The sequence below is a fragment of the Bubalus bubalis genome, chromosome 4, assembly GCF_019923935.1.
Source record: "Bubalus bubalis isolate 160015118507 breed Murrah chromosome 4, NDDB_SH_1, whole genome shotgun sequence".
Lineage (NCBI taxonomy): Eukaryota > Metazoa > Chordata > Mammalia > Artiodactyla > Bovidae > Bubalus > Bubalus bubalis.
In genome coordinates, this window is record NC_059160.1 from 1210323 (window position 1) to 1281334 (window position 71012).

At 53.6% G+C, this 71012-nt stretch overlaps 3 long non-coding RNA genes across 6 annotated transcripts; 2 read left to right on the top strand and 1 right to left on the bottom strand.

The window, feature by feature from the left end:
* Window positions 1–21000: 21000 nt before the first annotated feature.
* On the bottom strand, window positions 21001–27523 carry LOC123333140. 4 transcript variants are annotated; one of them, XR_006550288.2, is made up of 4 exons: window positions 24182–24316; window positions 23495–23624; window positions 22053–22137; window positions 21001–21800 (listed from the first exon to the last, which is right to left on the bottom strand). It is a non-coding gene; the product is annotated as an uncharacterized LOC123333140 (long non-coding RNA). The 4 variants fall into 4 exon arrangements; XR_006550286.2 differs by having other exon boundaries at window positions 21897–22137; XR_006550287.2 differs by having other exon boundaries at window positions 21001–21317; window positions 21701–22137.
* LOC123333141 lies at window positions 25666–29787 on the top strand. The gene is made up of 3 exons (XR_006550290.2): window positions 25666–25787; window positions 28467–28560; window positions 29221–29787. It is a non-coding gene; the product is annotated as an uncharacterized LOC123333141 (long non-coding RNA).
* A 6102-nt stretch (window positions 29788–35889) lies between these two features.
* Window positions 35890–37464, top strand: LOC123465643. Its single transcript, XR_006640899.1, has 2 exons — window positions 35890–36078; window positions 37207–37464. It is a non-coding gene; the product is annotated as an uncharacterized LOC123465643 (long non-coding RNA).
* The last annotated feature ends 33548 nt before the right edge of the window (window positions 37465–71012 follow it).

Sequence of the window (71012 nt, forward strand, 5' to 3'; positions counted from 1 at the left end):
TGGGAAGTTAATTATATCATCTGAGTTGTGTCGTCGGCAGAGACTGAGAAGGTAAAGTCTGTTTTTCCTTCCAGAGCGAATCTCAGGCAGCCAACTCAGCCGGGACTACTGGTACAGGATAATAGTTCTTTTTTTAATTGACAAAATTGTGCAAATTAAACAAAAAAATGTATTGAATCACATGACTCCTTGCAGACACTGCTTGCTGCCAAGATGAGTCTGATCATGGCCCCCACCCTCAGGGATCACGCGTCCCTGAGATTGAGACATGAGGTCAAGGCCGTCCACTGTCGGGGGCTCTGAGACTTGGTGGCCCAGAATCAGAGACACCAAAGGGCAGGGGAGTCCGGGGGGCTTCCTGAAGGAGGTGTCCCCAGAGTCAGCATGGGGACAGAGGACTCAGGAGGGCCCAGAGGGAGGTAAGGCCGAGTGGAGACCACACAACACGATGAAGTGGCCCCTTGTCTGGTCCCTGCAGGGTATCACAGAGACAGGGGAAGCTGTTCTGGGTCCACGATGGGGAACTGGGTCAGCATCCAGGCATGTGCATCCAGGTTCTGGAAGCTGCGCTGTGGCCCCAGGCCTGAGTGGTGCCAGTGGTCCACTGGTCAAGCCCCTGACTGCCCTTCCCCAGGGGCAGTCCACTCGTCCACTGAGAGGCTGCAGGAGACCCTCATCAGCCCTGAGGCTGGTCACTGCCTCCGGACCTGCGTCCTGGGGGCTGGACTAGACAGCGCCTCGGGGGATGGGGTGAGAGGCGGGGTCTGGGCCGAGGGCTCTGCAGGCCTCCCTGAAGCCCAGCCTGGGGTGCGCCCCCCGCCACGGGGAGTTCTGGGGGCCAGGTGCTGCCCGGGGCCTCAGCCAGCAAGGGTTTGTCAGCCATCTGCCTCCTGCTCATTTATACCTGTGTGCTCACGTGTGAACGCACATGTCTACACACACACACCTAACACACACACATGTATACACACACCCAATACACACATGTACACACATGTACACACAACACACATATACACGTACATAAATACACACATATACATAACACACATATACACATGTAACACATACACATATAACACGTACAGATAAACACAGATACACATAGATACACACACAACACACATATAAACACAAACACACATGAACACACACACAAACAACACACACATAAACACACACAGTACACGTACATATACACACATGTAGATACATAGATTAACATAAATACACACAGCACATATATAAACACATACAAATGCATAAACACACATACGCACAAATATACACGGACATAACACACTACATACACACACGTATATAGATACACATGTACACACGTAAACACAGATACATAAGATACACACATATATACACACACACACAACACACACATAATACACACATAATACACACATAAGCACACGCACACGCACATAACACACATAAATGCTACACAAACGGCACGCACACACTAAACACACATGTACACACACACACACACACACTCACACACACACACCTACACACACACACACACACTCACTGAGCTTCCAGGTTGCACGCAGACTGTCAGCGTGAACGCTCCTATGCGCGTCTCTCTCCTCGACGCGCTCACGCTATCCACCCTCCGTTCTTCTTGCCTCCCATCCACCCTCTGTCCTCGCGCTCGCCCGCCGTCCGCGCCTCTGTCTGCGTAGCTGTGGTCCTGCTGCAGCTGGGAAAGACAGCGGGAGACGCGCGGGACCTGGGGTCTCCCCCGAGCCCCCCAGGCCTCGGGCCCTCGGTGCACGTCTCACCCGCTGGCTCTTCTCTCTCTCTCGCTCTCTCTGCCCTGTGGTCACAGGTCGCACCCGCCGACTGGTCCACAGCTGACCCGGGAGGGCCTGGCCCCTGCGCTGATGCAGCGCCGGCCACAAGGGCTGCGGGCGGGGGGCGGGCGCTTGGACAGGCCCGCCGGGTGCATGGACGGAGGGCACACGGCGCGGGACACGCGGCCGCGGAGGCCCCTCCTGCCTCCTCCTTCCTCCGCCCTCCGCCCGCCGCGGCTCAGCATCCCAGCGGTGCCAGAGCTCTGGGCCAGCGCGCCCAGGCACGACCCCCAGCCCCTCGTCCTGGGGAGCCCGAGGAGCAGAGGCTGAGGACGGGTTTCTGTGTGTCCACTGGAGCCGTCTGGACAGGAGGGAGGAGTTTATAAGAAACAATGGGGCTGAAGGGCCCCCACTGTGAACAGACTTGTCGTCATGGGTAAAACTTAGATTCGAAGGTGCTCAGAGCTTTAAGTGGCTTTGGACTTAATCGCCACACGGGCTCACTGTGCCCACGAAAGGCAGCGGTCCCTGGATCGGAGGGGAGAGCGGGGCCCGTGAGGCGCTCCCGACACTGATGCTTTGGCCCACGCGCCCCATGCTCCCTGCTGGCTCCTCGGCGACAGTGTGGACACGCGGCCCTGAGACACGGTCCTCAGTGCCCCGTGAGGCCCGCAGAGACAGGGACGGGCCCAGGGAGGCGTCGTCCTGCCCTGTGGTTGGGAAGGGGCACGTTCCACCTGCAATGTCCCTCCCGGGGGAGCCGCGGGGGCTCACTCTCGGCCCCAGGAAGCGGGGAGATGGGGGGTAACTGGGGTCCAGCCTGCCTTCCTCATCTCCCTCTGGACTCCAGCTCCTTCTGGGCTCACCCAGAACCTCCTCCAGGACGTGTCCCTCCACCATGAGGGGCTGCAGGGCAGGGTCGTGGGTCCCAGGTGAGCCCGCCTCGGGCTCAGGGTCTTCAGGTCGCTGGGAAGAGGACAGCCACAGGAGGGCTGGTGGTGGGGACACTGTGGAGACCAGATCACCTGTCCAGGTGGGCCTGAGCGCAGAGACATCACTCACCCGGGAGGCTGCCCACTCCCCGTGCCCCGGCCCCAGACTGGGACCCCACAGTAGGCAGAGCCCTAGAACCTTCTCTCCCTGGAAGGAGGGTGAGTCTGTGTCCGCCCCCCCCCCCCACCCCCGCCAGATCACCAACACCTGCCTCGGGAGAGCTTGGGGGAATGGCTTCCACGGGTCATCCCCTGTGCCAGACCCAGCGTCACCCCATGGCCAGCTCACGCACTCACTGATTCATTCATTCTGCTGAGTCTGCCTTCAGTCAATGCAGAAGGTATTGGTGGGGGTGGGGTGGGAGCAGAGTGTTAGGGTGAGAGCAAGGGTGGGCAGTCCTGGCAGGAAGGCAGTGAGGCGGGAGGGGCAACGGGACCGTTCGTGCAGGGTGGGCTCGGCCTGGGGGCTGCAGGCCGGGAAGATGCTGGAGACCAGGAGCAGGGTTCTGGGGCAGGGCACGCATGGCCGCCTGATGAGATGCTCGTGGCCCGCTCCTCGCCCCTGCCTCCTGCCCATCCGCTCGCCCCCTCGGCCAAGACGGCCCCTTCCGCTGCTCCAGGACGTCAGGGTGGAAGGCTTCCCAGGGCTGAGCACCCCCTCCCAGACAGCTTCTGCAGGTGGGTAGCCAGACCCTCCATCGGCTCTGAGGGGATGGGAGAGCTGGGAAGATGGATGGAACTGGAACAAAAAGACAGTGAGAGCACTCAGTGGTCAAGTGCGCTAGGAAAGCACCTTCCTAGAGACGCAGAGCGAGGTTTTCTCACTAACAGCCCCTCAGACAGGCAGCAGGGCACTGCGGAGCCTCGGGGGTTGTCCTAGGAGACACCATGAAGGAAACAGTGGAAAAGCTAGGAAGAAAGTCTCAGGTGAAAAATCTGACTCCGATTTAGGAGACCGAACAGTCAGATGGTAAGAGGTTCCAGGAGAGGAGCAGAGTCAGTAATTAAATAAGAGGCAATACCTCCGCCGGCAAGGACCCGGGCTGGCTGGCTCATTCTCACTGAGTCCCAGGTGAAACTCTGAAGAAAGGGTAAACACTTGTGAGTGTTCTGGAACAGTTCCTGGAATCCGAGGATAAATGGAGCATCTCGGAAGCTCAGAGAACTGGGGGTGGGTGGGGGTGGGGGGCTGCAGAGTCATAGCTGGGGGGAACAGCTGACTGGCAGGGAGTGATGCCTGCACCCAGAGCCCCAGGAACCCACGAGGGCTCCATGCAGAGGGGGTACGGAGGAGGGGAAATGAGAGAAAGGACTCTGGCCCGCAGTGCTGAGCTGGGATGAAGGCCCCCACGGAGATAATAATTACAAGTAAAGTAATTACAAGATAATAATTACAAGCTCAGTCATGTCCGACTCTTTACGACCCCATGGACTGCAGCACGCCAGGCCTCCCTGTCCATCACCAGCTCCCGCAGCTCGCTCAAACTCACGTCCATTGAGTCAGTGATGCCATCCAACCATCTCGTCCTCTGTCACCTCTTCTCCTCCTGCCTTCAATCTTTCCCAGCATCAGGGTCTTTTCCAAGTTGGCTCTTGGCATCAGGTGGGCAAAGTATTGGAGTTTCAGCTTCAGCATCAGTCCTTCTATTGAACATTCAGGACTCATTTCCTTTAGGATGGACTGGTTTGATATCCTTGCAGTCCAAGGGACTCTCAAGAGTCTGCTCCAAGACCACAGTTTGAAAGCATCAGTTACAAGCATAAAAATTATAATTTTCATTTTATTCAATTATTGTATTACTTACAAATATCATTATTTAATTACAACAATTAGGAAAAGCACAGAAGAAATCCGGATTGTCAATACAGATGAAGAAAGGTGGAAAATTAAGTCTGTCCTCTGTTTATGTTAAATGTTAGCAGACTGAACTCTCCTCTGAAACAAGTCAGGGGAGAACAGCAACTCAAACTGAAAACTAGTGACCTGCAGTTTGCATGAAACATATTCAAGAAAAATCAATGCTGAACAGAAAATCCTGGTAAATACAAATGTAAAAAAATAAAAAATCAGACATCCATGTTAATATCCATGTGCTGTGTGGAATTTTTAGAATTTGAGATAAAAAGTAGTAAATAGTCACAGACATATTATGTGATTTAATTATAAGAAGCCCAATTTCTGAATAAATTTTAAGTTTCAAACTTGTATGTATCAAAAACTCTGTAGCAGCATAATAAACAAATACAGCAGAAAATGGTTACAGATAAGAGATCTGAATAAAGGAGCCTGTGAGAAATTCCATCTTTCCAAAACTGAGCACATATCTTGGATGAAAACCAAAACAGACCAGAAATTGAATTACACCATAAATTAGCTGAATTCAGCAGATATATACTGAAGCTTTATTAATAGCCTGCTTTTTCATGTTTGGGGATTACCTGTAAAATCAATCATATATTTCACAACCGATGTCAGTAAGTGTACAAGTTGTGATATCACAGGCCTTTTGTCCAATCCTAAACCAAGTAAGACGGTAGCTGTTGAGGGCAGACACACTGAAACCGTACTCACAGATAACTAGTCAATCTAATCACACTAGGACCACACCTTGTCTAACTCAATGAAACTAAGCCATGCCTGTGGGCAACCTAAGATGAGTGGGTCATGGTGGAGAGATCTGACAGAATGTGGTCCACTGGAGAAGGGAATGGCAAACCACTTCAGTATTCTTGCCTTGAGAACCCCAGGAACAGTATGAAAAGGCAAAATGATAGGATACTGAAAGAGAAACTCCCTAGGTCAGTAGGTGCCCAATATGCTACTGGAGATCAGTGGAGAAATAACTCAAGAAAGAATGAAGGGATGGAGCCAAAGCAAAAACAATACCCATCTGTGGGTGTGACTGGTGATAGAAGCAAGGTCCGATGCTGTAAAGAGCAACATTGCATAGGAACCTGGAATGTCAGGTCCATGAATCAAGGCAAATTGGAAGTGGTCAAACAAGAGATGGCAAGAGTGAACGTCGACATTCTAGGAATCAGCGAACTGAAATGGACTGGAATGGGTGAATTTAACTCAGATGACCATTATATCTACTACTGTGGGCAGGAATCGCTCAGAAGAAATTGAGTAGCCATCATGTTCAACAAAAGAGTCCGAAATGCAATACTTGGATGCAATCTCAAAAACGGCAGAATGATCTCTGTTCGCTTCCAAGGCAAACCATTCAATATCACAGTAATCCAAGTCTATACCCCAACCAGTAATGCTGAAGAAGCTGAAGTTGAACGGTTCTATGAAGACCTACAAGACCTTTTAGAACTAACACCCAAAAAAGATGTCCTTTTCATTATAGGGGACTGGAATGCAAAAGTAGGAAGGCAAGAAACACCTGGGGTAACAGGCAAATTTGGCCTTGGAATACGGAATGAAGCAGGGCAAAGACTAATAGATTTCGCCAAGAAAAGGCACTGGTCATAACAAACACCCTTTTCCAACAACACAAGAGAAGACTCTATACATGGACATCACCAGATGGTCAACACCGAAATCAGATTGATTATATTCTTTGTAGCCAAAGACAGAGAAGCTCTATACAGTCAACAAAAACAAGACCAGGAGCTGACTGGCTCAGACCATGAACTCCTTATTGCCAAATTCAGACTGAAATTGAAGAAAGTAGGGAAAGCCGCTAGACCATTCAGGCATGACCTAAATCAAATCCCTTATGATTATACAGTGGAAGTGAGAAATAGATTTAAGGGCCTAGATCTGATAGATAGAGTGCCTGATGAACTATGGAATGAGGTTCCTGACATTGTATGTGAGACAAGGATCAAGACCATCCCCATGGAAAAGAAATGCAAAAAAAGCAAAATGGCTGTCTGGGGAGGCCTTACATTTAAATAGCTGTGAAAAGAAGAGAAGCGAAAAGCAAAGGAGAAAAGGAAAGATATAAACATCTGAAAGCAGAGTTCCAAAGAATAGCAAGAAGAGATAAGAAAGCTTTCTTCAGCGATCAATGCAAAGAAATAGAGGAAAACAACAGAATGGGAAACACTGGAGATCTCTTCAAGAAAATTAGAGATACCAAGGGAACATTTCATGCAAAGATGGGCTCGATGAAGGACAGAAATGGTATAACAGAAGCAGAAGATATTAAAAGAGATGGCAAGAATACACAGAAGAACTGTACAAAAAAGATCGTCATGACCCAGATAATCACGAGGGTGTGATCACTCATCTACAGCCAGACATCCTGGAATGTGAAGTCAAGTAGGCCTTAGAAAGCATCACTACGAACAAAGCTAGTGGAGGTGATGGAATTCCAGTTGAGCTATTTCAAATCCTGAAAGATGATGCTGTGAAAGTGCTGCACTCAATATGCCAGCAAATTTGGAAAACTCAGCAGTGGCCACAGGACTGGAAAAGGTCAGTTTTCATTCCAATCCCAAAGAAAGGCAATGCCAAAGAATGCTCAAACTACCACACAATTGCACTCATCTCATATGCTAGTAAAGTAATGCTCAAAATTCTCCAAGCCAGGCTTCAGCAATACGTGAACTGTGAACTTCCTGATGTTCAAGCTGATTTTAGAAAAGGCAGAGTAACCAGAGATCAAATTGCCAACATCCACTGGATCATGGAAAAAGCAAGAGAGTTCCAGAAAAACATCTATTTCTGCTTTATTGACTATGCCAAAGCCTTTGACTGTGTGGATCACAATAAACTGTGGAAAATTCTGAAAGAGATGGGAATACCAGACCGCCTGATCTGCCTCTTGAGAACTCTGTATGCAGGTCAGGAAGCAACAGTTAGAATTGTACATGGAACAACAGACTGGCTCCAAATAGGAAAAGGAATACGTCAAGGCTGTATATTGTCACCCTGTTTATTTAACTTATATGCAGAGTACATCATGAGAAAGGCTGGGCTGGAAGAAGCAAAATTGGAATCAAGATTGCTGGGAGAAATATCAATAACCTCAGATATGCAGATCAGATCAGATCAGATCAGTCGCTCAGTCATGTCCAACTCTTTGCGACCCCATGAATCGCAGCACGCCAGGCCTCCCTGTCCATCACCAACTCCCGGAGTTCACCCAGACTCACGTCATCGAGTCAGTGATGCCATCCAGCCATCTCATCCTCTGTCATCCCCTTCTCCTCCTGCCCCCAATCCCTCCCAGCATCAGAGTCTTCCAATGAGTCTACTCTTCCCATGAGGTGGCCAAAGTACTAGAGTTTCAGCTTTAGCATCATTCCTTCCAAAGAAATCCCAGGGCTGATCTCCTTCACAATGGACTGGTTGGATCTCCTTGCAATCCAAGGGACTCTCAAGAGTCTTCTCCAACACCTCAGTTCAAAAGCATCAATTCTTCGGCGCTCAGGTTTCTTCACAGTCCAACTCTCACATCCATACATGACCACTGGAAAAACCATAGCCTTGACTAGACGAACTTTTGTTGGCAAAGTAATGTCTCTGCTTTTGAATATGCTATCTAGGTTGGTCATAACTTTCCTTCCAAGGAATAAGAGTCTTTTAATCTCATGGCTGCAGTCACCATTTGCAGTGATTTTGGAGCCCAGAAAAATAAAGTCTGACACTGTTTCCACTGTTTCCCCATCTATTTCCCGTGAAGTGATGGGACTGGATGCCATGATCTTAGTTTTCTGAATGTTGAGCTTTAAGCCAACTTTTTCACTCTCCACTTTCACTTTCATCAAGAGGCTTTTTAGTTCCTCTTCGCTTTCTGCCATAAGGGTGGTGTCATCTGCATATCTGAGGTTATTGATGTTTCTCCCGGCAATCTTGATTCCAGCTTGTGTTTCTTCCAGTCCAGTGTTTCTCATGATGTACTCTGCATATAAGTTAAACAAGCAAGGTGACAATATACAGCCTTGACGTACTCCTTTTCCTATTTGGAACCAGTCTGTTGTTCCATGTCCAGTTCTAAATGTTGCTTCCTGACCTGCATACAAATTTCTCAAGAGACAGATCAGGTGGTCTGGTATTCCCATCTCTTTCAGAATTTTCCACAGTTTATTGTGATCCACACAGTCAAAGGCTTTGGCATAGTCAATAAAGCAGAAATAGATATGCAGATGACACCACCCTTATGGCAGAAAGCAAAGAGGAACTAAAAAGCCTCTTGATGAAAGTGAAAGAGGAGAGCGAAAAAGTTGGCTTAAAGCTCAATATTCAGAAAACTAAGATCATGGCATCCGGTCCCATCACTTCATGGGAAATAGATGGGGAAACAGTGTCAGACTTTATTTTTTGTGGCTCCAAAATCACTGCAGATGGTGACTGCAGCCATGAAATTAAAAGACAGTTACTCCTTGGAAGGAAAGTTATGACCAACCTAGATAATATATTGAAAAGCAGAGACATTACTTTGCCAACAAAGGTCTGTCTAGTCAAGGCTATGGTTTCTCCTGTGGTCATGTATGGATGTGAGAGTTGGACTGTGAAGAAAGCTGAGTGCCGAAGAATTGATGCTTTTGAACTGTGGTGTTGGAGAAGACTCTTGAGAGTCCCTTGGACTGCAAGGATCCAACCAGTCCATTGTGAAGGAGATCAGCCCTGGGATTTCTTTGGAAGGAATGATGCTAAAGCTGAAACTCCAGTACTTTGCCACCTCATGGGAAGAGTTGACTCATTGGAAAAGACTCTGATGCTGGGAGGGATTGGGGGCAGGAGGGGAAGGGGACGACAGAGGATGAGATGGCTGGATGACATCACCAACTCGATGGATGTGAGTCTGGGTGAACTCTAGGAGTTGGTGATGGACAGGGAGGCCTGTCGTGCTGCAGTTCATGGGGTCGCAAAGAGTCAGACACCACTGAGTGACTGAACTGAACTGAAATCAGTGGGATGAAAATTAGGTAATGAGGGGTTTCCCAGGTGGCGCTGGTGGTAAAGAACCCACCTGCCAATGCAGGAGACACATGAGATGTGGGTTTGATTCCTGGGTCAGGAAGATCCCCTGGAAGAGGGCATGGCAACCCACTCCAGTATTCTTGCCTGGGGAATCCCATGGATAGAGGAGCCTGGCGGGCCACAGTCCATGGGGTTGCAAAGAGTCAGGCACGACTGAGCGAGTAACACACACACACACACGCGTGTGCACACACACTATGTAGTTCAATATTCTGAGGGAATAAACCAAGTGAACAGACCACAGAACACAATCCTATCCCCCCTCAACAAGACCCCTTCCCACCAACTAGAACAGGCTCAGCTCAGGTGCCCGAGAGCCCCCAGTGCTTCCAATGCACGGCGGGGCAGCCAGTGGGCACTCTGCTTCCGTCCAGACACTCTGTCCTGCTCCAAGGGCTCTGCCAGATACTGCTGGAACTCCAGGGGTTGAGGCCCAGGTCTCTGCAGCCTGCAAGTGGCTGCCCTCTGACCATGCAATGGCTCGGGGTGGGGCGTCTGTGTATCTCAGCCCATCCTCTGGAGAAGTCCACCAAAGACCACCAAGACCCGGAAGTGGGACATTTGCTGGGGACCCTGGGGGCCTGGGCACCTGGAGAGGACCTCCCCACCTCCTCCATGCACACAAAGATTGAAGACAGGAGGAGGAGGGGAGGTGGGGGACGCCACAGTCCTGGATGGACAGGTGCTGTGACCTGGGGTCCCTGGGCATGGGAGGAGCCATAGTGGGCAGGAGTGGTGGGGGGGAGGAGGGTGCTGGGGTCAGGGCAGTGTGAGATAAAATGTGAGCCACCAAGGAAACACTTGCCTTTGAGAATCCTGAAATCCTAAAGTGGGTTTATTAACTCTGCCAGCAGTCTAATGAGCCCTGTGCAATACAGGAATGCAAACAGATGTGAACCATCAACCTCAGCCCACAAAGCAAGCAGAGACCCTGGAAACTTGCTCAAAAATACCACTTTCAGTAAGGCCCTGGGGTCAAATGGCTTTGCAGCTGAAATCTACTGAATCACTGGTTATGAATCACTGCCATGTCATGGAAAACAGTAAGAAATGCCAGATTACACATTTAGAAACCAGTGTAATGCCCACGCCTTAAAAAATAATACACTAATTGTGATATCGATGTCAAAGATTCTAAGCGATGGGTTAGCAAATAGAACATGGAACTGCATCGAAAGACTAGAACAGTGTAACAATGTAGGGTTTATTGTAGAAACTAAATATCATTTAATGTCAGGCTACTCGTCACATTCACCCATTCTATAGAGAAATTAGATGAAAAATAAAATTTTATCCAAAAGGCTTGTAAAGAATTTTAGTAGATCTGAAAGCATCCTTAATAATTGCTATATAATATACAAATTCAAAGAAAATTTTGAATGCAATTGAAAGTACTTACCAAAAGCAACAGCAAATATGATTTTAACAGAAAAAAACCTTAAAATCGCTTCAATAAATGCCAGGAACCAGTTATTAATCCTGGTAGTCACATTGAGTGAGCTTAGTATGAACACATTAAGAGAAGTACGTTTTGTGTGTATGCTCAGTTGCTAAGTCATGGTCTATTCTTTGCCACCCCGTGGACTATATCCCACGAGCTCCTCTGTCCGTGGGAGTCTCCAGGCGAGAATACTGGAGTTGGTGGCCATTCCCTTCTCCAGGGGATTTTCCCAACCCAGGGATCAAACCCACATCTCCTCTGTCTCCTGCTTTGGCAGGCAGATTCTTTACCACTGAGCCACCTGGGAAGCTCAGAAGTACATTTCAGGAGTACTTTAAAGAATAGGAAAGGAAAATTCTTAATAGCAACAACAAAAATGCTTGCTCATTTTACAACTGCCTACTTAGAAAACCAAGAAAATAGAAAAATATCTTCTAGAATTAAGGTAAGCTAATGAATTGATTCTACACGCAGGCCCCTACAAATGGATAATGTATCTAATTCAGAATTTGATAGAAAATAAAAACTCCTTGGGAATCTATTCAGAAACATTATCACGGGGCCAGCAGGAATGAAGTTTGAAATTTTGTGGAAAGACAGAGAAGATGTGGTGCTTCTGGTCCTGGGTCTGGGGGAGTGATCATCTACACCCCATCTATCCCTCTAAGCACTATTCTGAAACCCCAACCCAGTGCCTGGGGCACCACCTGAAGACTCTGAAAGTCTGTGTCTGCAGGCAGACTGGGGAGGAAAACCAGAACTCAGAGGGTGGCCAAGACACTGGTGAGTCCTCTCCCTGACTCTGCGTACCCTTCAGCGTCTCCAGGCCTGAACCCAGTGCAGGTGGGAACCCAGACAAGGGTCGGGTGCTGATGCAGGGCCCAGGAGAGCCTGTGATCCTTCTTCAAGGATAGATAAGATGGGGGCGAGGCTTCCTCCCACTTTGGTTCTGAAGGTGGTACAGCCGGGGGGCGTGTGCAGCCTCAGGCCTCAGGGCTGAGCACACAAGGGAGCCTCCGGGAACCAGAAAGGGCTGGAGACCCTGCAGAAAGAGATGGAATTGAAATGGTTCAAATAACTCCAAGCAAGGAGGAAAGGACAAACAGAGGAAAGAAAGATAGTTGGAACAAACAGAAAACCAATAATAAAACAGTAGCTATACATCTACAAACATACATACTGTTTTGAATGGCAAATTGTTTAAATAGCCTGACAGACGTTATTGAAATGGATGGGAAAGTTTGACCCAACCATACAGGATCCACAAGAAACTCCTTTCAAACAAATGCCACATTCAGTTCTGAAGCGAAAGGACAGAGAACGCATAACATGGAAACAAACCAAAAGAAAGCTGAACGGAGCGGCTCCATTAACGTCAAACAAGGTGAACCTCAAAGGAAGCAGAAACAAGACGGGAGTGAAGGGTGCCTGTCGTGAGGACAGAGGTCAACTCACCAAGAAATGCCAGCGGCACGAAACGTGTGTGCGCCGAAAACACGCTGCAAGATAAACAGAACCAAGAGGTAAGTGGACTCATTCACAGCTTTAACTGAAGGCTTCAGCATCCTCTTCTCGGGAGGGTGTTGACAGGCCTTGTACGCAGAGCTGCAGAGACTGAAGGAGACCTGAGTCACAGCACCAGCCAATTGGGCTCAGCTGACGGCTGGAGGACAGACCCCTTCCCCCAGCAGAACACACTCCTTCCCGTGTACACGGAACGTTCACCACGACAGACCACGTCCAGGCTTATGAAACAAGCCTTTAGTTCAGTTCAGTTCAGTCGCTCAGTCATGTCCGACTCTCTTCGACCCCATGAACTGCAGCACGCCAGGCCTCCCTGTCCATCACCAACTCCTGGAGTTCACTGAGACTCACGTCCATCAAGTCAGGGATGCCGTCCAGCCATCTCATCCTCTGTCGTCCCCTTCTCCTCCTGCCCCCAATCCCTCCCAGCATCAGAGTCTTTTCCAATGAGTCAACTCTTCGCATGAGGTGGCCAAAGTACTGGAGTTTCAGCTTTAGCTTAACGCCATGTAAATAGAGACAAACATACCAAGTATGCCCTCTGACCATAAAGGAATTAAATTTTCAGTAGCAGAAAAGTAATAGGAATGTGTCTAAATGTTTGGAAACTGAATAACCCACTTCTAAATAATCTGTAGGTCAGGAGACAGCCCCAGTGGGAGTTTGAAGATATTTGAACTAAACAAATGTGAAAATGTGCCATATCACAATTTGTAGAATACAGCAGAAGGAGCTCTTACGAGGAGATTTACAGAATTAATCACTTACACTGAGAAGCTAATGAGTCTAATGTTAATGTTTTTACTTTAAGAAATTAGAAAAAATGAGCAAGGGAATCAAAAGCAATAAAATGAAAAAAATAATAAGGATAAGTGATATTTCAGTATTCTGGCAATAAACAACCGATATCCAAAATTAATAAAACAATGCCATTTACAATAGCTTAAAAATGAGATACTTAGGGGAAAAGCTAACAAAACATGTATAGAATCTTTGTGCAGAAAATTGCAAAATGCTGATGATAGTAATCAAAGAAGATCTAGCAGAGAGACATATCATGTCAACAGAGTGAAAGTTTCAGAAAAGTGCCAGATTTCCCCGAATTTATTTACGAATTTAAATTAAGTTAAAACTCCAGCACAGTTGTTTTGTAGACATAGAGAAGCTGATTGTAAAATTTACTTAGAAAGACAAAGAAACTTGAACTAGCCCAAACAAAAAAAATAAACTTGGCATTAAACTAACATATTGTTAAGACCAGCTTCAAGCCACAGTAATCAGGACCTTATATTCATGAAGAGATAAATACACGGATCAATGGGCCACCTGGTATGAAGAGCCCACTCATTTGGAAAAAGACTCTCATGCAGGAAGTGATTGAGGGCGAAAGGAGGAGGGGGTGGCAGAGGATGAAACGTTAGCTGGCATCACCAACTTAGGGGACATGAATTTGAACAGACTCTGAGAGACAGTGATGGACAGGAAAGCCCGGCACACTGGAGACCATAGGGTCACAGAGAGCAGGACGCAGCTTAGCCACTGAACAACGAGACGGAGGCTCAGAACACAGAGCCTAGAAGGGCTTACAAGAGGGGGCCAGGTGATTTTTAATACGGTCACCAAGACAAGTCAGCGGAAGAGAATAGTCTTTCCAGAAAAGATGTTGGAAAATTGGATCTCCATTTACCAAAAAAGTCACCTTTGGCTTAAATCTCACTCTTATGCAAACGCTGACCCCAAATGAGCCTCAGTTCTAAATGTAATGTGTAAGCTACACACTTTTTGAAAGAAAGCATAGCAGAAAATCTTGTGACCTGGCTCCAAGAGCACAATACATAAATGGAAAAAAAAAAAACCCACTAAAAATTGGAAATGGTCAACTTAATATTTGTACTTACAGGAAGGAAAGTTATGACCAACCTAGAGAGCATATTGAAAAGCAGAGACATTACTTTGCCAACAAAGGTCCATCTAGTCAAGGCTATGTTTTTCCAGTGGTCATGTATGGATGTGAGAGTTCGACTATAAAGAAAGCTGAGTGGTGAAGAATTGATGCTTTTGAGTTGTGGTGCTGGAGAAGACTCTTGAGAGCCCCTTGGACTGCAAGGAGATCCAACCTGTGCATCCTAAGGGAAATCAGTCCTGGGTGTTCATTGGAAGGACTGATGTTGAAGCTGAAACTCCAATACTTTAGCCACCAGATGCAAAGAGCTGACTCATTTGGAAAGACCCAGATGCTGGGAAAGATTGAGGGTGGGAGGAGAAGGGAACAAAGGAGGATGAGATGGTTGGATGGCATCACCGAATCAATGGACATGGTTTGGGTGGACTCTGGGAGGTGGTGATGGACAGGGAGGCCTGGCGTGCTGTGATTCATGGGGTTGCAAATAGTCGGACACGACTGAGCGACTGAACTGAACTGAACAAGTATTCACCCCAGAGAGACGGAACTCACCGTCTGTGTAAAGAGTGTGCACCAATGTTAAGGGCGACCCTATTCATAGCCAAACACGGGAAAGAATGCAAACGTCTTTTGGCAGGAGCACCAGGATCCACACTGGATACAGCTGAGCGATAGGATAGCAGAGTGGAATACGACAGAATCCGGGCCATGGAATTGCCCTGTAGGAGAGGACTCGGTGTGAACGAACGGAACACAGACGCACACACCAGGAGGTGGGGTCTCCGAGGGACCGTGTGGGTGAAAGGAACTACCTCGACAGGCCCCCCATGCAGTGACTCTCTCTTCATGACATCCGGGTGGCAGACACATGGGGCTGCAGGAGAGAGCAGGGCTGCCTCTTCAGGAGCCAGACGGGGTGTGACTGACCAGGGAATCCCGGGAGGGACACGGTGGGACGGAATTCCCTCCCGGTAGATGATTGGATCCAGACACGTGCTGAAACTCGTGAGTGTCCACACGTGCCCTCTAAAGTCCATTGTACCATATGGGAACTTTAAAAAGAATAAAATAAAACAGAAGCACCAGCCCACAAACTGTTCTTAAAAAGTCTAAACGAATCGAAAGAGACAGCAAGCTCTCCATAGAATAGCTCAATATCATCTCATCATATAAATTAATAACTTAATTAAAATGTCAGTAAACCAAAACATGGGGCTTCCCAGGTAGCTCAGCAGTGAAGAACCTGCCTGAGATGTGGATTTAGGTTCAATTCCTGAGTTGGGACGATATCCTGGAGGAAGGCAGGGCAACCCACTCCAGTGTTCTTGCCTGGAGAATCCCATGGACAGAGGAGCCTGGCGGGCTGCAGTACATGGGGTCGCAAAGAGTCAGACAGGACTGAAGGGACTTAGCACACACTCAAGCCAAAAAGTCATGTCGAAACTGAGAAATTTAAAAATAGAATAATAACTGAAGGAGTTTGAAGGAAATAAGACACAGAAATTAATGAACTTGAAAATGAAAATTAACGGAATCAAATGGAAGTTCTTTGAGCAGCTCATCAGGACTGCACATTTCCTCAAGACGGATGAAGACGGAAGGGCTGAACCACAGTGTACATTTAGGAGGGAAAAGCGATCGTAACTTCAGGAAGCAGCCAGGATTAAAAAGATAACAGTATGGATAATTTAGCACCAATAAATTTTAAAAATTAGGTGAAATAGATAAATTACAAGAAAGACAACAGATCTAATTGAAGCAGAGGAAAGAAAAAAAACATTAATTCTCACATTGCCATTTAGGGACACAGATGAAAAATTCCTCCATCAAAGAAAGTACGACACCCAACTTTTTAAAAGGCAAATACTACCAAATTTTTGTGGAACAAAACACACGTTTTCCATCCCATACACAGTGAGCATTCACTAAATCATTTTAAGAGGCTTGTACGATCTTAATAGTAGATAAACTCTGATCTCAAACAAAAACATCATGAGAAAAGTATGAATGCGTCAAAATCACCCATAAATACAGACACAACGGTCTTAGTGAACAAGGAGAATGCAACAGCGCATGAAAGAGGAAATGTTACCTACTAAACTGGGCTTATCCAGGGGTGCGAGAGAATGTTAGCTGTAGAAATCAGCCTCTGTATCTCTTCACATGAATAAATTAAAGGAGCAAAATGATACCTTTTCTCAATTGATTCAGTTAAACTGTCTGATAAAGGTAAATGTTTAAATACCAAAAGCATCTAATAATATTAAAAATTAAAGTACCAGCAATAATCTAAGAATACACACATAAGATATTCTTGGAGAAAATTATAAAATCTCTGAAAAAATTAATGAGAGATAAAAATTGGGAAAGATAAACCATATACATAGACTGTGGGATATTATTATAAAAATATTGATTTCCCTGGAATTAAATTATAAAATAGATTCAGTTCCAGTGAAAATTCTGGCAAATTTTTCTATTCTTTCTTTTTCTTTTCTTTCTAAGGAGAAGAGTCCTGATCAATTGCTTTTAAATAGAACCAAATAGAGTCTAGAAACAGAACCTGTGTGCGTCTCTTAATAAAAGGGAGAAATAGAAATGTCAGATATTTCAACAAATAATCCTGGTTATTCTCATCCCCCAAAAAAGTGGAGTTTGATCCCAATTCATACCATGTACAAAAATGAATTCTGTTTGAATTAAAGACCAAAATATCAAAGATAAACTAGGGCATTTTAGAAGTCAATACAGAGGAATAATTTTATGGCCTTGGGGTAGGAAAGTATTTCTTAAAACAGAAAAAGCAACAATGAAGAAGCAAGAGACTTAAGATTTTAATGCTGATGAAACAAAGCAGCCTCCAGCAGCTGACACCACAAAGTCAGGGAGGGAACAAGCAGCAAGGTGGCAGAAATCATTGCGAAACGCGGGCCTGGTGGTGCATCGGGGAGCAGAACGTGAGACCCTCCGCACGTCAGGAAGCAGAGAAGAAAGTGGGCCAAACAGAGGGCAGGGAGAGCCTGGAAGATGCGTGCACGCCCGAGACAACGCTCAGCATTCTACGTAAGCGGGACAGTGCAGAGTGACGTGAGACCCAACACACACGTGCACGCACCCACCAGCGCGCACACGCGTGCACACAACAGCACGTGGCCACGCACACCAGGAGGGCACCTGTGCGTGGCGCTCCCTGAGGCTGTTGGGAAGAGGGAGGCGTCAGCTCCTCGAGCCGGCCTGGCTTCACCTTGCGCCGGGATCACACATCTCCTGCAGGCCGGCAGGTCCGCTTCTCAGACTGGAGCATCTAGACTGTGCAGTGTTCACACGTACAGCTAGAGACGCGTGTGAGAATGCACACAGCTGTGCTGTCCACGGCACCAAAGTCCGAGAGGATTTCACTGCTGCTGGCAGGAGGCGGATGTCTCGCATGGAGCACACCCATAAACGTAACATCACGTTGTGCTGAAAATGAGTGAATTTCAGCTGCACACATCGAACACGGATGGTTCTCAAAAGCAAGCTCTTGGAACAACAACAAAATAAGGCATAGAGTACATTCAGTATCGTTCCTTTTATAGAGAGTTCAAAACAAGGTAAAGCTAAATTATATGTTATTTACAGACGTGAGTCACGTGTGTCAAACACTCTTATCTCAAAAGTGGGATGATTAAGGCAACACAGGTTAGATTTTATTTTTGTAAAGAGGCAGCAGCAGCTACGACCACTGAGGGCTTCGGAAGCTGTAAAGTCCTGGGAATGGTCTCTTTTCTGGGCCCGGAGGTGGCTGCGGTGCAATCAGACATCATGATTGGTGCTTAGCTCAGAACGGCCCTGAGCAGAGGCGGAGTCTCAGAGCAGGGGCTGTTCTGAGTCCCAGGGCTGGAGGAGGAGCGGGAGGGTGGTGAGGCTGCAGGGAGGGCGTGGGGCCGTGGGAAGAGGAGGATCTAGGGCCTGGACCACCCCCTGCGTTAACTCCCCCACCGTGGTGGTCGTCCCAGCGCAAATGTAGCAAGACCCAGGTTTCCTGAGTTAAAACCGTGATGGTTTATTTAGAAACGCAAGGCGGGGTCAGATCAAGCCCCGTGGTCCGGCTGTCCTGGCGGGTGTGGAGCCTGGTCACTGCCTCGGCTGGACAGGCAGAGCCCCGGCCATCAGAGCTCCTGCGAGGGGCCCGGGGCAGGCGGGGTGCGGACGGCTGCAGGCCAGCGCCGAGTGCCGTGTCCGGAGCTTGGCAGGTACTTGTTGTCCTCACTGCCAGGGGAGAGGTGGGGGGCTGCTCCGGGTGGTGGGGGGTGGCCTCCCACACCCAGTCTCCCTCCACAGCCCCTCCTGGAATCGCGTCTTGATGAGCGCGTGACAGCAGAGCTGCGCTGAGGGAGCCGCCCCGTGGGTCTCGCCAGGGGTGTGGGCCATTCTCCCATTCCCCGAGGTCTCTGGAGGCGGCAGGGAGACGGTCAGGAGGGTCCCCGGGGTCGCCTGGCTGGACCTGGCCGCAGAGGCAGAGCAGCGGGAGCAGGCCGGTCTAAGGACGGCCCGCTGGCTGCGCCTCAAGACGGAGGGGCCCAGGAGGCCCAGGGTGGGGGCCACAGGCCACCTGGGGGACGAGGGCTGCAGGTCTCATCCACGTGCCTGCGTCCTGGTTACTGGGGACTCGCGGGAGGGGCCGCAGAGCAGGTGTGCGCAGTCAGGAAGCCCAGGCGTGTGCATGCACACCTGTGTGGGCCTGTGCCCTGCCTGGACCCCCGCCTGCAGACGTGGGCTGGAGAGGCAGATACACCCTAAAAGTAAGAGTTGCAGTGCCCACACCCCGAGTGCTCACAGCCCTGTGAGACTCTCACCTCCCACAGCTCAGGACCTGGCCCCTGGTTCCACGAAACGCAGCCTCCAGGGGCCAGGGCCCCACCCAGGTCCATGTGGGAAACCATTTTGGCAGATGTCTCACTCCAGTTCACCAAGTTATCTTGAAGCTGAGGAGCCCACCTCACCCTGATCACTCAGGACTGACTGGGACGAGGGGACAGAGACCCTGTCACTGGCCGCTGGCTGTTTTCTGAGACGTGGATGGAGTGAGCATCTCTGGGCGGCCGAGGCGGGTCTCCCTGCAACAGGTGGCCTGAGACGCCTGGCAATCCTGGTTTAGTGCTTATGCAAGGGCAAACCTGCTTCCTTTCTCTAGAACCGATTTGGAGAGGTTTTCTGGGTTGGGGGAAGATTCTGATTTTTTAAAAAATAATATTTCCCCAACAAGCTGAGTGCCTGTGTGTGTGCCCGTGTGTAAGAGAGCGTGCATGTGAGGGCAGGTTAGGGGCACAGCAGCCACGCTGGCCCCGCACACCCTCCCTGGCCTTGAGCTTTGGTCACAGGAGGAGGGCGGCAGTTAAAGACTCAGGGCCTACGTGGGGAGCAGGTTTGCAGGGGAGGCCCAGCATGCCCAGAAGCTCCCAGAAGGTGAGCCAGGGAGAGACTCCAGCACCCTGATGCCTGTGCCAACCCTGGGCCTGCCCTGGCGCTCTCAGCAGTGAGTATTATTTAATGAACTCTTGAGAGCGTGCCCTCAAACAGTGCGTTTTATTGTGAACATCTCAGTGTTTGCTTATATTCATTCAGCTTCGAGTATTCAGTGCTTCAAGAAAAGCAATTTCAAAATAGATTGGAAAAAAAAAAAAGATAGCCCTGATCCTGGGCCTGAGAGGATAAAAGGGAAGAAGGCCAAGGAAAGCAAGAATAAAGACCTCAGAAGCGGCTCTGAATTCACGGCTCTGTTTGTAGCAGCACTCAGGCTTTCGGGAGAAATTACCACCTATTTCAAGCACACAAGAAGGAATCAAGAAAAACGCAACAGGTACGTCGGTGCTCACTGCCACGGGACGCCTTTGGTCATATTTGCTTCTGGTTCTCAGGAAGAGAGCTGTTTTTAGAGGAAACAAACTCCTGTGAAGCTGACTCCTGTTCTTTTGCTCTGAGCTTTATACTCCACCCCGTCTCTACAACTTTTATTATCTTTTAATGCTTCACTTTTTAAAATGGCTTCTTTGGGACTTCCTCTTGCGTTAGACGCCGCATGTGAGATCGGTCGCTTTAACCCTGTGTGCTGCGTCTCGCTCATCATTAAGCAGTCCTTCGCTCACCCTTTCTTGCGTTGGTTCCCAGCTAATCTTGGTTGTCGTTGCTCAGTCGCTCAGTCGCGTCCGACTCTTTGCGACCCCAGGGACTGCAGCACGCCAGGCTCACTGTCCTTCATTATCTCCCAGAGTTTCTGCAGACTCATGATCGTTGAGCCGGTGATGCCATCCAACCATCTCATCCTCTGTCTCCCCTTCTCCTCCTGCCCTCAATCCCTCCCAGCATCAGGGTCTCTCCAATGAGTCAGCTCTTTGCATCAGGTGGCCAACGTACTGGGGCTTCAGCTTCAGCATCAGCCCTTCCAGTGAATATTCAGGGTTGATTTCCTTTAGGATGGACTGGTATTTTTGGCAGAAGCAATCCTGTTTGTGTGTCCGTGTGACTGTACTTTTAGATTAGTGGTCTTTAAATTTTTAGTTCTTCTTCCTCCGGAATGACTTCAAAAATCTATGAAATGTCTCCAAAGTTTTCAAGTCGAAATCCAGATTTGTTACTGTATGTCTAATGACGTAGAATGTAAACTATGATGCTGGATTTTGTTCACAGGCCACCTCAGAGACACTATGGTTTTGGTTCCAGACTGTTGCAATTAAGTGAATATTAAAATGAAGGGAGTCACATGAATTCTTTTGCTTCCCAGTGTATATAAAAGTTACATTTACACTATACTGTAGCCTATTAGGAATTTTGTAATAGCATTAAGGCTAAAAAAAACCTGTATATTCCTTAATTAAAAATACTTTGTTGCTGAAAAATTTAAGCGTCGTCTCACAGTGCAGGGTGGCCACAGGCCTTCAACTTATTAAAAAAGCAATATCTGTGAAGCACAAGAAAGCAAAGCCCAGTATAAAGAGGCGTGCCTGTGTGTACTCTGCGTGTGCTTTCTGAGAGCTGCGTCTGTCATTTGTGGGGTTTAAGGAAAACATCATAATTGGCGAGGGCAGTCATCATTCTCCAACTTACCTGGCAAATCAAACTAAGCTTATGTCAGAAGAATCTGACTTCAAGTCAGACTTTCAAGGCAAACTTTCTCTGTATGCATTCTGATTCTAAGATGGGTCGTCTGAAAGAGAGAAAGAAAGAGACGGAGACAGAACTTGGGGATGAAGATGGACACGGAGATGGAGGGGAGGAGACTGAAGTCTGCCATCTTTGTCACCTGGGGGACGTGGGTGAGTAAAGTGTTGGCCCTTGAAAGATTTCTTCCCACCACTCTCAGAGGAATCCACCACAGCGAGGCTGGATGGTGCTTCCGTTCTGCTTCGTGAGGAAGCAGCTGCGGCAGGAAAGGAGGAGAGGAGGAGGGCGTCCTCACCAGGTGGCAGCTCGGCATCAGCGGGGACGGCAGATGCACGCACGGACGGCCAGGACCCCACGGACAGTGTGCTGAGGATCTGAGGCTGGAAGATGCATACGAAGGAAAAGTAAATAAGAAATGCAGAGGCCGGGAGGGAAGGGAGACCACTGTTCACATGACTGACTATCTAACAACCTTTAACGCAAGTGTTATCAAAACCCCAGCAAGATTTTTAATAGATATAAAGAATGTTATTTCAAAATGGATAAGAAAAGCCAAGGGACAACTAAAATAGCTAAAAACACTTGAAAAAGAAGAGGGAAGTGGAAGGAATGAGGTGATCCAGCTTCAAGGCTGCACTCACAGTCATGAGACCGTGGTCCCCGCAGACAGACAGACGCGTAGTTAAGGGGACTGGACAGAAAACCTGGGAAGAGACCCATGAAGTGCACCCAGCTGATTCTTGACCAAGGCACAAAAGCAGTTCAAGAGGAAGGTTTATCTTTTAACAAGTGGTGCTGAAGCAGTGAATGACGGCTGCTGCTGCTAAGTCGCTTCCGTCGTGCCCAACTCTGTGTGACCCCATAGACGGCAGCCCACCAGGCTCCCCCGTCCCTGGGATTCTCCAGGCAAGAGCACTGGACTGGGTTGCCATTTCCTTCTCCAATGCATGAAAGTGAAAAATGAAAGTGAAGTCACTCAGTCGTGTCCGACTCATAGTGACCCCATGGACTGCAGCCTACCAGGCTCCTCCATCCATGGGATTTTCCAGTCAAGAGTACTGGAGTGGGGTGCCATTCCCTTCTCTAAGTGAATGACTGCATACCCAAAATGAACTTGACCCAAACCACACGTTTTGTACAAAATTAACCTCGAATGAATGGCAACCCATTCCAGTGTTCTTGCCTGGAGAATCTCCATGAACAGAGGAGCCCGGTGGGCTATGGTCCATGGGAGTCACAAAGAGTCAAACACAAGTGAGAGCCTAAGCACACAGCAACCCAAAACGCATCATGGATTTACCAGTAAAGTATAAAACCGCAAAACTTTTGGGAAAAAGAAGATAAAGTATCTGGAACCTAGGACTAGCTTCCCAGGCAAACAAATTCTTTGATTGACACCAAAAATACAATCTATTAAAAAAAAATGACAAATCGGATGTCTTCAAGATTTACAATTTCACAACTTGAAACACCCTGTTAAGAGGATGAAACCATTAGTTACAGACTGGGAGAAAACATTTGTAAATCACACGCCTAACGAAGTACAAGCATCTAGAATATAAACAAACTCTTAAAGCTCAACACTAAGACACAAACACACCAATCATGTTAGAACACTGGCAAAGACATGAAGAGCCCTTTCACCAGAAAGGACGTACAGATGCCGAGTAAGTGCACGAAAGGGTTTCAACATCATGAACCAGAAGGGAAATGCAAGTTAAAACCACAGTGAGATACCGGATCGGTCAGAATGGCCGAAGACTTGCAACGTGCTGTGTGGACGCCGAGAATCCCGGGCACGTGGCTGGTGTTAATTTAGGATGGTGCAGCCACTCTGGGAAGCAGCATGGCATTCTCTGTTTCTTTCCTATTGAGGTTCAGTTGGTTTACAATATATTAATTTCAGGTGTACAGCATCACGATTCAAATATTTTATTGCTTATACTCCAGCCCCAGTGTCCACGCAGTTGAAGGAGCTCCCAAGCAGGGCTCCCACCAGTCTCCATGTCCCCCGGGGGACCTGTCGCTGGCCCTGCCCCGGCCGCTCCGGGAGGCCCTGCAGGACCAGCAGGTGGGCCTGGGCCCCGGGTCTCGTCAAATTACTGCTTCTGCCCTGGGTCCTGGAATGTGTAAGATTTGTGTGCATCCTTCAAGCATGGGGTCTCTATTTCCTACAACCTCACGACTTTCTTGAAAGTAAACTCTGCTGGCTTCAGAGATAAACAGTCTGGAGGCTCAACTTCCCAGTGCGGGACCCCAGGGCCGAGGAGCCCAACGTGGATCTGAGACCCCTTGGTCAGAGGGGAGAACCTCTGTAATCGTGATTATTCTAGGGATTTGGGGTCGCTCACCCAGGGCTCTGGGATTTGACTCTACCCTGACTCCACCCCTCCTACCCGCCTTGGTGTGGTTCCTTCTTTATACCTTTAGTTATAGAAGATCAGTCCTGGTAGGTTCCAGTCTTTTTCATCAACAGTTGTTCTGTAAATAGTGTATTTGTGTGTGCCCATGAGAGGAGGTGAATTCAGCGTCTTTGTACTCCACCATCTTGGAAACTCAGCTTCATTAAAGAACTGAATGTACAATTATCCTAGGACCTCAAGATTGCATCCCTGGACATTTATCCCAGAGAAATAAAGACTTCACACCCAAACCTGTCACAGAAGCTCTATTTATATTTGCCAAAAGCTGAAGGCCACCCAAATGCCTCTCTATGCTTGTTGAGGTCACAAGCAAAGCTGAAGGTCTTTTGGGATCAAGCTGGAAGAGCAATCCAGACTTCCCTCACTCAGCCACTTCCCTGAACTCATCAAGATGGAAGTGAGAACACTTGGGTCCCATCTCACCTTGATAACACTGGCCACGAGCATTTGAGGGCGTCATAACCCCTCTGGGATCAGCTTCCTCGTCTGTAAAATGGTGTTGTGTGTGCGCTCAGCTGCTCAGGCACGTGTGACTCTGTGCGACCCACGGACTGTAGCCCACCAGGCTCCTCTGTCCATGGGATCTCCTGGGCAGGAATACTGGAGTGTGTTGTCATTTCCTCCTCCAGGGGATCTTCCCGACCCAGGGATCAAACCCACGTCTCATTCGCCTCCTGCTTTGGCAGTGAGCTTCTTTACTGCTGAGCCATCGGGAAGCCCCAGGTGGTGCTAATATGGCTTAAGTCTCAGAAGCGAAGATAACCGGTAAGCAAGGCTTTTGTGAACTTAGAAGGGCCCCGTGTCTGTAGCTTCCTTCCTCAGGGTGAGGACGATGCAATGGCTTGCAGGCCGGGTCACTGGACACGGCATGTGTCGCGTGAGGCTTCCTTGTCTCTTCTGAGCTTCTCTCCGCTCGTGCTCCTGACCCTCCGCTGGGCCGGAACTGTCACCATGTCAGACCTGCCAGCCCAGCTGCTGCTTGACCTTAGTTAAAAATCTTCAGAGCCTACCTTGACCTTCTCTCAGCTGTCGTCCGCCCATCTAATCTATCGGAAAATTCAGGTCAACTCTGCCTTCAACATACATCAAGGTCCGGGCTGTTTCTCACTCTTTCTGTCACTGCACGCCACCCGGAGCCCCGTCGTTCTTGTCTGGAGTGTCGTGGGCCTCCTGACTGCTGTCCACAGCCCCTCCCTTGAGACCGTGTGACCCTCAGCGTTTTGCTCCCTGTAACAGCAGAAACAGTCCCCCTTCCAGGTCCCAAAGCTCCCCACCTGCCCACAGGAGGTACCCTGGCTCTGTTGAGTGGAGCCCTGGGGGGTGTCAGCTGGCCTCTGTGAATAGAACATTCCGGGTGGACCAGCCTCTTTTCAGAACAAGCAACATCTGTGTTCCTTGAGGCCAGATTGATGGTCTAACTTCACCCCGCCTCATTCCCATGTCCGGGCTGTTAGTCTGGATTTACAGAGCGGTGAGGAGGTGTCCAGAGACGTTTGCAGGTGGCAGCCGGGAGGGTGGAGACGTCCCACCCCCATGTCTCACCCACAGCGTGGTGGGGCTGAGGGTGCCCTGGGGTGGACCAAGGATGGACCGGCGTGGACGCCCGGGTGAGCGCAGACCGGAGGGGTGGGGGGCTCAGTTAGCTCGTCTGCTCCATTGTGTCCAACTCTGCATCCCCAAACCTGAGGGGCAGGGGGGTGGACCGGGATAACGGCCGTCTTCCTGCAGCTGCCAGCCTGGGGCCTGCCTGGGTGGGGAGCAGCCGGACTCCAGCAGGAAGCAGGGGCCAGGAAGGGTCACCGGAGTGACTTCGTGATTCAGCCGGAGCCTCACCGCAGGCGCTCCAACCTGGCCTGAACTGACTCTTCAGGGGACTGAGCAGCAGGGCCCTCTAGACCCAGGTCAGGGGGCGGCTGCACCATCTCCTGGGGCGGTCCTCAGCCTGGCCCTGCCCAGCAGCTGCCCTGTGTCCCTCCATGGGCAGCTCTCTCTGCTGTCAGAGCCAGGCTTCCCACAGACGAGTCACAACATGACGGGTCATCCCCCTGAAGTCACACTGGGGCCAGGCCTCAGGGGTGCTGGCTGAGCTGCAGCTGGGCCCCCTGATCCCGTGTTCCTACAGCCAGAATGCATGGTCCCAGGGCACCTGCCGAGTCTTAGCAGGGCTTCCCCGCCAGCCGGGCTCGCTCTTCACAGGTGGCACGTCTGCCTGGAGCTCCCAGGGCCGAGAGGATGGGCAGGTGCCGCCCGCCACCTGCGTCTCACCTGAGATGCTGAGGCTCTAAAGCGCCCAGCTGATGACACCCCATTTCTGATGCTGATGACATGTCCTGCTGGGGTGCGGTGTGGAGGCAGGCAGGACAGACCCCCAAACTGCCCGAGGCAAATGGGGCTCAGCGTGTGGCAGGTTAGAGAAGCTTGGTCACCTGGATCCCAGCCTGTCCATGTGTGTGCGTGCACACACATGTCACACACACACATGTGAGCACTCCCAGACATTCACACTACAGGCACTCAGCCGTGTGCAGGCAGACTCACACTCACAGGGCACAAAGCTTGCATTCCGAAGAAGGCGGCGCCAGATGGAGGAGGGAGAGGAAAGGAGGTGGGTCCCCGAGAGGCCCCAGGACACCGGACACTAGAGGACAGAGGGACTGAAGTCAAGGAAACTACTTGGGCCCAGACTCACAGAAAACAGAGCGGTGAGGCAGATGCGTTCCTGCAGGGGCCGGAGCCCCAGGACATGGCGAGGAGGGGCCTAATCACTCCACGCAGGGAGCACCTCCTAATGGTCACTGTCCCAAGCGGCCGGTGTCCTGCCACTGGACTTGGGGGTGCCGGACATGGGGGGCCCTGGACTCAGGGAGAGTGCGAGCTGGATGCTGGGGGTGGGCTGCAGTCTCTGTGTTTGGTCCAGACGGCAGGTGCCGGGGGTTAAGGGGGCTGCAGCTCACATCGCCCACCAGCAGTCTTGCAGCAGGCCAGGGAGGAGGCGCGGCGCTCTGTCCCCGGTGATTGTCCTTGTCCTGCGCTCATGCAGTATGCATGCGGCTCGGGCCCGCCACTTAGCAGGCATTTGAGAAGCCGATTGAAAAATCCACTTGTGCGGCTTTTCTGTGAATCTTCATTTTCCCCTTTGCTCGTGGGGGCCCCTGGGGGCAGAGAGTCTGCATTGATTATGGGCGTCTGGGCTCGGGGGACGGTTTCAAGGTCAGGCGAGCCTGCCCACCGCCCATCTCCCCGGGATCGTCACGAGAGTCAATCTCCGGCCTCAGATCCCCACTTGGGAGCTCTCTCAAGCATGAACTATCAAATTATTGTCAATTCCGGCTGATTTTCTAACAGACGATGGGAAAAATTTGCCATCGACTTCATATGTGACTTTTACCCACTTTCTTATTTATTCAGAAATAACAGGGAAAGGTCACGAGCCTGGCACATGCAGTTAGCTCTTTGCTGTTTATTGAGTTTTTATGCTTCGTTTAAAACTGAATTACTGGGGCATCAAGTGAAAATGCATTTATGCCCTTCAGAAAACTCTGTACACAAAAATTAAATTGTATTCTGAGAAGCAGAGAGGGCTGTCTGGGAAGCTCAGAGCGGTAGATTAGGAGATCAGCGTCTGGGAGGGCACGTTCTAATTGTCCACCTGGTCACCGTGCCTTTGCACTCATCTCCTCCTCTTTACCCCCTTCCGGCGGCCTGTCCCCCAGGAGCCCCACTTAGAGGGGTTGCGAGGCTGGACACTAATTAAGGGTTAGGCGGGAAGGCCACAGCAGAGCCCCAGAGCAGTTCTCAGGTTCACTGGACGCTGGACTGTCAGCCCGGGCCCGCCCACGAGTCCCCTTCTGTGGGCTGACAAGTGGGTGTCTCTGGGAGCAGGCAGCCCAGAGGCGACCCTGGTGATGCCAGCTGAACCGGGAAACCTGGGGCGAAGACGGGCTCCCAGGGGAACCTGGCTCTGGGCAAGGGGTCAGCCAGGGCTGATCTGCAGGGAGGCCAAGGAAAGAGATTTCCCCCCAAGCTGGTGTTTGGGAGGAGAGATCAACTTCTGACAGCCTCTGAAAGTGAGAGAGGAGACAGTCCCTCCCACCGAGGGGGTCAGGGTGTAGACTGTGTGTGTGTCTCCGCCCCGCCCCGGCCCCCAGCCCCGGGCAGCCAGCTCCCTCTGGCCCTGATAGGGAGGGGCCAGCAGGAGCCCCGGGGTGTCCTGGCTGCCTCAGCCTGGCTGGAAGGATGCTGACTCAGGCTCGTCATCACATCGTCAACTCTGCTTCTGTTTCCAGAGCCCCGAATGCAGACACCCGAGCTCCTGGACACCAGAGCCCATCTCCAGAGTGGACGAGTCCCCTCTATGGGTGACTGGGCCCCACTGTCCTGGTGCGTGTTTGCAGCACCATCCCTGGTTCTTTGTGCGAAACGTTAAGAAATGTGAGGAAAGTTAACGCCCAAACAGGTCCACCCCATCTGCATGCCTCGTCCTCCTCGGTCAGCTAGAAGGGACCTCAAAGACACACCCGGCCAGACCGTGCGACTTTAGTTTTCCTTCCAGGAAAGCTTACTCTCTCCCAATAATAGGGTGCCTCTGAAGCTGAAGCACTTTTCCAGCCAGGGCGAGGCTATAGCTCCAAGGTTATAAGGGTGTTGCGCGTAAGGGCGGGAAGCGACCTGCTGCTAATGAACCGTCCTGGCTCTGAGACGCTGGCTCCCTCTCAGGCTTCAGTCCATGGAGCACGCTCTGTCCCTGGCTGGGGAATAACAGGTCCCAGTCTGGCCTTTCCAAGGAGCTGTCACTCGAGGTGGTTGGGCCATGTCTGCCCTGCGCTCATGCCCTGGAGCAGAGACTGGCTTGTGTGAGATGCTTGGTCCCCGGCTCCTCAGAGGCTGATGGGGTGACGAGTTATCCCCCTTCACTGCGGGCAGAATCCCATTTAATCCTGGGATGGTGATAGCTAACTAGACATTCAAGACAGCCAGCCCCCTTTCAGACAGGGAAGCAGTTATTCACACACATATAACTCTGGTTCATGCTGTGCACAGAGCAAGTTCAGCAGGAAAATGTAGGACAATTGTGGATGTTGCTGCTGGCGACGATGGGGACGAAGGTGATGTTGACGAGGAGGAGGAGGACTTCATTTCTGCCATCTTGGATTCCACTGGTGGGAAGATGAGTCCCTGAGTCCATCACTTCATGCCCATTCAGACATTATTAAAACTGGCTTTGCTTCTCTTGGGCTTCCCTGGTGGCTCAGCAGGTTAAGAATCCACCTGCAACGCGGGAGACCTGGGTTCTCTCCCTGGGTCGGGAAGATCCCCTGGAGAAGGGAACGGCTTCTCACTCCAGTATTCTGGCCTGGAGAATTCCATGGACTGTGTAGTCCATGGGGTCACAAAGAGTCAGACACGACTGAGCGGCTTCACTCGCTTCCCCTGAGAAAATTCAGATACACTAGGCTGTGGCCTTGACACTCATCTAGTTTGTTTAAATTGAAAAATGAGTCCATATCATCTGATGTCAAACCAGACAAAGATAGTACAAAAAATAAGAAAGAATACTAAAGACCAATGTGTCTCGTGAACTTGGGTGTAAGTCTCCCACAAACACCAGCAAATTGAATCCAGTGGTTTCTAAGGAGCATGATGCACTCTGACCAAGCAGGCTTTATTCCCGGGATGCAAGGCTGGTTCGATATTCAAAAATCAATCCGTGTAATCCCCACAAGGCAGACTGAAGAAGAAAAATCATAGGAGCACATCAATTGCTACATAATTGCATTTGACAAAATGTAACACCTGCTCAACTCATTCACCTTCTTCCTTTTCCTCCCCTTCCCCTCCCCCTTCTCCCCCACCCCTCCCCCTCTCCCCCACCCCCTACCCCGTCCTCTCCCCCACCCCTCCCCCTCTCCCCCGCCCCCTCGTCCCCCACCCCCCCAGCCTCTGGCACCCTGACACCATCCGCACCTCCTGGGAGCCACAGGCGCCCTCCCCACCCTCTCCAAGTTCCATGGGCTCTTCCCCTCTCCCGGTGGAGGCTGTAAACCTCCCCTCTGCTCAGTCTTCCTGGGGGACTTCCTGCCATCCTGTAGTCAGGATAGCTTTCATCAGACATTTTCTGTCTTTCCTCTAGAATCTTACGTCCTCGAGGGCAGAGTCTGGGGGGGTTTTTGCTATGCATTCCCAGTGCTAGGAAGGTGCTGCACAGAGTGAGTGCCTCCTGCATACTTGAGGTCCGCAGGGATGGTCGCTGGCTTGTTTCCTTGATTTAGTCCACCCCACACGCCCAAAGAGCTTTCTCTTCTCTCTAAAGGTGTCAGAGCTTCAAAGCAGAAACGCTCCACCCTGCCGAGACTGTTGCTAGTGTATCTTAAGAGCGTCCTCCCATCAGGGGACGGCTTCTCCTGGAGGAGCTGGGCGTTCACGCCCTTGCGCTGTGCTGTGGATTTTAATTATGCGGCTTTAATTCGTGTGTCAGGGAGGAGAGGATGGGAGGGACTGGCAGGCACCGTTCTTCCGTCCTTTCAAAGAGCAGGAAACCTCCTCGCAGCCGACACTGCTCAACAGGGGTGAAGCTGGCAGGCACAGACTTGAAGCGGGAGGGGCTGCGGCTCCAGCCTGTTGACCCCCTTTGGCTCCTTGTCAGGCAGACGTGGCTGGAGCAAGATCAGGGCAGCGGCGACAGGGGCCTGGCCACCGCTTCGGGGACGGGGGACAGGCTGTGGACCCTGGGTGTCAGCGGGCCCTGCAGGCGGGATGCAGGCTGGCGGCCCCTCTTTGAACCCGCCCTCAGCAGACAGATGCCGGGGTGGAGGCGCCCGCATACCCCACCCTCCACCTTCTTGCCCTTCGTAGCCTGCCCAGCACTGACCCTCCGCATGCACCCAGGGTCCTGTCACCTTGCCGGGGTCCTCCCTGCAGTCATCCTCCTCACACAGGCCCGGGGATCTGCCCCATGTGTGTGGGGTCTGGGACCCCACTTGGCAGGAATGGGGAGGAACAAAGTTGGGGGACTCCTGCCCGCAGAGGATGGAGAGAAGTGAGGAGGCCGCTCACCCCACCTTGTGTGAAGCGCAGGGGGACTTGTGAGCGGGTCTGAACTGGGCTCCCATCACAGACTGCGGTGGGCACGTGGTGGCCTCGATACCAGGCCCCCTTCCCACTGCCCACCAGCTCGTCTGTGAGAGACCTCGCTGGTCGGGCCTCACCTGTGTGACCTCCTCACCGTGGCAGGTTTGGGGACCAAGTTCTTGCTCTCTCTCTGGGTGTAGGTCAAGAACTGTTATGTTATCCCAGAGCTGCTGCCAGAGAAAAAGAACCACGTACAGTGTTTTATGAAACGACTGAGCTGCTGGATCAAACCGATCCTGAAGCTCTTCACTTGGAATGTTTTGCTCTTCTTGGATGACACCTTCCTGATTGTTTCATTGGGATTTCAGTAACTTGGAAAGTCAAGTGCCCTTCTCATTAACACCAGGTTCTGGCCAGGAACCCGTGTTCCCTCCATGGCTGCCGTGGCCTCATCCTGGGATTCTACCACGATTGAGGAGAAGACCAATCTTCTACCAAGATTGAGTGTGTGAATTTCTCAGTCAGGTCTCAGCTCGCTGCACTGGAACCGTGTTTATTGATTCAAGGGTCACTTTACTGCAGGGCTAGGCTTCTGAGACGTTTCTTGTATATCTTGGTTTGTTGTTATTGTTTTTATTGGGTGATTAGATTTTATTAGCACTGCCCAAAGGAAACTGCTCCTTTCTGTCTTGTGAAGTGAGTGTCTCGTGAACATGTCCAGAGGCCGGGCTCTGGACGGGCCTCTCTTCTCAAATACTCCCTTGTCCAGGGTCAACTTTGACCCCCAGCACATGCAGGGCAATCAAGCTGATGTTTTCACACATGTTTCAAGGGCTCCTGTTAAGGCAGGTTTTCTTCTTACATGTGTATTTTGCATTTGCTGTTTGGAGTCCGTTCTTTCCATCTCTGTGAGCAGCGCTGACCTTGAAGTCTGCCCCGGGCCCTCCTGTGACACAGTCTCGCCTTGGACATGGCTCTCTGTCTGGCGCCTGGCCTCCTGCCCCGTGTGCAGAGTGGGCAGAGGCGCCGTGGCCCCCAGGCCTCGAGGCCACCCCCATGTCCCCCATCCTGTCCCCCGCCTGCTCATCATCACATCACCGGCCAGGCTCCTGGGACACCATGGGTGGGAGGGAGCTGTCAGAGGTGGGCTTCGGCCTGGCTGGGGGACAGCGGCCACCGCCCTTCCTGTTTCAGCCCTGAGGCCTGGGCACTGCTCGCTGTGGGATGGGGCAGGTCCCAAGGGCCCCTGTAAATGAGGCCGTGGGGATGGCTGGGGAGGGTCCTTGGGGCAGAGAAGGCTCACGCCCGCCCTGGAGGGTAGCTTCCACAGCGGCACCCTTGAGGACACAGTCCTGGCGTTTTCTGAGCCTCCACTCTGTCCCCGCACGCCTCCCGGCTGAGGCCCTGCTGGACGGAGCTGGGCTCCAAGCGGGGAAGGGCCGACCATGTGATTGCATGTCCAAAGGCAACACAGGGTCTGGGGAGAAAAGTAAAGCAGGAGCAGAGGAGGGGCTCTCCGTGAAGGATGGCCAGTGCTGTTCTGATGAGATGACCGGAGAGGAGCTGGGCTGGGTGGGGAGATGCTGGGGGGTGAGGGAGAGCCAAGCCCAGGAGGACTTCACGTCGCTTGGAAGCCCTGGAGGAGCCGCGGGGGATGCAGGGCTCAGGGAGGTGGGGCTCAGGGGTAAGCGGGAGACAGAGGGGTCGGGGTCCTGGGGCTGGACTGGGGGCAGCGGCTGGACACGGGTCAGCACGTGGTAGGTAGAGCTGGGAGGAGCTGAGCTCCAGGGGGAGTGGGCATGGGGCAAGAAGAAAAAATGCTGAGTTTCACCTGGATGATAGTCTCAGGGGACAGAAGGCAGCAACGGGGGCCCTGGGGGCGGGACATGGGGACACAGGGGTGGGATGGGGGGACGGGACACAGGACGGAGGTCCCTTCAATGGCAGGAGAGACCCAGAGCCTGTACACCGGGAGCCCCACGGAGCTGCTGTGGGATGATGTTTCTCTTTGTGTTTTCTGAGGATGTACATGAGTCTACATGGTTAAGATATTTCAAACCTGTTAAACGCAAAATAATTAGAAGCAGAAAGAGCCTGTATAACCGTATTCTGAATTGAGGAAAGTAAGTCAGTGAAATACAGAAGCAAAGACAATTCTTCCAGGACATTTTTCTGTCTAATTCCTGCACCTGGGATTCTCAATGACCCAGTTTCTTGGAAAGAGGGATATGCGTGCATCTTAAACTTGCAGCCAGCCTGATGGAGCGTCCCCAGTGTCCCCAGGACTGGGGAGGTCTCTCTCCCACCCTGATTCTAGGAGAGGCCAGGTGAGAAAGAAGTTTGGGCCACTGTTTCCAGCTGGACCCACCTTGTTCTCTTCTGGGGAGGGTTGTGTCCTGGGGCCCGGGACTGCTCAGCTGCAGTCCAGGCCTTGGCGAGGTTGGGGGCCCGGGGCCACAGGCAGGAGGGCCAAGCAGACACAGCAGCTGCCCTGGGCGACGAGGAGGTCTGCGGCCCTGGAAGTTTTTGGGCCCAGCTGTGGGCCTGCCCGGGCTGGAGACTTTGTCAAGAGATGACTCAGCACCATTGCATGAAGACCCGGGAGGCCCAGCTGTGGCCGCCCCCGCCCTGCCGCCTCCTCCAGGGACCCCTCCTGGCCTCTCCGGATTCCTGCACCCACCAGGTGGGTCAGACCGAGCCCTCAGCCCGGTGTGGCTTTGTGGTCAGGGCCGGGCTAGTGGCCAGCGCTCTCCCACCTGCGCTCAACTCCAAGGGGCAGCAGGGAAGGGGCTGCAGTCCCCTGTTGCACCCTCCCGTCCACGGCCGGGGCCCCTCTGCTGTGCTCTGCCCTCGGCTGCCCGCACTGCCCTCGGGACAGCCAGCTCCCCTCAGGGAGAAGCACTCCTGAGCACATGTGTGTGTCTTCTCTGCACCTGCACCCATGGAGCCCCGAGGACTCCGTCCTTCCACACCTGTCCAGGGAGGCTGCCCCTCAGAGTCCTGGGTTGGGCAGGGGCTTGTCATCCTGACCCACCCGCCTCTTTCCACAGCTGTCCCCAACACACAGTGGCCAGAACGTGGTCACCTCCCTGGAATGGACCCCAGTTAGTCAGTCTTCACGCACATGAATTTCTAGAAGCTACTATTTCCCCACTTGCCAGAAATGAAACAACAAAAAGCAAACTAAATGGAAGCGATCACATGGGCTTCAGTCAGGCCATGTTTTCCAAGCCCGAAGCTCGGGGATGGTCCGGATGCTGGTCAGCGGCCGCTCAGGCGCCGGCTCCTCCCCCCAGGGCACGGGTTCCTCCCCTCGGGGCTCCAGCTTCTCCCCGTGGGGTGCGTCCTCGTCCATCTCACCTACAGGCCCTCCCCATCGGTGTCCTGGCCTTTCTCTGGGGGGACGGTGCCAAGACCACGGAGCCAGCTCCCGGATGGAAGGAGACAGACGTCCATCATGACTCAGGGTTGGGGCAGGGGGCTCGCAGTCCACCCGGCCTGCAGTGCCCACGTGTCCTCTGTACAAGGCTGCAAACTGGAGGTGCTGGCCTTGCAGGGTCCCCAGGCACCTCTGTACCTGGCCAGTTACAGACTTGGGCACAGTAGGGGCTGACTCCCGGACCCCCAAGCTATCTCCTCCAGGTGTGAGGGTGACTCCGGGACCCCCAAGGCCATGTCCTCCAGGTGGGGGTCCTGACTCCTGGACCCCACAGGCCATCTTCTTCAGGTGAGGGGGTGACTCCTGGACCCCCAGGTGGGGATCCTGACTCCTGGACCCCCAGGCCATCTCCTCTGGGTGGGGGGGCTGATTCCCTGGATCCCCCAGGCCATGTCCTCCAGGTGCAGGGAGGGGTGACTCCTGGACCCCCAGGCCGTCTCCTCCAGGTTGGGGGGAGCTGTAGATGCAGGCAGATCCCAGAGCTGCTCCCCTGAGTTCTGCTGCCCCTCTCGAGGGCGCTGGATGACCAGAGGCTGCGGCGAGGCTGAGGCCAGGCCAGGGGCAGGAGGGCCTCTGGGGCTGGACCCGGCACCTGCGGGCCTGGCCCTCTCCGTTCAGTAGTAGGATGCCCGGCCAGCCTCACAGACGCAGGCGGAGGCGGTGCCCCACGAGTCTGCTGTCAGCTCTGCTGTGTGAGTGTGAGTGCCCGAGAGAAGTGGCGGAAGAAAGCTCTCTGGGCCCCGGCCGTCAGCTTATCTGTCAGAGGCTCAGCCCCCGTGCCCGTGGTCCCTCGGCGTCTGCGGAACAAGGAGCAGAGCTGCCCGTGAGTCTGCCGGGGACGGGGCAGGGCTGTGTGTCCACGGAGTTCATTAGCACTGGGCCCTGTCTGCTCTGCCCAGCACGCCTCCTGCTCCACCAGGGTCGTGAGGGGCGGTCAGGGAGCAGAGATGATGACCACCTGGGCTCTCCGCCTCCCAGGCCTCTGCCAGCTGTCAGGCCATTAGCGAGACCTCCCTGGAGGTCAGGAGGCGGGGGCTCCGGGCAGGGCTGAGGGCCCCAGGGAGGGCGCAGTGTCTGCACAGAGGCCATGAGCAACCCTGCTGAGGCTCATCTCAGGACTGTGTGCGCAGAGCCCTGAGAGCCTGCGCATGGGCCGGACGTGGTGCAGCACCATTTAACAAGTGCTAATTAAGTGTCTCTCTGCAGACACCCAACTAATCACGGGGTTAAGAGGATGGGAAGATGCTGCCACCGTGAGCGACCACAATCTGTCATTGGCCGTCTGCCACCGTGTGTGAATGGTCATCTGGAAGAGCTGTCCAAACCGGGAGACCCTCATGGCGGTTCCTGGGGGAGGCAGCTGGGAAGGTTGGGGTGTCCTGTCTAAATTGGTGAGACCCCCCATAGTGGTTCCTGGGGGAGGCGGCTGGGGAGGGTTGGGGTATCCTGTCCAAACCAGGAGACCCCCACAGCGGTTCCTGGAGGAGGCAGCTGGGGAGGGTTGGGGTGTCCTGTCTAAACTGGAGAGACCCCCATGGCAGTTCCTGGGGGAGGCAGCTCGGAGCATTGGGGTGTCTGGTCTAAACTGGCGAGACCCCCATGGTGGTTCCTGGGGGAGGCAGCTGGGAGGGTTGGGGTATCCTGTCCAAACCAGGAGACCCCCACAGCGGTTCCTGGAGGAGGCAGCTGGGGAGGGTTGGGGTGTCCTGTCTAAACTGGAGAGACCCCCATGGCAGTTCCTGGGGGAGGCAGCTCGGAGCATTGGGGTGTCTGGTCTAAACTGGCGAGACCCCCATGGCGGTTCCTGGGGGAGGCAGCTGGGAGGGTTGGGGTGTCCTGTCTAAATTGGTGAGACCCCCCCATGGCGGTTCCTGGGGGAGGCGGCTGGGGAGGGTTGGGGTATCCTGTCCAAACCGGGAGACCCCCACAGTGGTTCCTGGAGGAGGCAGCTGGGGAGGGTTGGGGTGTCCTGTCTAAACTGGAGAGACCCCCATGGCAGTTCCTGGGGGAGGCAGCTCAGAGCATTGGGGTGTCCGGTCTAAACTGGCGAGACCCCCATGGCGGTTCCTGGGGAAGGTGGCTGGGAGGGTTGGGGTGTCCTGTCTAAATGGGAGAGACCCCCATGGCAGTTCCTGGGGGATGCGGCTGGGAGGGTTGGGTGTCCCTGTGTCTTTGCATGTGGGTGGCATGGCTCCTGTTTCTCCTGGTCAGGCCCCCTCGCCCTGGCCAGCTGCAGGGAGGGGTGCCTCTGGTGCACCTGAGCGTCCTGGTCCCCGTCGGTCGTGTTTGACCATCACCCGCCCCCACCCCTGCAGTCCATCCCAGGGAGCCTCCTGCAGACCCCTCCTGGGGGCTCAGCCTGTGGCCTGTGTGAAGATTAAATTCTGAAACAACGGGACACCACTCACGAGGGAGCACACGCAGGGCCCCCGAGAGGCTCGATATTATTTATGAAAGATTTTTCTCACTTTGTGTTCCCTAAATACTGTTTCCTAAGCAATCTGCTAATTTTTCACTAGGGTCTTACACGTTCCCTGCCTCTCGCCATATTGACTCATCAGATTTTTCAACTGAGTAACTGATGAATTAATAATTCCAAATAATGGATGGTGTTACAGAATGTTAATGCATCTCTGCGGGGTACATGAAAGCCAGTGCGTCGTCGGAGAAGAGGAGCGGCCTCCACGCTTATTAATTTAGCCATCTAAATGAGAGTCAGAATTTCAGCCTGAATAAATATCGGGAGTTTGTTTAGGTCCCAGAGGTCTTTCAAAAAGTCAGTTATTGAAAGGCTTGCTTGGAAAGCTTTTAACCTCTGCGTAATTACCATGGCGCTTGGCACCATTTGACTTCCATTAATACAGAATGGGGGCGATTCTCCTGCTGTCATTAGCCTAGGTTAAGTGAGTTTGTTTTTTATAATTGTGTCCTGGTGTGGTGCACGCAGATAAAGGCAGTGCCATGTCGGCCGGGAGCCCTCCTGCTACGGGCAGGCTTCCTCCAGGGCCTCGTCCTTCAGGGTCCCTGGCCATCACTCCACCGTCTTCTCAGTGAAAAGCAAAGTGTTGACACAGAGCTAAACAAACACCACCCCACCCCACCCCCACACACACAGGTGAATGTGGGGGCGTCTGAATGAAGTTGGTGAGTTGTATCAGTATTAACGCCCTGGATGTGATATGAGATTACAGTTTGGGGGAAATGGGTAAAGTTACATGGGATTTCCCCATGGCATTATTCCTTATAATTGTGTGCCTATTCACAATGATCTCAATAGAAAAATCTAATTACAAACGTTGGTTCCTACCACCCTCATTGGGATTCTGATGGACCCATTGCATTACAGACTTCCCTCGAAATCCTTCCAAAAGTAACTTTAATGGGCCCGTTGAAACACAAAGCATTTAAGAGACATAAGTAAAACAAACCAAAGCCTTGTGTTGGGGTGTTTGCTCTCTTATTTCCACTTGACTTTGTGTAAAATTAACCAAACAGAAGTCTGTTTTTGAGACATTCCAGATGTTGCTAGGAAATGACATTGAACTCTTGCCTCATATGCACAGTCTGTGTGCAAAGCCGTCCGTGACTTCCTACCCGAGCTCAGGTTGGCATTCAGAGTCAGATGCACGAGGGCAGGCCTTGGGAGACCACGTCTCTCAGCTGGAGTCAGATCCTGCCTGCTTTGTCAGTGAGATTCCCTGGAGTGTGGACATGCACACTCGTGGGATCTAAGTAGTGGCTACAGAGACCCTCATGGACCACGAAGCAGAAAATATTTACTATCTAGTCATTTGCAAAAACGGTTTGATGACCCTGCATTGGGCCACCTGCTCTCAGCAGCCCTCCCACAATGAGATTGCCCAGTTGGCCCACTGTTCTGGGCGGACGAGACTTTAGCCCTGGCAGTGCCCCAAGGAATGAGGGTGAGGGGCTGGGATCCCCTGCCCACAGGGAACTCACCATCTGCCGCCAGCACCACCTGGGCCGGGTGTGGAGCCCAGCTGGCCATCTCGGCCGTTGCGTCTCGCCCCCTCCCAGGAAGGCCCTCCCAGGCGGGGCCACTGCTCTTCCTTGGGAGACCTGGATCTGGGTCAGGGGCTCCGAGGGTGGGGGGTGGGGAGCAAGAAAGAAAGAAGAGGAAAGAGAGGGAAATAAAACAAATCAATACCCTTCCCTCCAAATGTGGTTTCACCCTAAATTTCCAAAATACATAAAGAAAAACTAATATTGAGAAAGAGTCAACAAAACAAATCCATCATCAACACATTAAAAGACTTCAGCTGCAAGTGGTTTTCAGAACCATCTGTCAAACATCTAAAATAGCTGTATTCAGGATGCTCAAAGAGGCTGGTGAAGGCAAAACTTTTATTTAAAAGGATGAAAACCAACAAGGTATCTTATGAAAAAGTTGCAATTGGAAATATTAGAAAAATTAGAAATTCAAAGTATTAGGAACGGGAGTCAGACGTTCCTAATACTGAATGAAGTATTAGGCAGAGTCAGTATTCAACCTCAGGAGTCAGACGGCAGAGGAGGGCGGGAGTCCCGCTTTGCTCTGACACGGCGTCTGCGCAGAATGGAGCCTGAAGGGTGAAGGAAAACAGAGTTAAGACTCACGAAGGGCAAGTTTGCAGAGCCCAGTGTTCTGATGAGACGTTCAGGAGAAGATGAAGGATAGCAATGGGGAAGCAGACTTTGCAGAGGGAATGGCTGAGCACTTCATGAAATTGAAGATGGGCGTGGCTCTTCAGATGGCGTGTTCCCCGAGTAAGCGTGAGGACAAATAAAGCAGGTGCCCGACCCCCGGGAAGGTGACTCTACAGAGCAGGAGGGAGGCGGACAACCTTAAACGCTGCTGGAGTGGAAAAGGCAGGTGCAGCCTGAGGGGACGGGAGGAGACTGATGGAGCCCCTTTCCACAAGTCACAGAAGACAGGCTGGGGGGCAACGTCTTCTAAGAGTTGGAGGAAGTAACCGTTGCCCTAAGATTTAGACCCACCCAGGTTGTAATTTTTATTTGAGGCAAAACTAGGTCAGTGCTGGTCCTTCAGGACTAAAGAATTTACTGCCTTATAGCTTTATTAAAAGAGCTATCAAAAGATGTTCTTTAAAAGAAACATCACAAAAGTGAATGCAGAAGGAACAGTGTAAATTTTTTTAAAAATCAAGGAAATATAAGGAATAGTGATCAGAAAATACAGAATAAACTCATCAGTATTCACCATGAATATAATCAAACTCTACTGTAAATAGACAGAAGTTACATGATTGAATGTCTTCAAAAGCTTATACAAAGCATGAGCAAAGCAAAACTGCAAACAGCTGAAAAACAAAGAGATTGAAAAAATGTGCCAGGTAAATATTAAAGTAGTAATATTAATATTAGACAAGCCCAAATTTAAGATATATACTAGAGTTAAGAAGGTACATTAGGTAATGAAAAAATGAAGTAAAACATAAGAAGATATAAGAATTGTAAACTCATGTTCACTTAATAAAAGCTTCAAAATATATACAAAACCTAAAAGAATTATAAGAAGAAACAGGTATACCCAGTAAGATAAAAGATGAGTGTAACACACATTAATTTTTTAGGATAAATAAAAATTAATTGTGCCTCTAAAGATTTACCTGACAAAATCAACACATTTGACAAAATATATACTTATCTATATCTATTTTGTGCATATATGTGTGTTTATATATAGGATTATGCCTGCAGAAATAAATAATACACACTGTGTATACACATGTATAATTAATGCATAAAATGTATATGAAACATATAAAATTAGCACTGTAATAAATATTAGTGAAGTCTGAATATTTTAATTGACAAAATTTTTCTCTGTTTACTATAAAGAAATAAAACTGAATTCTCAGTTCAGTTCAGTCCCTCAGTCGTGTCCGATTCTTTGCGACCCCATGAATTGCAGCACGCCAGGCCTCCCTGTCCATCCCCAACTCCCGGAGTTCACTCAGACTCACGTCCATCGAGTCAGTGATGCCATCCAGCCATCTCATCCTCTGTCGTCCCCTTCTCCTCCTGCCCCCAATCCCTCCCAGCATCAGGTTCTTGGATGAGTCAACTGTACACATGAGGTGGCCAAAGTACTGGAGTTTCAGCTTTAGCATCATTCCTTCCAAAGAACACCCAGGACTGATCTCCTTTAGGATGGACTGGTTGGATCTCCTCGCAGCAGGAAAGCATAATTTTTGAAACTTAAAAAGGTGCTCCTAAATGCTACAGATGTGATGGGAAGGCACCGCCACTGAGAGACCTGGTGTGATCACCACATCAACACATGTTCCAGCTGAACAAGGCCTCAGGGGGAGTCACGGTCTTACCCGGATTTATTAATGAAAACAAACAAATGTTCAACTCTAGGATAGAGTAAAATGAATATAAATCTAAAGGAAGTGAAAAGAAAGAATAAACACAAGAGAATGAATCAGTATAACACCTTATAAAGAAAAAAATCATGAGGTTCTACAAACGCATTTTTTTAATCCAAGAAAACAAACCTTCTTAATACAACTGATAAGAAGAAACACACTAATAAGAAAAAGTGAATATGACTTAAAAAAAAAACTAGAGATATTTGAAACTCAAAAAGAGTACTGCGATAGACTTTGCTAAGTCACTTCAGTCGTGTCTGACTCTGTGCGACCCCATAGACAGCAGCCCACCAGGCTCCCCCGTCCCTGGGATTCTCCAGGCAAGAACACTGGAGTGGGTTGCCATTTCCTTCTCCAAAGCACAAAAGTGAAAAGTGAAAGTGAAGTTGCTCAGTCGAGTCCGACTCTTAGCGACCCCATGGACTGCAGCCTTCCAGGCTCCTCCATCCATGGGATTTTCCAGGCAAGGGTGCTGGAGTGGGGTGCCATTGCCTTCTCCGGCGATAGACTTTAGGTTGTGAAATAAATATGTTTGTCTAAGAATCAGAAAGTAAACTAAGATCAGAACAGAAAAGTCATTAGCTTCTCAGTACACGCAGGTTAGAAGCGTGTGACAAAAGTCAACACTCACAAGTGGTAACGAAGCTGGGAACAATCAGGCACGTAAGACATCACACTTAAAGAAGGGGCTACAGAAGCGTCTCCATTTATGTGAAGAACAACATAAGGCTGCTCGCGATGAGTTCTTGAATTTCACGTGGCAGGGGAGGGCAGGGAGGTCCTGCTGCTGCTGCTGCTGCTAAGTCGCTTCAGTCGTGTCTGCTGTGCGACCCCATAGACGGCAGCCCACCAGGCTCTCCCATCCCTGGGATTCTCCAGGCAAGAACACTGGAGTGGGTCGCCATTTCCTTCTCCAATGCATGAAAGTGAAAACTGAAAGTGAAGTCACTCAGTCGTGTCTGACTCTTCGTGACCCCATGGACTGCAGCCCACCAGGCTCCTCCGTCCATGGGATTCTCCAGGCAGGAGTACTGGAGTGGGAGGCCATTGCATTCTCCGTGGGAGGTCCTAGCTGCAGTAATAAGACAAGAAACACTTTGACTTGAAAAGAAAGCTCTGAATCACCATGTTTGCAGGTAATGAACAATAGAAAATCAGAATCAATAGAGGACCCAGGCCCAGGAACAAACCTACCCCCAAAATGTGTGCAATTTCTATGGAAATAAAAGGAAAATTTATGACAGAAAAGAAGGTCTGAAAACATGGAGACAGAAGCCGTTGGCAGATTAGAAATCTCGATATTTCAAATCTGTAAAATCAAAACACAGTCCCCACAGTGTCTTTCCTGGACTTGAGGATCGTACTCTGAGGTCCCCATGATAAGAGTGAAAGGCAGGAGTGGACAGAGTCGTGCAGAAGGCGGGGCAGAGGGCTTCTGGACCAGCTGCGTCCAGGGCAGGGTGCAGGCCGCGGTCTGTCTGGGGGCTGAGGGAGGGGGCGCGGGCTGAGGCAGGCAGGGGCCCGGCCCGCGGGGTTTTCTTTCTTCCGAGAGAGGTGCCTGGAGCAAAAGTGGCAGAGCGTTCACGCGGATTAATCTCACTGTGAGTCAGGAATGTCCTCTCGATCTCTGCAACGTGTCCTTCTCTCAATGATACTTTCAGAGACAGACTCTGCTCACCCAGGGCTGTGGACTTCTGCGTCCTTACCTGTCAGCCTCCAGACTCTGGACGCCCCCAGCCTGTATCTGCCCCTCCCCACCCCACATGCTCTGGTCTGCTTCACCTCCTTCCCCCAGCCTTTCGGCTGTGGGAGCTGCCGTGCTTCCCCAGGGCCCCAGAGCGCGTGGGGCCATCCGCACGCCCTGGGCACGCAGCCCTCTGCTGTGCCTTAGAGGCACTGCACCCCCAGCCTCCCGGGGCAGCCTTGAATTCTTCTCCACGGCAGGGCTTTGCGGAGGAGGTCAGTTCAGGAGAAAACTGGTTGCCAGACAGCAAGCGGGCACATTGCTTCACTCACGGAGCAGTCAGCATGGAACACTTGCTGCCCCTGGTTGAAGGCTTCTAAAATCTCCATGGCGACATGAATGGTGCGGTGCTCCTTCCAGAAGCTCGCTGCCGCCGTCAGGAAGATGCTCTCCTTTAGCCTCCCCTGGAGTCTGCAGACAGGAGGGGGTTTTGCATGGTCACAGCACAGCACAAACAACATGGGCGACTTCTGAGACCCCGTGACCATTACTTAAGGTCCAGGGTCACATGGCGAGGACACCCAGCACCCCTCCAGACCCGAGTAAGCCAGGCTTTGGGGCCAGGTCCTGCCTCGTGAGTCACCTGGGCAGATGCCACCAAGAGTGGAGACAAGACGTCCCAGCTGGACCTCAGAACCCTGAGCAAGATGAACGTCACCCCCTGCCCAGGTGTTAAGAGGCAGAGCTTTATCTTAGCCGTACAGATTCAGCTCCTGCGTTTTGGAAAGTCCGCTCCTGCAGAGTACAGGTGCGACACCTGGAGGGGTTGGGGGTCACCCCCAGGTCAGAGGGGCCACACCTGAGAGACCGCCAGGGTGATAACAGCAGAAAGGGCCGAGGTGCTTGTCACTGGCGCCCCTCAGCCCCGGGAGGCTGTCGGTGAGGTCCATGGCCATCCTTCAGCACAGCCGGAGCAGCGGCTCACGGTGCCTGCGAGGGGGCGGGCTGCCCGTGGCGGGCAGGCTCAGAGGAGGTTAGTATCTCGTGGCTGACTCAGCGGGCATGCGGACCCTGCTCTGACGGAGCGCTCGGGTCTTCTTCACGTGCAAGGTGCCCCTTTCTGCTCCCCCGGGTGTGTCAGTAGGAACCCGAGCTTTGTCTAAACAACGCGGCCCCCGGACACCCCTTCATCCCCACGTCAGGGCTGTAGCCCTCGCCCCTCTCTTCCTATAAGGTGACCACATTTATATTTACAGCTTCTCCTTCTGAGCCAACTAATTAGTATACCAAGCCAGTCTCAGGAATAAAATCATCAGGAGAAGATTACATTTGGAAATTTCCCTGAAGACTTAGGGTTCCCTGACACGTGCGTCTGGCACCTCCCTGAGCTCTCCAGGGGCAGGAACTCTAACCCTGCGCTGGGAAAACCTACGCAAATTAGCCAAATAAAGCCCACGCCCGGAGCCGAATCCAAACTCCCAGCGAGAAGTGGACGGCCGTCCGAGTGGAGGTGGCGTTTGAGCCAGGGACTTGGAGCAGGTGAGGTGTCTGGCGATGCCTGACTTCTCGCCACGTGGCAGCCTTGTTGGGGGGCACTCTAGCCTCAAGTCCAGCTGATTTCGGGTGGAAACTGGCTGCTGTGATGTTGGCAGATGAGGCCGCCGAGCATCTCAGCCCCCCACCTTCATGGGGTGAGGACCCCTGTTCTGATCGTCTCCCTGAAACATGAGAGGGAGGGGGGCAGGGACTGGACCCCGGGGAGATGAGGTTGACAGCCGATTATCACACACACTCACAGCCTGCGAGGAGGACTCTGCCCACAGCACGGGGTCACTCAGAGCGGGACGAGGCGGGCTCACCGGATAATTCCAAGGCCAGATGGGGAGCGGGAGCCCTCTGCCCAGGGACAGCACCCCTGGGTCAGGGTGGCCTGGGTGGAGACCTGGTCCCAGGAGCAGAGAGGGGGGCCCTGCGGGTGCGTCGTCCTTTTTGCTGTGAAATCTCCTCACTCTCCGCTCTTCCTGTCCCTGGGAAGCGGGAGCAGGTTCTGGAACAGCCTTGTCTGAGGGCCTTTTGTGCTCGCAGGGGAATTCCCGCCCCTGGCCCCCCCCCCACCCCCGTCATGGGGACCACTGGGTGTGTGTGGGTCCGGGGATCCCCTCTGAGGTCTGCGGGTCTGTGCCCAGACAGGACCTAAGCAGAGGTGGGCCGCATCCCAGAAGGGGAGGGATGGGAGTATCTACCTGGGAATTCGCACAGAACCCCTGCCTGGCGCCTCTGTGCGGGGCCCTGGCAGAGTCTTCCTCTTATAAACGAAGCCAAGTTCCGCGGACACTTCCAGACAGGGCTGCGAGGGGGCAGGCTCTCTGCTGCTCCTGGCTGGGGATGCTGGTCCTGGGGGAGGGGGCGCGCCCAGCTTCAGTGACCACCCCGCCTCCCTTCCCTCTTGCTGTGGGCAGGCGGTCTGGTCAGCCCACGGTCTTGCCAACACCTGGAACTGTCCTTTTTTTAAAATTTTGCTGTTGAACTTGGTGCCAGACGGTCCTTCCCTGGGGTTTGATCTGCAAACCTCTGGGGTCGCATAGAGTCGGACATGACTGAAGCGACTTAGCAGCAGCAGCAACAGTGACTGAAGGTGTGAGCGTCTTTTCACAGGCTTACCGGCTGGTTGTGTATCTTCTTCTGACAAGTTCCTGTGCATTTTGGAACCTTTATATTTCATGGGATTAAAAGGCAGCTTTGTTCGTTTCCCGCGTCTGCCAAGCACAGCCCACAGGCCGGCAGCTTACAGAGCAGACCTTCCCAGACCTTCCCTCTGGAGGCTGGAAGCCCAGACCCAGGTGGGCAGGGTGGGCTCCTGCTGCAGGCGCAGCCGCTCCAGGCCGTCCGCACACCGGCCCCCTGTGTTCTGTGTCCCCACCTCCTCTTCTTAGGTCGGACCAGGCCCACCCGTGTGACCTCCCTTGACCACCGTCGCCTCTCCCCAGGCCCTCCCCACCCGGGTCACACTCAGACTCTGGCTACGAGGACTCAGCATGTGAATCTGGGGGCACAGTTCAGCCCACAAACAAGGGGACCCCAAGTCCCAGGCAGGGGAGTCCAGGGTCGCAGACAGTCTCAGGCGTGCTGGCTCTCCTGAAGCTCAGCTCCCAGGGCTCAGGGTACAGGCAAGGGCGTCCCTCTCCCTGCCTGCCCGTGTAGACGGCACCCTTCCCATCACTCGTACCTTCAGGGGCAACAAGGAGCCTCCTGTGAAGGTGAACCGCTCAGGACCACAGTGAAAGCGCCATCTGGGAAACCCGATTTGGGGAGGAATTGAGGGTTTTGGCTGCTGTAAACAGCTCATTTCTGCCCAGGCGATTGGATCAGCTCTCAGGATAATCTAATCGGGGAGGACATTTGTCAGCTGGCCGCTCTGATTCCTGCAGGCCTGGGGGTCCCCAAGGCCTGAGTGCAGGTCCCCTGCTTGGAGCGTTTGGACAGCAGTGGGGTGGGGGACAGGCACCCTGACCCCCGAGAGGTGATGGTGCCCCCCAGGTGGTGGGGCAGCACAGATCCACCCCCCGAGGCCTGCAGACCCCACCGCTGACCTGTGGCGAAGATTCGGCTTTGATTTCAAATAATCCAATTAAAAATTCCACCTCTGAAACATGGTAATTGTAATCTGTCTCATCTCTTAAGTGTAATTATATTAAACTCCAATTTTCCCTCAAATATGCATTCTAATTCAATTTTCCTTTTTTCCCCCTTCTTAACTAAATCTATTATCATTCCCTCAGTTAAATTATGCTTATTTAATCTTTGATGAGACCTTTTGCCGGCAATCAGCTGTTTTAAATTAATGCCCCCAATCCTGAGGACAGTGGCACTCAGTTCAGGCAGACTCTGGGGAGGTGCAGGGGGGGTGACTCCTGGGTCCCCGCTGAGGGGCTCTGCTGCGCCTCGGCGCCCCAAACCCATGGAGAGGGCAGCGCCCAGGCCCCCACTGTCCAGCTACCCCCGCAGGTGGCAGCCCCTGCGGACTTCAGCAGCGCCCTCACCTCCAGGGAACACGGTTGACCTCGGCCTGATGGGATCTCACAGGCAGATCTTCCTCAGAGGAGCAAATAATTACTGCCAAACGCCAGTGCTGACCTCACTGATGCTCACTGTATGAATTAAGCACAAATCCCACAGGTTTACAGCTTTGATGCAACCATTAAACCAAATTAACATACGAATTAAGTGCAAAAAGTAATCAACAAAACACAACAGTCCATTGCCATCCCTCGGTTTGGAGACAGGCAATGGTTCAATGATGGGGTCCTGCCGGCTCGGGGCTGCTTCAGGTCCACCTGCCTGGGTAGATGCCCACCTCCCTGGGTTCCCCCACACCTCCCTGATTCCCCCCACCTTCCTGGTTCCCCCCTCCTCCCTGGATTCCTCCCCACCTCCCTGGTTCCTCTGTGTGAGCCTTCCTGCTCCCAGCAGGCTGGACTGGGGGCCCCTGGCCCCATCTCCTGCAGTCACGTGTGGGAGCCAGAGCGGGTGAAGTCACCTGTTGGTCCCCAGGTAACCGAAGCACAGATGAGAGAAGCGTTCATACCCTGGGCCTTCAGGGAGGGAGAATAATTTCACACTGGAGCGGGGAGGGCCTTTGAGCGCCTCAGGCCCTGCTCCTCCGCGGGACAGGCCGATGGGAGGCAGGTCTCAGGTGAGCTTGTGCCCCTCGCCCACGGCCCCCACAGGACTGGGCGCCCTGCTCGTCGCCTGGCACGCACACGGTGGGCACACGGCAAAGCCAGCGGCCCCTCGACCCTGGGCTTGCGCCCCCCGCCGTTGCCCGGCTGTGGTTTCCTTGGTCAGAAGCAGTGCTGTTGGGAGATCGTGTGGGGGGTGAGGCCTCCCTGAGTCCAGGAATGGGGGCTCCCAATAAACCCCCAGCTTCAGCTCCCTGCTCATCTGCACAGAGCGCAGGGCCCAGGGCTCCTCCTGCCCGATACCCCGGCCTCGCGTGACCTGGGCCTCGGTCGTGGAGGCGCAGCAAGTCAGGGGTGGCTGCCCCAACACAGAGGGTGTTAGGCCTGAACACGCTCGGGGAGACCTCCTGCTTGGGGAGCAGCAGGGCCAGGCCCCCACTGGGAAGGAAAGGAGTCAGCCTTGCTGAGAACGGACTCCATCCACGGTCAGTGAAGACGCAGCGGACGTGTCTGAGCCCGAGCAGCGCTCTTTTGCTGCCTCGGTGCTGTGTGTCTGGAACTCGAGGCGTGGAAAGTGCAAACCTTGTAATCGAGTTTTAACGTCCGCATCATGGCAAAGCGCACATGTGGGTATTATTTTTAATTGCACAAACGTACTCACAGGCATGTAATTTTTTCAAATAATTAAAAACGCTTTGTAAACTGTGACATTTCACTGCCTCACTGAGAAAGCTAACTATTTAACTCTTGAGTCTCGTTGTCCTGTGCTTTACAGCCAAGAGATGGCCAGACGTTTTTCAAATGAGTGAAGATGTTCCATAAAGTCACTCATCACGTAAGACTGCGCGTCAGGAAGCTTCTGTCAGAATAGCATCACTCAGATGGAAGAAGCTGGGATGAGACCCCCACGGCCTGACACCACCCGCCTCAGACGTGCACACACTGGCTTTCCTCCGGGGCGGGTGGGCTCCCTTCCGAGGAGCAGAGGACCCCTGGGTCTGCCGGCAGGAAGGCCCTGGACACTTCCCGCTTACCCTTCTGCAGCAGCAGGAGAGACCGAGTAGTTGGTGGGGCCCTGGGAGAGCGGAACATGCAGGGCTCTTGTCCAAAAGCGAGGAAGCATCTGGGGTGCGCCAGTACGCAGCCCACGAGAGCGCGGGCCCCCGAGCTGGGCTGTGAGCCTGTGCGCCGCGGCTCAGTCCTCCTCGACGCCGGCCTGCGGGAGCCTGACCGTGTCGCCGTCACCCAGTCTCGCAGCCGCGAGGCTTCACCCCCGTGAGCGCCTAAGTGGACAGTGCGGTTTGTTGCACAGAATTCCTGTGAAGTCCGTCCTTTTGTTTGTCTGCATGCGTGTGTACATATGTCTGTACGTGTGCACACACGTGGGTGCATGTGTGTGCCTGTGTGTGCACAAGTGTGCAGGCACACACATCTGAGTGTGGGCTCACATGAGTGTGTGTTGAGTGTGGGCACGCCCTGAGTGTGCCGACACATGCAGGCTCACGTGAGTATGAATTGAGTGTGGGTACACTCTGAGTGTGCCCACACATCTGGGCTCACATGAGCGTGTGCGTTGAGTGTGTGCATGCTCTGAGTGTGACCACACACGCAGGCTCAACTGAGTGTGAGCTGAGTGTGTGCACGCCTGTTGAAGGAGCCATGTCACCCACACCCCAAGGTCACCTCGCACTGAGGATGTTTCCTTCCAGACAGTGTCCCAGGACCCTGCTGGTCCCACCGGGACCCCAACCCCCCTGATGCAGCCAGCTTTCAGGGGAGCCCCCCTCTCTCACTGGGCTTCTTGGCCCCCACTGATTCTTGGGGGCCCCTGGTCCCAGGACTTTACTCTTCGCATGGCTTGTTTCTCAAGAAGGTCGGTGCCTCATTTGAAAAGCAGACCTTCGTGACTACTCCTCACCTGTCTACCTCCTGCGGACCCTGCCAGGACGGAGTTCCCTCTCCAATTTCAGGGTCCGGGGAGGGGGCGGTGGATTCCACAGCCATCCCTGCCTGCTGGGAGGGGAGGGGGCACCTCACCTGGATGAGGGGGGTCCTGTGCATCCCCGCTGGCCACACCCTGACAGATGCTGCTGGAGCCCCACGTGGCGTCAGGAAGGTCAGGGCCGGGAGGGGAAGCAGGGACCGGGCCTGATGCTGACGCAGCCTGGGGACAAGGGCCCGCCTTGGCACGGCTGAGCCTCAGTTTCCAGCCTGGGTGAGGGGCAGGGCTTGCGGTCACCACGCATGGAGGCCCTCTGCCAAGGCTGTGGGTGCGTGGGTTTCATTCTCACTACCCCAAGCCATGAGGGGGTGCAGGGGGGCTCCCTGCCTCCTGTCAGCATCCCAGGACTCCAGACGGTCACCAGGCGCCTCTGTCTGCCTCCAACAATCCCTTTCAAAACAATTACCGTCACGTGAAAGGGAGTGAAATATGCCATCTAATTTATTAAACTTCCACCCAAACTTAGACATCAAATGTTTTATTAATATTTTCTATCATCCTTACAAGTTAAACCAGCCATGAAAATTACCTTCAACAGAAAAAAAAATGTTGAAAATGTATTCATTTATAGGAGACGCCGAGCTGCCCTTCTTGGGTAATTTAATCAGAAATAGCTGAGGTCTGCTCCAATACTCTCTCTGATACAAATATTGAAATATCTAATTAATGTCAATCAGGCCTGGAGGAGTGCTTCATACGCGTTGCAGCAAGAAAGCAAGACACCAAGACAGAGTGAGGCCAAGGCCTCGCCCAAGTCCCAGCGGGGAGCCCGCCACGAGGGCCTCCCAGTGCCATGCAAGCCGAGGAGAGGGCTCGGGGTCCCCTCAGTGCAGGGGGGCACTGAGGATGCAACCTGGACCCCTGCCTGCGAGCCCCACCAATCCCTGCTTCCCCTTGCTCTCTCCCCGCCCACTCTCTCTCCCCCCTCACTCTTTGCCCCTCCCCCCACTCTCTGCCCCTCCCCCTCTCCCCCTCCCCCTCACTCTCCCCCTCCCCCTGACTCTCTCCCCCTGCCCCTCACTCTCCCCCTCCCCCTCACTCTCTCCCCCTGCCCCTCACTCTCCCCCTCCCCCTCACTGTCTGAGCATTGGCAGGGCAGCCCCTCCAGGCCTCTGCTCTTCATCCCCATAATGGAGCTATGCCTGCATCTCCATCAGGGTCTATAAAGCTCCAAGGACTCCACTGGGCAGCGGCTGTCCCCCACAGCCCCGTGCTGAGCTCAGGGTGCGGGAGCCTTGGGGGTCTCTGTGCTCCTGAGCTGCACCCCTAGGACGAGGCTCACCATGAGGGGCTCCAGGCTCGTTAGACCTATCGGGATCGTCATGGTGGGCCTGGCGGGCAAGGGCTTGTGGGTGACCGGGGGGTAACTGTTACACCCAAGATCTCAGGGCCTAGGAGGCCAGAGCCGCCCCACCTCCAGACCCTGGGAACTTCTCCAAGGGATGTGGACCAGCAGGTGGGAGGCGACCACGGCCTTTGGGCAGAACTGTAAGGGAACGGATCCTGCTCCCGTGTCCCGTGTAGGTCGCACTCCTATGAGAGCACGGGTGCCCTTGTCAGGGTGGACGTCCAGCCAGGGGAGTGCCATCCTGGACGGGGCTCTGGAGGGCCTGGAGGCCTCGGCCAGGTGGGGGGCGATGCCCAGAGGCTGCGGTGGGCTGTGCCCAGGCCCGCCCTGCAGGCCGGGGTCCAAATGGGCGTCCAGGCCCCCTGCTCCCGGGGCAGGCAAGACGAGTGTGACGAGGATGACACCGAGGCCACCAGGCGGAGGGACTCGGCTGGAGCCAGAGGCCGGTGGCCGCGGCCCCCTGCACACGCTCTTGCACCTCCTTTCCAGGGTCCTAGGGCTCGTCTCACCTTCCTGCCCTCCCCACCCACCCCCGCCTCTGAACGAATTCCTGCCTCTTGCAAGACAACAGAAGTCACACCGTGACGATGTTGCTTCATCCATAAACACGGTGATTTCAGGTCAGCGTACAGCCTTGTGACCATCAAAGTTGAAGCCGGCTCACACCCCAGACCTGGGGCCGCAGTTATAGCAGGAAGGCCCACTGGCCCCGGGCAGGTGCCTCTCCAGGGCCCCGCCACCTGCCGGGCACAGATGCGCCGGGGCTGAGTCTCCCTGTCTGCCCTGCAGCCACTGGCCTCCTGCCTCGGACCATGGAGCCCCGTGTGGCCCTCCTGACTGGTGTGTAACTTGCGAATGTGCATCGGGGGCTGGAGCCCGCCGACAGCCGTCCAGCTCCCCCACGAGCCCGTCCAGACTGGAGCCCCTGGCAGCTGCCATCCATCACGCTTGGCCCGGGCCCCGCTCTCTGGTGATGGCCGTCCGGGCGCGGGGACCAGCAAGGCTGGAGCCCCAGCGAGGGCAGTGATGGATGAGAGCGCCCAGCCGGACTGCGCACTGTAATGGTGATGAATACGGCTTGGACCTTTCTGGCAATAATGGTTGTTTATCCATTTTCAGACCCAGGAACAGCAATCAAGTTCCTTCAGCTGGCTATTAATTACTGCACCGGCCCTGCGGTGGGCGGGTGCGGGCTTTCTTTCCAGGGGTCCCATCTGTCACGGGAAGGCAGTGGGGCAGGCCCGCTCTGCGTCTCTCCTGTGAAGAGAGCTCTTCCAACAAAAGCTCTCCTGCAGCAGATGGGCTGGCGCGTGGGCTCCGAGCTGGACCACACAGGCCCCTCTGGAGGAAACCAGCTGCGTCCTCCTGATGCTTCCTGCGTCAGGGGCCTCAGCCCCTGGTTTTGAGAGGCAATGGCAAAGAGCCTTGAAACCATAGCACCCCTTTCCCCTTTGGTAACTATGAGTTCGTTTTCTATGTCTGCGGGTCTGTTTCTGTTTCATATATATAAGTTCATTTGTATCTTTTTTTTTTTTTAAGTAAATTAGGAGTTTGGGGTTAACATACACATACTACCATATATTAAATGGGCTTCCCTGGTGGTTCAGGCGGTAAAGAATCTCCCTGTAATACAGGAGATGCGGGCTTGATCCCTGGGTCGAGAAGATCCCCTGGAAAAAAGCACGACTACCCGCTCCAGCGTTCTTGCCTGGAGGATCCCATGGACAGAGGAGCCTGGCGGGCTGCAGTCCACGGGGCCACAGAGAGTCAGACACGATGGCGTGACTTTCACACACACACACACACACACACATAAAACAGGTCCTACTGAATAACACAGGGAGCTCTGCTCCATATTTTGTGATAATCTATAAGGGAAATGAATCTGAAAAGAGTATCTATCTTTCTGTCTATAAAACTGAATCATTTTGCTGTATGCCTGAAACTAACACAACTTTCCAAATCAACTGTATTTTGATTTAAAAACCACAGTGCATCAAGACTGGATGGGATCTTGGTGGTCTGGAATGTGGGGTGTGGGATCTGAGGTCCTGTGTGGGGCTGTTGAGGGACCTGCCCCGTCTCCCCAGACCTGAGCCTCCCGTCCACTGTCCAGGCTCCATGAGGGATTCTGCTTAGGGCCGCGTTTACCAAAAGCCTGTTTTCAGCTCCTGCAGCTTCTGGAGAGACAAGCAGAGCCTAGTGAAGAGGGTGTCCATGCAAGGGGTCTGTACTAACCCCCCTGAATTACTAGTCTCCTTAAAACCTCTGTTTACAGGTGGGCCTAAGTTCCATGGGCTCCATCGCCCCCTCCCTGTCCGGACACCGCTCCTGACGGGACCCCTGTTTGCCACCTGGGCAGCACGGATGTGGTTGCAGCTTGTGGCCAGCACGGGGTGGTTTGGGGAACGTTTAGGGCTTCCCTGGCTCCCTGTCACTAAGTGACGGGCCTGAGGTCTCCAAGCTCTGTGTGGCCGGACTCAGGGGTCCCACGGGAGGACAGATTTAAAAGGTAAAGCAGGCGGAGACGATCAGCGTGCCGGGGAGTGCTGGTCCCTGCAGTGTTCCTGATACAGTCCTTGTTTGTGGGTCGTGTCCAGGTCATATCAGGAGGGGCACTAGAAGCCCTTGTGGTTGTAAATGGTTCTCCTTCTTCAAAAGATGTATTTCCTTCTTAGAGTATCACCTTTGAGGAGGAGGGGAGGAATAAGGACCATCTACTTATCTCCAAGCCACAGTCCAGGAGCACGTGATGTATGGAAACCTGGGTTTACAAAGGAGATGCATTTAGGGACATTATTTATCTGCAAAGGAGCAGGAAAATCTATAAAATCTATGCTTGAAAGAGGACACGCAGAGGCTTTCTTCAAGTGGCAGCTGTCACGTGCATGCAAGTACTTGCTGACAGTTCATGGATGCCTGGGAGAAGCCGCGAGGGAGGGGCAGATGGGTTTGTGTGGATCCATCGGGGAAGCGTCGATCCATCAGCAGGAGAGTGGAAACTGCATAGAAATTCTCAACCACGCGTGGGGCACATACAGGAAGTCAAACCTGACGGGACCTCGCGGGGCTCAGAGAGCTGCGTGGGGGCCGGGGTGGTTCCTCAGGGAGGGGCCTGGGGTGCGGGAGGCCCCACGGTCACCCGGGGTCCCGGAGGGCGGAATCAGACACATGGACCTGCCGCCCACCTGCCGCGGCCTGTGGTTTCCAGGGAGCGTGCCGCCCTGCACACTGGGGCCCGGGGGCTCTATGCCCCCTCGTGGACCAGGTGTCGCTGCCCTCTCTGAGCGGCCTTGGACTGTGGAACGAAGGCTTGAGGCCCAGGAGGACCGGCGGGGCTGCTCTGCGACATCTCCAGCCGGTGAGGGAGGGGGCCTGGGGCCGGCAGCACAGGCCGGCGGTTACCCACACTGGGCCGGTGTGTCCATGAGGCGCCTTCAGTCCGTGTTTATCAAGCAAACCGCCAGGTAAGGCGGCTCGTGCCGAGCACTGGGGCAGAGCAGGGGCAGAGTGAGGGGGTCTGTCCATCAGGCATCCATCCTGGCCCGGGGGGGGCAGAGGACCCAGACACCCACTCAGTGACCCCTGGTGACACCCGTGGGGCCCCAGGCTCGCCCAGGAGGAGTTCTGTCTGCGTGGGGTCAGGGCGGCCTCACTCCGGTAGCAGAGCAGACCATGGGGGTGTGGCGACCCCACAGGGGAGGCCCGGCACAGGACAGCCGTGGGGGGCTGCGCTGGGGGGCTCCCGGCAGGAGGGGTGCCTGTGGTCTGAGGCCTTTAGGGGTCTCCGAGGCTGCTGTGGTGAGGACTGGCCCCAGCAGGTGGGGTCGGGGGGTGCCAGAGGAAGGCTCCCTTCACAGATAGACTGGAGGAGCCTGTGGGCGGAGCTGGAAGAATCCAGGGCAGCCAGGGCTGGAGGGCTTGGAGATGGGCCTTGAGGTGGGAGGTGGGTGTGATGGGCCTTGGATCCAGGGGAAGGAGCAGCTCTGTCCTGCCTTCCTGGAAACGTGGGGCAGAGAGAAAGACCAAGAGGTCCAGTCTGGACAGCCCCTGGTCCGCCAAGTGGCAGGCAGATGGGGCCAGGATGTTGCCAGCCACAGACATTCGGTTCCTTGCTCTAGAGGACCTTGCACTGCGGAGGGAAGCGTCTCCAGATTATGGAAGCCCAAGCCATGGGAACAGTTCATGGAGAAATGAGCGGGGGAGACACCCAGCCTGCAGGCTCCCCACGCAGACGTCCCAGAGCCTCTGCTTGGATTGGAAGATCCTTGTCCCTGGAGAGAATGTCCCCCCATCCCTAGCCCCCAGAGCCATCTATGTGTCCCTCTAGAGGAAGCAACTCAGTCGAGCCCTGCAGGGAAGCCCGTGGCTCCTGAACAGGGTGCCAGGGACGTGGGCAGGTCCTGGAGTAACTCCACTGAGCAAGGATGCTTGTGGGGGGCGGTGGGCAGGAGGGGACCGAGGACCTGGACGTGAGGACCCATCGGGGGTGCCTGGCAAGGCGGGGCTGGGGCTGTGCTCCCTGACCCCCACATTACAGAGACCCTGCTTTTCAGAGAACCGTAGTTATTGTTATTTGTTGCATATTTTATTTTTATCAAAATAATGCATATAATTATCTTGAACCTTTCAATAGGCCAGTGCATCCCAGACCCACCCCTCAGAGTAACCTCCTCCGCACTCAGCCAAAGGACCCCATTCATTCTGCCGACATCCTGCGATCACTTCCATCTGTTTAGGGAACAGGTCTGGGCTGATTTCTCATTTACCTGCGCTGACATGGAATATTGACTTTCTGCTACAAAGTAACTCTGCTCACTTACTCCCCTCTCTGTAAGATTAGGTTGCAAGTCTAAACCCCACAGCCATCTGCTTTGTGGACGAATCAGCCTTACGTCCTGATTCGTGGACGCAGATGGACAACCTAACAGCCACCCTCCACCCCTCGACGCCGCTGCCTGGGCCCCGGCCGGCTGGCAGCCCCGCGCCCTCCGTTCTGTGTTGTTAAGCTTTCATCCTCCACCCCTCGATGCCGCTGTGGGGGCCCCGGCCGGCTGGCAGCCCCGCGCCCTCCGTTCTGTGTTGTTAAGCTTGCAGGGGGCGGAGTCAGAACTCAGTCCTGTGCCAGCATCATGGACAAGCCAGCAGATTTCCAGACCTGGAGCCAAGGCCCTAGTTAGACTCGCATTGCCTTCCTCACAAGGCTATATTGGGTTTTCTCAGCTGGTCTTCCTCTTTTCCCTCTGTTCTTTCCTTTTATAACACCGGTAAGTGCCTTGGACATCTTAAGCGCTCCTTGCTTCCTCTTGCCCAACAGACCCTGTTCATCCTGCAGATGCCGGTGTCCTGGGACCCTCCTCCACTAGGACCCTCGTGATCCCTCAGGGGACCCCTGCACGTATGTGGACTTAGGACTCTCCCTCGAGGATGGTCAGCGTGCGTCCGCCCCCGCCCCACGCACTCAGCACGCAGAAGTTCAGGGGGCAGGGCGTGCATCTCAGGTTTGGCTCTGGGTGTAGGGATGTGGGGAGGGCCAAGGAGCGGACAGGAAAAGGAGATGAGGGAGGAAGCCCCAAACAGACGGGTGGGAACCTCACGGGTGGGGGCTTCTGAGCCTGGACTTGCCCCTGTGGCCCCTGAGGGACTCTGAGGGCAGGAGGCCAGGCCTTTGCTCCCGCCGCCTAGGACTCAGCCGAGCAGGTGGAGCCAGGATGAGCCCGAGGGGGCCTTGCCTGTCCCTGCCCCTGCTGGTGCCTCCGGCACCTCAGCCCTCTCCACACAACCTCCTCTGGAGCCTCCAGGGTCACCCTGGGGACCCCCGGTCCTCGAGCACTGCTCTTTGGGCCTTTCCCTGCCCCACCTCTGCTGGGCGTCTGGTGCCCACAGCCCTGGGCTTACCTCAGAGGCCCTTCTTGTCACTGTGGTCACTCGCCTTGCCCGCAGTCTGGGCAATTGGACAAAGAAATTCATAAAACTTTTAAGCAAATTCTGAGCAGCCCCCCCTCCTTCATTGCCCTGACCCCTCAGGAGTCCACGTCCCCATGGCGGTCTGCCCAAGGATACTCGGCCCCCTCAGCAGGATTCTCTGTGTGTACACAAAGGCGTGTATACACGCACACCACGCACACAGCACAGACACGTGTGCACACACGCACGCACCCACGGGGTTCCCACCAGGCCTCCTCTGGTCATCTGATGCTCAGCTGTGCGATGGGCTTTCTCTCCTGGGAGGTGTCTACGGGGCCTTTCAGGACAAACGTTTTTTTCTCTCTGTGTCTTATTTAAACAAGAGCCCAGCAACCCCTGGAAGCGACGTATCCAAGTTTAAGCTCGTTGGGCCGCGTCTTCCCGGAGGGCCGCTGTCGGTTCCCATCAGCTCCCGCGTGCGGCCCGCAGATGTCCCGCCGAGTCCGCAGCTGCACCTCCCACCTCCTAATTCGGTTCTGAGAGGAATTAGGCCTCATGTTGTCGCTTGCTACATCAACACTCACGGTTTCCAAGATGACTTTGCCAATTGCTGCTCACGCCAAATGCTGCTCGCTGCTCGGTTCCCCTGGAAGCTCCCCCGACTTAATGGAGTCGGAAAGCCCCGTGGACATGCGGGCACTCACAACACACTGCTTCACTCAGGGCGGTCGTGGAGCCCCGTGTCTGCGGCCGTGGAGCCCCGTGTCTGCGGCCGTGGAGCCCCGTCTTCTCCACAGACACCTCTGCACGTGGCTGGTCTTCCTCTCGTTGATTTCCAGGAGGCTTTCAAAAAAATTTGTCCTGAATATTAACCTGGCTTCTGTTTTATATCTCAGATGTTTTCCCCCGCAGGTAGCTGTCTTTTCCACTTCATTTATGGACACTCTGTTACGTAGCCGGCATCCTTCTTGTGAATTCCGGGTTTCAGGTTTGTTTTGGTTCAGAAATCTTAGCTTGTTCCACAATTACAGCGTCTCTCAGCATCTCCCGACCTTCATGTGCAATGATTTGTTCCCCTCTGCGGGAACATCGCCGGCCTGAATCGGTGTTGGGGTGTCATCTCCTGACAGCCTCACGTAGGGAGAGGGCAGGTCCCCTCTTCTCTGGATGTGGGGGCTGCAACTCAGAGAATGTTTTCCCTTTTTCCCACCAATGGCTTCGATTGAACAACCAAAAACAGCCGATATGGACTCGTGATGGCGGAGGACTCCGCGCCCAAGCTCTGTAGACTCGTAATAGTGGAGGACTCCGCGCCCGAGCTCTGTAGCCTGAGACGGGGTGGAGGGGTCACGTCGCCCCCATGGCCCCTTCTGCACAGACGTGTCTCTGGGCCCCAGCTCAGGGGGAGAGAGGCCGGCCCACCACCTGGCCCACCCAGAAGCCTCCCCCTCTGTGTGGCTGGGAGGGTGTCACCTGTGGGCCGCGGGGGAATCATCTGCTGTGTTTGCAGCTTCTCAGCCCAGCGTGCCCAGTTCTCCTGACTCTTCACGTCCACCTGAGCCCTGGCCTGGTGGTCAGCCGTGGCCTTGGACCCCCACGTCATCTCAGAGGCCCTTTATGCCTCGTGGCCTCACGGGCCCCGGAGCCAGGACAGGTGTCTGATGTGGGGTCGGGCAGGGAGGTCTGGCTGGTGTCTCGGGGGAGAGAGACCCTCCCTGCAGTGCCCCTACTCTGGACGCGTTCGCTGCCTGCCCATGTCAACCCGCAGCGACGGCTCCTCAACCACATCCGTTGCGACGTGGCACCACACCCGTAGCAACATGGCACCCCATCCGCAGTGTCCTGCCCGGTGATGGTGGGGTTTGTTTTCCCTGCTTACAGCACATCTCTTCCGTCTTCCATGTCAGATGCACAAATGGGCTGTTCTCTGGACCGTCGAGGGGTCCTTAGTACAAACGCTGAGTGATGCAACGTGAGGGGCGTGTGGTCCTTCTCAGAGAGGGGCTGGCGTCCCAGCCAGCCGGCCCCCTGCCCCGAGCAGCCCTGTGGACGCACACAGGTGACAGAGGAGGACGGGCCCGCCCGCCTTTGCCCTGCAGGGATGGGCGTGCTGAGCCCTGTCCCAGGCCGAGCGAGGACGCAGGATAGGTGGAGCCGTGCCCTGCACTTGCGGTCACGAGGCATCTCTGATCACTGCTGCCCACCCCGCTGCTCTGGGGTGCACGTAAACATTTCCTTTTCCCACTGACAGCTCAGGGTCCCCTCTGATACCCAGGGGAGGCTCACACTTCCCGCCTGCTGGGGCCTCCCCGACCCGACCTCCCGCCCCAGCACTGCACGGAGAGTCCTCTGCACACGTGTGTGTACATTCGGGTCTGCAAGACCCACGGCTCGGGAGACAGCGGCCACCGAGAAGATGGCTCAGTGCCCATGGCTCCAGGGAAGGGGCTGCCTTGCCCTGGGGCCACGGAGACGCACAAGTCACCCCAGGCCAAGAGGGAGGCAGCTGCGGGGACGTGTCCATCAAAGCGGCTGGTGGAGGCAGGGAGGGGTGGGCTGTGGGCTCATGGGAGGGGGGTCGGCTATTTCCAGGGCCTGGGTGCTCTGAGAGGGGCCGTCCTCCCTGGTCAGTAAGGCCCGGATCACAGCCTCAGATGCAGAAATGGGCTGTGAGGCTAGCAGGGCGGCGCGGTGGGCCCTCCGCGGCTCCTCTGTCCTGCTTTGGGCCCACGGGAGGCTCCACCCACGCACGTCCAGGGCGCAGCTCTGTCTGTCCCTGCGACCCTCCTCCTGCTGCCGGACGGGGCTCAGGAAGCCCGCACTGGTGGCCGGCCTCTCCTCCCGTCCCTGTCACCCACGTGCGTCTGCAGAAGCCCGTCCGCTCTGGGGACACAGACCGCAGATGGAGCCGGAGCCCTGCAGGCGCCCGGGGCCCAGACCATGGCCGAGCGGAGCCCACGAGCCTCTGCCCCGACCTGCATGCTGGGGAGCCACCGGCCCTCCACAGAGTCAAACCCGAACGATTTTCATCAGCTCCAGCAGACTGCCTCTCATCTGGACTAATTAGCAAGACTTCCCTGTTTACGGAAGAAAAATTGCCTTTTCCGCCTGGCTGTGTTTCCTTGCCGTTAATTATGTCCAGTGTGTCAGTTCCAGGGCCCCTGGGCACGCTGACCTGGAGGCAAGTGACAGGGACCACCTCCCCCCAGACTACACTCTGTGGCCCCTGAGGAAACACTCGTCCCCTGCGGGGAGGAAGGGCAGGGAGAAGGCCCCAGGGATGCATCTGGCCCGCCACAGATTCCTCAGGAAGACTTGGGGCCAAGGCCGGGCACCCGGCCACCAGGGCTTCTTGGGGACACACGTTCTGCATGAGCGGGGAGTGGCCAGGGGCTTGGGGTCCCGGGCACGAGGGTCTAACGTCCTCAAAGCCGTTCTGGTGTTTTCTGCGAACGAGGCTAGGATACAAGACAACGCAGGAGACACAGGGCCTTTGAATGACTCCGAGGTCCCACTGTCCAGCCACTTCCATGCAGACCGGCCTCCTCCTTGGGGCAGGACTCAGACAGGGAGGAGCTGGGCCCCCAGCACCTTGGACCCCAGGGAGCCCGCACCTCTGCCGTGGGTCCTGGCTCCCCAGGGACCCCCCAGCCAGTCATGGAGAGGCTGCGGGTCAGCCTGGGGACCACTCCCCAGCCTCGGGCGACCTGGGGGAGGGGCTGCTCATTTGAGGAACCTTCTCAGAGGAGTGCTGATTGAGTTAAAATTGGATTTCTGCTCAGATTGATTATCTAATGTGATAGAAAAATATACAGTCTGGGAGCAAATTTAGATTTCAGTAAAAAATTAAACTGTTATACCAAGCTGCCCACTGAAGCGTTAAGCGCATTCTCGCTGTAATTATATCTGCAGACTGCTGCCGCCGGGCCCTGAGGACCGCGTGCCTGCACACTCCCCCTCCGAGGCGTCCGGAAGAGGCCCTAATTGATTTCCTGGGTCTCTGCATTGGCCCGAGGCAGCATCCCCCACTCCCAGATGCTGGACCATGGAGAATGAAGCCACTCAGGCGTCACGGGGGCACCCAGAGAAGAGCTGAGGTGGCAGAGATTCGGCAGCCACGGGTGTCCGGGGGGAACTGCCCGGCATCATTAGTGACCTCAAAGGCTGGGATCGGAGCCCTGCCTGGGCACACCCCCGGCGCCCACCGAAGGCTTATGAAAGTGAACTCATGGTCTGCAGCCCTGCCCCTCCTCGACGTGTCCCTTCAGCCACCCACGGGGCAGTCGTGGGGGTTCTCAGGTCCTGGGGTGTAGGCTCTCACAGCACAGAGAAGCCAGCATCGCTGGACTCTGGGGGGGGGGTTTCCCCCTCCCCCGGTCAGCCCCCTCTGTCTTGGCCGGGTTGGCTCCCTGCCCCCACCCTGGCCTCCCTCCTGACCCTCTCAGGGGCATCACGCCCACTTCATAGATGGCCTTGGGTCCAACATGGCCTTGACAAATGAACACACGGAGACAGGAACGCACAGGACAGTCAAACGCGGCTCACAGCGATTTGGAACCCTGTGCAGAGAACCTCGCGGTGGAGCGGCCGACACAGCCGACCTCGGGCCCCGCTTTGGTCTGCACACAGACCGAGGGCCTCCAGGACGCTCCCTCCGCAGCTGGGACGCAGGGCCTGGCGGCTTCCACGAGGGCTCTTTCTAACCTGTGCAGGGCTCTGCTGCTTGTCACCCTCCAGATGGTCGGATGGTAAAGAATCGGGGGTGCTCATGTCGTGGGACGCAGCGCTCATGTCTCCACGCACCTGCCGTGCTCACACACACGCGCCGTCTGGGGCAGAGCTGTCCCCGCCGGGGACGCCCGCCCCCTCGCAGGTGCCTGCGGGTGTCCCCTGGTTCAGTGTCGCCGGAGCTCCGGGCCTGGGGACGGAGCTGTGACGGGGGCTGTGCTGACCGTCCTGTGAAGGTCAGACACGGTTCACCAGGCCCAGGGGCCCGTCATCCTCGCCTTTGGTTACTCCTCTGCTGGTGTCTGCTGACAATCCTCTCTGCCGGGGGTCACAGGGGTTTGGAGTCTCTGAGCGGCTCTCAGAGTTGGGGCCCCAGTCTGAAGACTTTCCCAAGAGAACTGAGCTTGTAAGAACCCGGGGTCACAGGGAAGCCGCCCAGAGGAATGAAATGTGAGGGCAGCAAAGGCACCTGGCTCTCAGCTCAGGGCTGGAGGACGTGGGGGGACCAGCACAGTGTGGGCCCAGCCTCCCCTGGCCCAGGGAGCGCAGGGCTGGATGCAGGCTTGCCTGCTGTTGCCCACGACCACAGCCTGGATCCACCGTCTTATCCAGAGGAGGGTCAGTCACGGCGTTAGTCAGGGTTCTCCAGAGAAACGGAACCAATGGGAGATTGATAATAGATAATAGATAGGTGATGATGACAGATAGATAGATAACAGATTGATGATAGATAGATATAGATACATCATAGATCAGGTAATTGATAGATAACAGATAGATGATAGATATGTGATACATAACAGACAGATAGGTATCGGTAGGTAAATAATAAATAGCTGACAGATAGATGATAGATGTGGAGACAGAGACATAGATGCATCAGGAGATTTAAGCAACGGTAACACTCACTCAGAGGAACCAGAGATCAGATTGCCAACATCCACTGGATCACAGAAAAAGGAAAAGAGTTCCAGAAAAACATCTATTTCTGCTTTATTGACTATGCCAAAGCCTTTGACTGTGTGGATCACAATTAACTGTGGAAAATTCTGAAAGAGATGGGAATACCAGATCACCTGACCTGCCTCTTGACAAACCTGTATGCAGATCAGGAAGCAACAGTTAGAACTGGACATGGAACAACAGACTGGTTCCAAAGAGGAAAAGGAGTACGTCAAGGCTGTACATTGTCACCCTGCTTATTTAACTTCTATGCAGAGTACATCATGAAAAACACTGGGCTGGAAGAAGCACAAGCTGGAATCAAGATTGCCGGGAGAAATATCAATAACCTCAGACATGCAGATGACACCACCCTTATGGCAGAAAGTGAAGAGGAACTCAAAAGCCTCTTGATGAAAGTGAAAGTGGAGAGTGAAAAAGTTGGCTTAAAGCTCAACATTTAGAAAATGAAGATCATGGCGTCTGCTCCCATCACTTCATGGGAAATAGATGGGGAAACAGTGGAAACACTGTCAGACTTTATTCATTTTGGGGGCTCCAAAATCACTGCAGATGGTGACTGCAGCCATGAAATTAAAAGACGGTTACTCCTTGGAAGGAAAGTTATGACCAACCTAGATAGCATATTCAAAAGCAGAGACATTACTTTGTCAACAAAGGTCCGTCTAGTCAAGGCTATGGTTTTTCCAGTGGTCATGTATGGATGTGAGAGTTGGACTGTGAAGAAAGCTGAGCGCCAAAGAATTGATGCTTTTGAACTGTGGTGTTGGAGAAGACTCTTGAGAGTCCCTTGGACTGCAAGGAGATCCAACCAGTCCATCCTAAAGGAGATCAGTCCTGGGTGTTCATCGGAAGGACTGATGCTAAAGCTGAAACTCCAATACTTTGGCCACCTCATGAACAGAGTTGACTCATTGGAAAAGACCCTATTGCTGGGAGGAATTGGGGGCAGGAGGAGAAGGGGACGACAGAGGATGAGATGGCTGGATGGCATCACCGACTCAATGGACATGAGTTTGAGTAAACTCCGGGAGTTGGTGATGGACAGGGGGGCCTGGTGTGCTGTGATTCATGGGGTCGCAAAGAGTTGGACATGACTGAGCAACTGAACTGACTGAACTGAACACTCACTCAATACCAGACCACCTCACCTGCCTCCTGAGAAATCTATATGTAGGTCAAGAAGCAACAGTTAGAACCAGACATGGATCAAGGGACTGGTCCCAAATTGGGAAAGGAGTCTGTCAAGGCTGTATATTGTCACCCTGCTTATTTAACTTATATGCAGATCATGTGAAATGCCTGGCTAGATGAAGCACAAGCTAGAAACAAGACTGCAGGGAGAAATATCAGTAACCTCAGATATGCAGATGACACCACCCTTATGGCAGAAAGTGAAGAGTAACTAAAGAACCTCCTGATGAAGGTGAAAGAGGAGAGTGAAAAAGCTGGCTTAAAACTCAACATTAAAAAAAAAAATGAAGATCATGGCATCTGGTCACATTACTTATGGCAAATAGCAGGGAAACAGTGGAAACAGTGTCAGACTTTATTTTTGGGGGCTCCAAAATCACTGCAGATGGTGACTGCAGCCATGAAATTAAAAGACGCTTACTGCTTGGAAGGAAAGTTATGACCAACCTAGACAGCATATTAAAAAGCAGAGACATTACTTTGCCAACAAAGGTCCATCTAGTCAAGGCTATGGTTTTTCCAGTAGTCATATATGGATGTCAGAGTTGGATTATAAAGAAAGCTGAGTGGTGAAGAACTGATGCTTTTGAACTGGGGTGTTGGAGAAGACTCTTGGGAGTCCCCTGGACTGCAATGAGATCCAACCAGTCCATCCTAAAGGAGGTCAGTCCTGAATATTCATTGGAAGGACTGATGCTGAGGCTGAAGCTCCAATACTTTGGCCACCTGATGTGAAGAACTGACTCATTTGAAAAGACCCTGATGCTGGAAAAGATTGAGGGCAAGAGGAGAAGAGGATGACAGAGGATGAGATGGTTGCATGGCCTCACCGACTCGATGGACATCAGTTTCAGGAAGCTCTGGGAGTTGGTGATGGACAGGAAGGCCTGGTGTGTTGCAGTCCGTGTGGTCATGGAGAGTCAGACATGACTGAGTGACTGAACAACAACAAATAGATTGCTGTGGGGACTTGCTCTCATCACTGCGGAGCCTGAGGAGGTCCACGGTCTGTCATCCTCTAGCTGGAGCCCCGGGACAGCTAGGGGTGCAGCTCCAGCCTGCTTCCAAAGGCCTGAGACTCAGGGGATGCGGAGGTGACCATCCCAGCCTGAGGGCAGTGGACTAAGGTCCCAGCTCAGCAGGGAGGCAGAGACGGTGACCTCCTTTCCTTTCTTAGTTCTGTTCGGACCCTCAGTGGATCAGATGAGGCTCCCCAATATCCTTACTCCATTTACCCTCTCAAATGCTCACCTTGTCCGGACCCCCACGCCCCCCAGCCACAGACACACCCAGAATCATGCTGAACCCAGACAGGTTGACCCATAAAGTTACCGTCGAGGCCCTGGGTTGAAGGATGAGGGTGGTGATGACGGTGGGCAGTGGCGCTGACACAGAGCCAGCCTGTGACAGCTGGGGGCCACGGCCCCGCCCCCGCCCCGCCCCACGGCCCCGCCCCGCCCCGCCCCGCCCCACGGCCCCGCCCCGCCCCCGCCCCCGCCCCACGGCCCCGCCCCGCCCCCGCCCCACGGCCCCGCCCCGCCCCCGCCCCCGCCCCACGGCCCCGCCCCACGGCCCCGCCCCGCCCCCGCCCCCGCCCCACGGCCCCGCCCCCACCCCACGGCCCCGCCCCGCCCCCGCCCCCGCCCCACGGCCCCGCCCCACGGCCCCGCCCCGCCCCCCGCCCCACCCCCGCCCCACGGCCCCGCCCCGCCCCCGCCCCACGGCCCCGCCCCGCCCCCGCCCCCGCCCCACGGCCCCGCCCCACGGCCCCGCCCCGCCCCCCGCCCCACGGCCCCGCCCCCGCCCCACGGCCGTGGAGCTCCCCCGCCCCCTCCCCGCCCTCTCCAGAGCTGGCCAGCAGCAGATCCTCAGTGTTCCCAATTTATGGCTGGACGGTGGCTTCTGGCCCTGGCAGACCCCACACGGGATCGGCTTGCAGAGTCTGAAGTCTCAACGCTGCCCTTTTCTGAGCAGAAGGAGCACACACAGAGACGTACTGCCAGCAAACACAAGCCTTCCAAAGCCTCAGGGCCACTCCCGAGAACACTTCCAAGACCTGGGGGGCTGGCCTGACGCTCCCTCAACTCCAGGAACTGCTCCCCAGGCCAGCATGAAGTTACCAGTTGCCTGCCTGGCTTCACTGTAACATCCCCAGGCGCTCACCAAGCCTCCCCAGAAGCCCCACCAGAGACTGCATCTCAGGGGCCACAGGACCGACCAAACCAGCAGGAGCAAATAGACTCTGACTCTGCTTCCTGGGACAGACTGACTTACGGGAGACCGCTGGCATCGGCCCCCTACTGAGACGCCCACCATGACTCACGAATAAAGTATGTTCACACATATCCAATTGGTAATAAAATAAAATGGCTACCAATAGTGATTGTTGGAGAGAAGGAGGATTTCTAGGATCTCTCACTTTATCCTTAGAAGCACAAACTTGTGAGAAACATTGGGGAATCTCTTAGGCATCCTTTTCCAGCTTCGAGCATCGCTGGCATGTGACTCGCAGTCACATTTCTAGGTGTTTGTCTGAAGGAGCCTCTTGAACGTGGACCGGAAGATGCGCACACGAGCACCCGCATGTTTGTCACGGCAGCGAAACTTAGGAACAACCTGCGGTTACCTGCAAACTGTGCACAAAAGTAAAGAAACAAGCTGGAAATATTTCAGGATGTTACCAGCAAAATGGAGGAATAGGAGCTTCCAGCCTTCCTTCCCACAGAGACAGACGAATTTTCACAACCAGCCGTGAACAGGACCACCTTCACGGGAAATCAGCGGTACAGCGGAGAGCTTCTGCCAGCCCAGTGAGCAAAACCACCTTAGATACACTGAAGATAAGAAACCTGATTCACGCCACCGCCTCCCCCGCCCCAGGTGGCAACTCCCCCTGAGAGGCACCCTCAGCCCACACGTTTCTCCCACAGAAGAAAGTGGGTGCATAGTGAGCTCCTGGCTTCCCCGGCCTTGTGGGGTCTGCCAGGCACCCACTTCTGTCTCACTCGTGCCCCCGGAGCGCTGAGATAACCAGCATGGGTGAACCATCTGGGGGCAGAGGAGGGGAGGGCTCAGCGGTTCACAGCCCCAGGGTGTGGATCTGAAGCCACGGTGGGTCCTGTTAACCGGGATCAGACGCCACCAAGAACCGCATAAGACACTTGTCTGCTGATCCCCAAACAAGCTGCCATGTACCCCAGACCCCCGTGTTCCCACCCTGTAGCTGGTGCCCTGACCACCCCCACCCCTGCCCCGAGTGGCACACACAAGCTTTACACGCGGCACAGAGATGGCAGCCGCCGGCCTGGAGGTGACACACGGGGAGGAGGTGCAGAGCCTGCACACTCAGGGCACGTCCCCTGGGAAAATAAATGAGGCTCTCAGCCTGCAGCCTGGCTTTTTGACATGCGGAGAAGGAAAACAATCATGACTTCCCCCCAACAGAAAACAAGCAGAAAGCAGCGGGCGCAGCCACCAAAAAGCCCAGAGAGACCCTCAGGGTTTCCAGCCAGACTGACGGGGCTTTCTCTCCCAAAGCCAGTAAGCAACGCACGGAGGGGATAATTGTTTCTTCAATGTGTTGGCAGCAGACACGTCTTTGAGGAACACAAAAAAATTAAGAAAACAGGACACCAAAGAAGAAACAAATCAAGTTCCCGTAGCTGGTGTTTCAAAGAGAAGTCTGACAAAGATTTCAACAGAATCATCTCACAGAAGCTCAGTGAGCTATGAGACAACACATGGAGATAAATAAAGCAAATTAGCAAAACAACCCAAGAACAAAATGAGACGTTCAATAAAGTAACCACAGAAAGGAACCAAACAAGTTTTGAAGCTGAAGACTATGACCGAACTAAAAAAAAAAACAAAAAAACTCAACAGAGAGCTTCAGCATCACGGGTGATCAAGCAGAAAAAAGAATCAGTGAACTTGAAATCAGATCATTTGAAGTTATCTAGTCAGGGGAACAAAGAGAAAAAGCAATGAAGGAGAGTGAAGGAAGCCTCCAGGACTTACAGGCACCACCAAGGAGTCGCTTAAGAATGTGGGAGTCCAGAAATTGCAGAGGAGGAGAAAGAGCTGGAGAAGTTACTCAAAGAAACAATGAGAAAGCTTTCCAAACCGAGGGCAGAAAACGAATAACCGGATCCACGAAGCCCAAATAACTCCAGCTAGATTGAATATGGAGAGGTCTTTACCGAGATATATTTTATTCATGTTGCCAAAAGTCAATAACAGAGACAATAAAGCATGAAGAGAAGAAGGGTTTGTCACATACACAAGACTATCAGTGTATTTCTCAGAAGTCTTGTGGGACCTGAGAGAGTGCGATGATGTGCTCCAAGTACTAAAGCAACAACAGCAGCTAAATGAACAAATAATACAAAGTAAAGCACCCAGGCTACCCGAGAACGCTCTGCTCAGCAAAGCTGCGCTTCAGAAATGAAAAGGAGATAAAGACTTTCAGAACAACAAAAGCTGTGGGAGTTCATTGCCACTAGACCTGCCTTACAGGAAACTCTAAGGGAGTTCTTCAAATTGAAACAGAAGGATATTAGACAACAACACGAAAGCACGTGAAAGTCTATCTCCCATTGGTAAAGGGAAATATAAAGGAAATATTTCTCAAAAGAGGGCATACAGATGGCCAACACGTACATGTTCAACACCACTAATCCTCAGGGAAAAACAAATCAAAACCACAGTGATAAAGCACCCCACTTGCAGAAGGCGATGGTGCCCCACCCCAGCACTCTTGCCTGGAAAATCCCATGGACGGAGGAGCCTGGTGGGCTGCAGTCCATGGGGTCGCGAAGAGTCAGACACGACTGAGCGACTTCACTTTCACTTTTCTGTTAGGAGGCCTATTATTATTTGTAAAATAAGATAGCAAGTGTTGATAAGGATGTAGAGAACAAGGAACTCTAGTGCGCTATCCGTGGGAACGCAAGCCAGAGCAGCTACCGTGGAAAAGCGTCTGGAGGCTCCTCAAAACGCAGAGAGGCACTGCCGAAAGATCCAGCTACCCGCTCCCGGGCGTTTCTCCCGAGGAAATGCAACGAAGCTCTCAAAGCGATCTCTGCACCCCGTGCTCCTTGCACCATCATTCACGATATCCAAGTTATGGAAATAACCTGAACGTCCCTTGATAGAAGAATGGATAAAGAAAATGTGATCTGTACACACAGCGGAATATTACCCAGACATAAACAAAAATGAAATGCCGACATTCACAGCAGCGTGGGTGGATGTGAGGGCATTATGCTAAGAGAGATAAATCAGACACAGAAAGGCAAGTAGTGTATAGATAGTGTTATATACATATTGTATATTGAACATATTATATACATATGGTATTGACATATACGTATTGTAAAGACAGATATTGTATAGATATTGCATATACATATTGAATACTGTACATATTGTATAGACATACGCATATTGTACAGACAAATGATGTATAATCTCACTTACATGTGGAATCTAAAATGGTCAAATTCACAGAAGCAGAGAGTAGAACGTTCTTTGCTGTGGGGGGTGGGGGGTGTGTTGCTGAGGGTCAAAGGGTGCAAAGTTTCAGTCGTACAAGCTGAGTAAACCCCAGCAGCAGCAGGACACCTCTAGCTCACAACATTGCCTTGTATACTCAGCATTTGCTAACTTGTGTTAGGTGTTCTTAGCCCGTGCACACACACAGATGATAATAATGTGAATAATCTTAGTGGTGGGAGGAAACCTCCAAGGATGGTGGAATATCTACACCCTTGACGTTGGCGATGGTCTCATGGCTGTACACTTACCCCCAGACGTGTGAGATCCTCAGCCTTAAATATGTGCAGTTTTTTACATGCCAATCCTATCTCAATAACATGGTTAACAAAAGGAAATGCAGTCGTAAAATCTCTTCAGGCTTTGCAGACCATGGGACTCTGCACGGACACCCCAGTCTGCCCCAGTATCACCGAAGGGGCCACAGACAACACGTGAGGGAGCCGGCGTGACAGTGTCCCAGTCAAACCTCATCTCCTAACGCAGGAGGCTGGGGAACCGGCCCTGGGACAGGAGGACTCGGCTGTCAAGACAAATGAACTGATGGACGGGAGGCCTCTGAGTGAAGAAGTCAGATTCCCACCGCGCGCTATTGTCCTGAAAGCTGAGAGCAGCACACGCCCAGCAGCATGGCACACGTAAGCACACTTCACAGTACACTTAAATGTGGCAAAATGCACGTGACGGAGTGGAAGTGTGACAGGGCAGAGCGTATCTGACTCCGTCTCAGAGCTGATCCTCTTCCTGGGCTGAGGCCTGCCGGCTCCGCACCTTTTGTGACACCGCGCTGCGGGCAGCCTGAAGCGTGCAGGGGCGCCCCTTCTCAGGGCTCTGAGCCGCGGGAGTCGTTTGTATGGAGACTGAAGTTTGCGGAACAGAGAGTGGCTTGTGTCTTCTTGTTGGACATTTGTAGGAACATTGTGACCTGACCTACATGGGCAGCTACAAAAATAAAGGATTCTGACCCCAAGGAGTTTGCAACACCCATCCACACCGCTCCCTCACCTGGCCTGTAAAAGTGCTTTGCTGAAACCCCTGGGGGAGTTTGGGGTGTTCTGGGCACCAGCCGTCCATCTCCTTGCATGGCCTGCAATACGCCTTTCTCTGCTCCAAGCGCTGACGTTTGGGTTCCTTTGGCATCAGCGTGCATCAGCCACGGGAACTTGCATTTGGTGACAGAAAGAGTGGTGAACCCTGGATCCGGGACTCCGCTCGCCTCAGGTGGGTGGAGGCGCCCAGGGCGGGGCTGGACGGACCCTGTTTTCAGACATGGGCTGTGATGGAGGACCTGAGAGCCAGCTGGGGCGGTGGGACCACGACACCCTCCCGGACAACTGAAAAGTGAGGGGTCGGTTCTTTGCACCTGAGAGGCGCGGAAAGGAAAGGGAGGGAGGGGAATGAGGACGCGAGGAGAGGGAAAGAGGAGAGAGGGAGGGAGGAGGAGAAGAGAGGAGGAGGAGGGACGGAGGAAGGGGACTCTTCAGGACCACAGGGAGGCCTGGCGCCTCAGCAGCAGGGAGCCCGGCACGCCTTCCTCGTGCTAGGTTTGGAGCGGCCCCTCTGTTTTGCCTTGAGCTCCTGTCCATCCCGGCCTCTCCACTTGGAGCACGAAAGGAAGAGGGGAAGCACTGAGAATTGCAGCCCCATGAGGCATGGCCTGGCGGGTGGCAGAGCTGAGCGCAGCGTGGACGGACGGAGTCCTGCATGCTGAGTGGCAGGAGCTCTCGCCAGACACTGTTTAAATGGGATGTGCTCTTCAGAGAGCATGGCTTTTATTTATTAGAGAGGTTTTATCTGTTAAGTGCTTTTCAAGGGTTTGAAACACTCTGAGAGCCTTCAAAGGTGGTGGGAGGAACGCCTGCTCGCCTT